This window comes from Haemorhous mexicanus, chromosome 21 (assembly GCF_027477595.1).
Source record: "Haemorhous mexicanus isolate bHaeMex1 chromosome 21, bHaeMex1.pri, whole genome shotgun sequence".
In the NCBI taxonomy this organism is placed as follows: domain Eukaryota; kingdom Metazoa; phylum Chordata; class Aves; order Passeriformes; family Fringillidae; genus Haemorhous; species Haemorhous mexicanus.
The window spans coordinates 2,721,118-2,789,029 of NC_082361.1; the positions used below are offsets into that span (position 1 = coordinate 2,721,118).

The window sequence follows — 67,912 nt, forward strand, 5'->3', positions numbered from 1 at the left end:
CGCGGCCCCAGCCAGGAAAAACAAAGAGCAGGAGACAAACACATCCCTGCACCCACCCACCTGCCTCTCCAAGGGCTGCACACAGCAAAGCACAGCTGGGAAACTGCTCCCAAAGTGAAGAAATCCCAAAGTCTGCAGCCTGCACAGCAGGGAAGAGGCACAAAAAAATTGTGACCGTGCTGAAACGGGGACGGAGGCTGCAGGAACCATCCCATGGGAGTCCACCAAAGGGCAGCAGCCACTTCTCCCTCCCTGCCAGCCCCGAGTGAGCCGGGGCAGAGGGGCAGGAGGCTGCCGCAGGTGCTGAAGGGCTCGGAGGGGCCCAGGTGACTCAGGTGTGACTCAGGGCACAGTCACGCAGCGCCCGCCGGCTCCCGGGGCTGCGCTGCGCCCCAGCCTGCGCTCGCCCGTGGCGCTGGGGGTGATGCGGAGCCGGCACGGAGCCACGGCGGGGCCGAGCCACGATCTGGAGTGTGGGAAAAGCGCAATCGCTGCAAACAATCGCAGGCAGAGCCGGCAGCAGCACGCAGCGAGCCAGCGAGGAATTTGGAGACGCATTCCAGCGGGAATGACAGAGGAGGGGCTGGGAGCTGGGCCGGGAGAGCAAAAAAAAACATGCTCCGATTTGTTTTGGTTTTTTTCTCCCTCTCTGCAGAGCTGTCCCGCCCCGCCTGGCTTTCGAGTAAAGCGCTGGGTGCTGCAGGCACGGAGGGAGCCCGGTGGGGACGGGCAGCGCTGCCCTGCTGGCACCGGGACTCTGTGCACAGGGACCTCACATTCCCCACTGAAAAGCTTCTCCAGACACAGGACACTCGGAAAGTACGATATTGTTAGTGGTTGTTACTTTATTCGAAAAATAATCTGCCTTACTTTGGTCTGACTGTCCCTTCCGTGCATTGGCAGCTGCGCTATTTGATGTCGCCCCTCTCAGCCTCAGCCATCCTCCACGTGTGGCCAGGCTCTTCTGTCCCCTGGCAATAAATGTCCCGTGTGCCAGGAGCCACCCCTGCAGCTCAGCACCCATCCCCTGGCTGGCACTGCTGGCCCTGGGCAAGCTGCTTCCCATTCTGTGACTCAGTTTCCCCTGAAACAATGACAACACATGTCTGCACCTTGGAGACTGGCAAGGCTTTGCCGTGGAGGGGACCAGCTTGGGGACAGGGACATGTCTGTGTGTGCCTCACATCCAGGAGTGGTGGCACTCGGGAGCCATGGTCGTGGCCACCATACGGGTGTCACTGGTCAGCAGAGCGTGTCCCCGAGGGGCTGCAGCACAGCCTGGCAGCTCCATCACTGCCTCCCCTCCCTCCCAGCAGCTCCTCCCGGCTCTTCCTGACTCACTTTCTGTCTTTGCATTGCACAATAAAAGCAAAAGGAGCAGGGGGGTGGATGCTGGCAGGGCCAGGGGCACAGGGTGACAGCAGCACAGCCCCCGTGTGGCACAGGGCAGGGCACGGGGCACACGGGGGTTCTGGAAGCTGCTCAGGCTCTGAGAAAGGACCCGGGCTAGCAGGGATGGTTTTCTCTCACCCACTGCCCTGCAGGGACACATTCAAGGCTGTGGCTGTCCCAGAGAGCCCTGGCGGTCACCAGCGGTTCCGCCGGTGTCCCCTCACCCTGCCGGGAAGGGGAGGTGTGAGGCAGACGCAGAGAGGGGGAGTCCAGAAAATCCAGGAATTTGGATTTCAACAGATTCACGGCCACCTCCACAAGCTCGGTGCTCATCTCCACCCCGGCCCAGCAGCATCACCCAGCAGCATCACCCAGCAGCATCACCCAGCAGCATCACCCAGCAGTATCACCCAGCAGCATCACCCAGCAGCATCACCCAGCAGTATCACCCAGCAGCATCACCCAGCAGCATCACCCTGCAGTATCACCCTCCTCCCCACAGGGGCCCGCGGTGGGCAGAGGCTCCTGCCGGGCACAAGAAGCGATCACTGTCAGGGTGTGAGGCTGCCCCGGGCCCTGCTGCACTCCTTGCTGCAGGCAGAGCAGCTAAAAGCACTCAATTGTTGGCTGATGCTTTTCTTTGAAGCCCTCATTCATCCTCCAAGGTCTGTATTGATTGGGGACTCCAGGAAAGCATCTGCCCTTCTCTGCCTTCATCAATGACTTTCCCACATTAATCCACCTCTTCCCTTGATAACCACACTAATTACTCTCAGCTAAGTTGACTCTGGCAGGGCGCTGGAGGCTGGGAGGAGGAACCTGCTCCAGCCTGGCCGTGCCTTAAAGCTGCAGCTCTGTGCAGAGCCAGCCCCGGGGCTGGAGGGAACTGGTCATACTGGGAGTGTGAGCACCAGGCATGGGGCTGCTGGGACAGGGGTTTGCTTTCCATGTCTGAGGCTTTTGCACCTGCCAGGGAATCCCTGATGATTTTGCAGGGTTGGTGATCCCAGTGGGATGCACACCCACCCTCCCTGCTTGCATCTGCCAGCCCTGGGGCTCCAGGGGCTTTCTCTCTGTGCTCCAGGGGGTTTCAGACCACCACGGGAGGTTCACACCCTCAGCCTGGGGTGGTCTAGGCACCAGATGAGATCTTTTCCATGTCTCCATCTGGGTTTCCTTGAGGAGAAAGAGAAGGACAGAGTTCTTTGACCTCAGCCAGGGTCAGGCTGAGCTGTAGCTCAGGAGCAGCCCTGTGGGAAGGAGCTGGATTGAGGGAATCCCACATCCAGTGAAGAAATTATTCCTAATATCCAACCTGAACCTCCTCTGGTGCAACTTGAGGTCCTCCCAGCAGGAATGGTGCTGTAAACGGAGGAAGAAAACCCTCCTGCAGTAAGCAGAGGGAGAAAACCCTCCTGCATGGCTGTGGTGGCTTCCACTGGTGCCTGTGGGGACACGGGTGGCAGGGGGACATGGGGGGCTCTGCTGGGCCCCCGTGGGGGGACAGGACACCCCGGGCTGGCCCCCAGCGTGCCCCTGCAGCCATTCCTGAGGTGGAGCCGCCATCTAGTGACACAGGGATGGGTCCCCAGGGCAGTGGTGGCCCTGGCCCCCTGTCCCTGTCCCCACCATCCCCAGCTCCTCAGGCATGGGGGGACAAAGCCAGAGCCAGGTGAAGAAGCAGGATTGGGGTCTCTTCTCCTCACTCTTTCGGGGTGAGGCAGTGCATAAGCCTCAAAGTGCAAAACAGTGTTGGGTGATTCATTTATTTAATGATAGAACCATTAAGGTTGGAAAGGCCTCAAGGATCATGGGTAACCTGGCACCAACCTGTTCACCGTGTCCCCAACATCCCACCCACCTTCTGGACCCTTCCCAAGCAGCCTGTTCCCCCCTGGACACCACCCTAGTGCAGCAGGGAGACCCCAACCCTTTGGATGCCCACCATGTGGAGCACCCCCCTGTCCTGTGAGCCGCTGGCAGTGACAACCAAACCTTGCCTGTCCCCTCCCATGGCAGTCTGAAGGCTCCCCACCTCAAGCTGCTCCTTCAGCACATTCAGGCCCATCATCATATCTTTAAACCCCCCACACCGTCCTCTTTCTGCCTCAAAACCCAAACAAAGGCAGTGGCTGTCCCGTCTCTTGTCCCTCTCCCATTTTCCTCCCGCTGGCTGCCGAGAAAAGGGATTCAGCCGTGCCCACTGCTTGTGAAAAGCCCCCGCCTGCCTCGTGTTTTATGAAGGAAAATCTCCTTGGGAGAGCAGCCAAACGTTCCCAGCCTCCTGCTGGGTGTTTCAGACGGGAGTGCTGAGGATGGAGGGCAGCCCCCAGGCGTGGGGGGAGCAGGGGGGGACAGGGATGGGCTCTGCACAGCCACCCCCAGACTGCAGAGAGACACCAGACCAGGAGGTCACTGCGGGGCTTGGGTGGCCAGAGATGGCTTTGTCTCCCCTCAGGGGAGGGAGTTTGGCTGTGGGCTGGGGCTGCTGAGATCCCAGCACATCCCTGGAGACAGGATGTGGGGAGATGGAGCTGTGTGTGCCGTGCCCTGGGCACAGGCTGGGTGCTGGGTGCCATCCCTCTCCTCCCTGCAATTCCTCCATATCCCCATCCTTTTCATCCTTCTCCTTTCTCTTTGCCTGGGTGCTGGGTGCCATCCCTCTCCTCCCTGCAATTCCTCCATATCCCCATCCTTTCATCCTTCTCCTTTCTCATTGCCTGGGTGCTGGGTGCCGTGCCTCTCCTCCCTGCAATTCCTCCATATCCCCATCCTTTTCATCCTTCTCCTTTCTCTTTGCTGGGGTGCTGGGTGCCATCCCTCTCCTCCCTGCAATTCCTCCATATCCCCATCCTTTCATCCTTCTCCTTTCTCTTTGCCTGGGTGCTGGGTGCCATCCCTCTCCTCCCTGCAATTCCTCCATATCCCCATCCTTTTCATCCTTCTCCTTTCTCTTTGCCTGGGTGCTGGGTGCCCTCCCTCTCCTCCCTGCAATTCCTCCATATCCCCATCCTTTCATCCTTCTCCTTTCTCTTTGCCTGGGTGCTGGGTGCCATCCCTCTCCTCCCTGCAATTCCTCCACTATCCCCATCCTTTTCATCCTTCTCCTTTCTCTTTGCTGGGGTACTGGGTGCCATCCCTCTCCTCCCTGCAATTCCTCCATGATCCCCATCCTTTCCATCCTTCTCCTTTCTCTTTCCTCCTGCTCTTCTTCCCACAGTCCCCCTCTCAGCACCTCTCCTGGACCACACATCCCCACGCACTGGAGACCTTTCAGACCCAGCAGCTCTTTCAAAGGCATCCAAGAGGCCCCGGGGGCTCCAGCCCACCAAATCAAACTCAAATTTGCAGCTTATATGCAAACATGATGTGTGTGGAGGCCGAGGCTCTGCCGGCACACACAGAGAGTAAACAGAAACACATGGCTGAGCCTGGAGCAGCAACAGCCTCTGCTGAGAGCTTGGGGGAGGGATTTCAACCAGATTTGGGGAGGGATTTTAACCAGCAGCACCAAAGGGGGTGAGTCACGTCCCTCTGCAGCTCCAGGGGCACTGCCAGGCACAGTTCCCACGCCTGTGTCCGTGGCAAGGCTGCTCCTGAGGGCTCAGAGAGAGAACTGGGGGGGACCAGAGGTTTCTGCTCTGCAGCTGAACTGAAAACCACAAGGGCAAAGTCAGACAGGCTCCGACCCAAAGGGAGAATCTCTGCCATGTTTCCTTTTCTGGTTCATCGTGCAAATGCCGTGTTCCACATGAAATTAAAACCTTCCTTTCTTTCTTGGGGGCCGTTCAATATCCTTTAAAGGCTTTTTCTCTTTCTTTTGAGGCTGGGAGCAATTTCTCAGGGAAAATGCTGCTCACCAGAAGCACGTTTCATATCTGACAATGATGAGACAAAAAACATTTAGCAGCTCAAGAATTAAACTTGTTGCTGGCAAGCCTGGGTGCAAAGTATTTCAATGTTTTTATTGCATCCATCCTTCCTCCTCTTTCCCTGTGAAGCTGCTGCCTCAGTTTGAGCCACGCCAGCAGACAGCTTCACACGTTTTCCAACTTTGAACCTTTTATTTGTGAAACCAAAGAAACCTCAGCTCTTGCAGAGCTCAGCTCCTGCTAGCGTGGCTCTCCCACTCCACCTTCCTGTCGCCTGGAGCTGCTGCTACTCCTTGCTTCATATATTTTCTCATCTAAAGGTTTCCTGAAATGTGTTTTTGAGGCTTAAAAAATGTAAATGTAAATGTAAATGTAAATGTAAATGTAAATGTAAATGTAAATGTAAATAATAATAATAATAATAATAATAATAATAATAATAATAATAATAATAATAATAAGCCTCTGCCCCTCCAGTGCTGTCCCTGCTGCATCCCAGATGCTGTGGTGTGTCCTCCCGAGGTGGGGACATTCCCTGGAGAGCCTGTGCTATCCAGCAGAGGATACACGGATTTTTTTGCACTCCCCCTTTCCAGAGTTTTCACCTCTCTGAAGCAGACAGGGGTGAAGGAGGGACAAGCTGTCCCTTCCCTCCCCGCTGCCTCTCCCTTTAGACAGCAGTGCGAGGTGCAGCCTCCAGCCCCAGCATTCCCTCTCCTCGGGCTTTCCCGGCTGGAAAACCCTGGAGACCCCTCGGGGGAGGGCACCGGGGGCTGGAGATGGGAGATCGCCACCAGAGAGAGCGTGGGTGCCTTTCTGAGCGCAGGAGCAGCCACAGTGGGGTGTGCTTCCCCTTCCTAAGCCAGGACAGGCAGCTCCTGCTCCTCCCAAGGAACCGCTCGGGTGTTTCTCCCCTTCCCGACTCTTGGCTTTGCTTCCTCCTCCTCCTCCTCCTCCTCCTCCTCGCCTCATGGTCTATATTTATCCCAAATCCTTTTGCACAACTCCGGAGCAGTGCCAGCCCTGGCAGGCTCAGGGCTGGGTTGTCTTTGGGGCAGGGAATTAATAACCAATAATGATAATTTTCTCTGCCACCCTGGGGGCTTCCTTACAGCTCTGCCTCCCGACGGGATTTAGCCGGAGCAGCCGATGAGAAAGACGCAAGGAAAAGCTCCCAGGGACGCCAGAGGAGGGCAGAAAGAGGCAGAGGGACAGAGCATGGCTCCTGTGCTCAGCCCGGCTGTCCCAGCCGTGTGTCTGAGCCCCTGCCTGGCCCGCGGGGACAGCCGGGTGGCTCTGGCGGTCACATCCTCACAGCCCAGGCTCTGCCCCGTTCCAAGGATGCCTTTGGGGAAGGGTTTCAGCCCAGAAGGAAAGGGAGATAAGGGATATCTCCCTTTCCCCTGCACATCAAAGCCCCGGGTTTGGGTTTATCAGCAGGTCCTGCCTGGTGTGGGGCTCCTTCCAGCCAGCCCGGGAGGGGACGGGGTCAGCTCTGCCTCTCTCGGGGACTTGGCCAAAATCTGGGCACTGGGCAGCCCTGCCAGGACTTCTCTGCCCCTCAGGTGTCCCTGAGCCCGGCCCGGGAGCTGCTGCCCTGAGGTGAGGCTGAGGGGACAGCAGGGAGCTGTGGCTCCAGGTGAGCCGGAGGCTGGAAGGGAAACTCCTTCCTCCCGTTCTGAGACGGGATCGTGGGAAGACCTGGAGGCGGTGGCAGCAGGGAGATGGATGGGCTCAGGGTGGAGACAGAGCAGGGGGAGCTCAGCCCATTTAGGAGAGGATGAAGCGCAGCAGGAGGTTAAAAGTCAACATCTCTCCCTTTCCCAGCTCCTCCGGGTCAGAGGGAGCTTCCCAAGGTTATCACCGGGGGAGGGCAGTGAGAGCTGGGGGCTGGGGTGCCAGGACAGGGGCTGTGGGGACAGCTACGGTGACAGGCACCCTCATCCCAGCCTGCGAGAGGGCACACACACCCCCAGGGACACAGAAACACCGAGGGGGGACAGAGCTCCCAGCTGGAGGGGGCAGGACAGCAGGGAACCCTCGGGGGCTCAGGCTGGGCTCTGGGGACAGCCCGTGGGACCTGCTGCTGCTGTCCCCACGCTGCACCAGAGCAGGCACAGCCTGTGCCCTGAGCCCCCTGAGCCCCCCTGCAGCTTTGCTGGGTGTGGGATTCACATTCTCTGAACCAGAGAGGAGCAGCGAGAGAAGCAGAGAAAAGAATGATCAAAACAATTCTTCTCTCGTTGGCTGCTCCTGTGTTGGGCCAAAGTAGAACACAATATGGAGATTGTTTACCCAGTGAATTTTTTATTTTACACCACGACAGCTTTGAAGAATTAGCCAGGTTGCTGTGGCATTTCCACAGCTCAGGATCCCCGAGTTTGGGAGGAGAGGCTGTAAATCCTCTGTGCCAGTGTCAGGAGATTTGTGTGCTGTGCAGCAGCACTTTGTCTAAGACATCAATGCACAACATCTCAAAGTGATGGTGTTTTGTTTCCTTGGCCTGTCAGGGCCAGGTGTGTGTGGGGGGACTGACAGTCCCGAGGTTCTGGGCAGATCAGTGCAGTTGGGTGCTTGTGCAGATTCAGTTTAGATGTAATGCAATATAATACAGAATAATACAGCATAATAAAGTAATTAACTAGTCTTCTGATATCCATAGAATCCTCCTTGTCATTTCTCCTGCCATAGGGGTTGCCTGCTTTTCCAACAGGCCCTGAGCAGTACCTGAGGAGCTACATACTAATATAGCATAATATAGATATAGTATACAGTGGTTTATATATATATATATATATATATATATATATATATATATAATACATATAATATCACAAAATTTCTAGGTTGGAAGAGACCTTTAAGATCATCAAGTCCAACCCATGCTCCAACACCTTATATATTATTATGATAGAATATATTTTATATATATTTTATATTTATATATGTATATAATATATATATACATAGTGTATATATATATAGTATAATAAAGTAATTAATTAGCTTTCTGATATCCATGGGGTCCTCCTCATCATTTCTCCCTGCCACGGGAGAAATAATAATAATTTTTAAATTTTTCCAGTAGCTGGGTGTGAGATGGGGCCCAGACTCTGCTGCAGTTGCTGTGGTTTGATGTTGTTAATGTGACAAGTTGGATTAATGAAGTGTGTTTGGAGGCGTTCCTGCCTTTCCCAGGGCTTTCACTTCAAAGGGAGGCAAACCACCAGAGCATCTCCCTGCTGAAACGCCTCTGGGAGCCATGTCAGGGCTTTCTGGGAGCATCCAAACTCTTCCTGCTGCCAAATCTGCACCCACAGCAGCCGAGGGAACAGGGCTGGAGCTTGCCTGCCTCCCCTGTGGGTGCTCCCCGCTGCCCACTGGACTTTCTGTGCCCCCAGCCCTGCCCCAACACCCCAGGGAGCAGCTTCTGGCTGCCACTTTCTCCCCTGGCTGTGACCTGTGAGTCTGGAAACTCCAGGAGAACAAAGTGGCTTTTTTTGAAGTCCCCAAGAGGAGGAGAAGAAGTTTCCCACTCCTGCTGGGTTTGTCCTCACGAGGTTTTGGAGTGTTTGGTAGCAAAGTGAGGCTGTTACAGAGCTCCCCTTGCATCTGTTTCCTCTGCCTGTGTGTCTGGCAGAGTCTTTTGCCCCAGTTTGCTGATTTTGTGACCATGGCCTTCAAACTCCCTCTGGAGAGGACAGCAGCTGTGAGAGGAGCACTCACCTGCACTGGAAGGGAGGAAAAGTGTTTTAAAGCTGGGGGAAATGCTGGTTTTTATGTCAAAATAGCACCTGGGAGCATTGCCCCGTGGCCATGCCCTGCCCCAAGGAGCCTCCAGCTCACCTGGCAACGGCAGAGAGAGGTGACAGTGGGGACAAGGGTCTGTGCTGCCCCTCCAGCACATCAGGGCTGATTTGTTCCCAATTTTTCGCTGTCCCCAGTGCCCCAGGATGGACAAGGAGAGGGGACAGGTGACAGCAGCCAGCTGATCCGTGCTGGCAGCTCACTCCTGACTGCAGCAGGGCAGAGCTGGGTGTCACTGCAGGCTGTGATGCCACATCCCTTCACCAGGGAGGTGGCAGCATCAGGATGCTGGCAGCACCACGGGCAAGATTTGATACTGAAGGTGCAGCAGAGAGCAAAAGTTGGACCAGGGAGTGCAGAGCTCTCCCCTCCCTTCCCCAGGGAGCTCAGTCCTTATCTAGCCCCACTCCCTTTTCCTTCTGGGATAAACCAGGAACGGGTGGATTGGGTTTCCTTTGCTTGGCCATTGATGTGGCCACCCCACAGATGGGGAAGATCCCAACGTGTCCATGCTGGGCTGAGAACCAGCTCCTCTCTGGGGCTGCCAAGCCGGGAATGCTCTGGAAAATTCACTTCCCAGGGCCTCTGCATGGGAAGGAAAGTGGAGGCGCCGTGGCTCCAATTACAATGTATTTAACATTTCTGAGCTCAGGGGGCCTCGCTGCCTCACAAGTGGGTCAGCCTGAGCTGCAGTGCCAAACTGGCTCCAGGATTAAGTGTGGTGTAACTGGAGCCCCGGGCTGGGAGGGGGAGATTTGTCTGGCTGTGACTGCCCTGAGCTCCCTGACCTGTGCACAGGGCTCGGCCGTGGGTGGCACCGTGTCCTCACGCCTCTTTTCTGGGAGCTGAGCCCTTCTGCAGAGCTTTTGATGATGTCCCCGAGGTGCTGCTGGGTGGTCTGGCCCAGCACTGTTAGATGAGAAGATCTCCACTAGAAAATCCTCGAAATAAATGGTGATCACAGCTCCTTTTGGCAAGAAAGATCACCAGTGTTGGATCTTTCCAAAGAAAGTCGGATCTGCCCAATACTGGCTGAACTGGTACCCACTGCCCTTGTCCTTCCCCCCTCCCCAAAGCCCTGCTCATGTTTTTGTCCCCACTGCAATAATGTCTGTGTGTGGGGGGTTTCCTATGGTGCAGCTGCTGGGGGAGTCCTGGGTTTGTTTCTGGAGGGATTTCTGATTTTTGGCACTCCTGCAACAGAAAAACGAAACCAAACTGGAGCTGAAGTCACCCCAAGAAAAGCAGGGTGAAACACCCATCATCCTGGCTTGATCAGCGTTTACTTTACGCTTTGAAATCTTGAAATGTTGGAATCTTGAGCTGCTGGGAAACGAGCAGCATCATTTCCCAGCAGGGATGAGAGGTGGTGGCTCTGAAAGGCAACAATGGCCCAGGCTGGGCCATTTCCTTGAACGTGTGTCCGTGGTGCTCTGCACAGCCTGGGGCAGCAGCTTCTGCTCTCACAGAGACCCCACCTTCCCCTGCTTGACAGCATTTTGGGAAGCCCAGCCTGTGCCATTGTGCCAGGAAGGGATTTTGAGAATATCTTTCCAGCTGTGCAGGGAAAACAAAACCTTTGAGCTTTGATCAGCTGAAATTTGGGGGAAGTGCAAGGGAGAAGACAATTGTAGCCTGTATTTTCTTGCTCAGAGAGGGGAGAAAAGGGTTGAAATCAAAGACTCAGCTTTGCTGGGCTTTGTTTTGTCCTGTGGCTCTGCTTTCCCTCTGAGCTATCAGATCCTGTCCCCCGAGGCTGCTGGCAGCTGTGCCAGCTGGGGAGGCACGGTGTGACCATTGTGTCTGCACAGATGGGCACACTGACACACAGACAGACACACAGACTGACACACAGACTGACACACAGACTGACACACAGACAGACACACAGACAGACACACAGACTGACACACAGACAGACACACAGACGGACACACAGACAGACACACAGACTGACACACAGACTGACACACAGACAGACACACAGACAAACACACAGACAGACACACAGACAGACACACAGACTGACACACAGACAGACACACAGACAGACACACAGACAGACACACAGACTGACACACAGACTGACACACAGACAGACACACAGACTGACACACAGACACACAGACTGACACACAGACTGACACACAGACTGACACACAGACTGACACACAGACAGACACACAGACTGACACACAGACTGACACACAGACAGACACACAGACAAACACACAGACAGACACACAGACAGACACACAGACTGACACACAGACAGACACACAGACTGACACACAGACGGACACACAGACTGACACACAGACTGACACACAGACACACAGACAGACACACAGACTGACACACAGAGAGACACACAGACTGACACACAGACAGACACACAGACTGACACACAGACTGACACACAGACAGACACACAGACTGACACACAGACTGACACACAGACAGACACACAGACTAACACACAGACTAACACACAGACAGACACACAGACACACAGACTGACACACAGAGTGACACACAGACACACAGACTGACACACAGACAGACACACAGACTGACACACAGAGAGACACACAGACTGACACACAGACTGACACACAGACAGACACACAGAGAGACACACAGAGAGACACACAGACTGACACACAGACAGACACACAGACAGACACACAGAGAGACACACAGACAGACACACAGACAGACACACAGACAGACACACAGAGAGACACACAGAGAGACACACAGACTGACACAGACAGACACACAGACTGACACACAGACAGACACACAGACTGACACAGACAGACACACAGACACACAGACAGACACACAGACAGACACACAGACAGACAGACAGACACACAGACAGGCACACAGACTGACACACAGAGCAGCTGCAGGCTCAGGGCTCCAGGGGCAGCCCCAAGCCCAGCCTCGGGCTGCAGGAGAGGGATTTCACATCCTTCCTAGCACAGTCCCAGGGGTCAAGGACTGCAGGGAAGTGTGAGCTGCTGCAGTAGGAAAACAGGAAGCTCTGGTGGCAGGGATTTGTGTCACTGAGCAGCCCCAGGGAGGTCTGGGGCTGGGGGTGGCTGCATCACCACACGCTGGGTGTCCCTGTCCCTCCTGCTTTAGCCAGGGTGTCATTGCAAGGACAGGGTGACACGAGGTGTGCCATCCCCCCTGGCATCCCTGCATCCATCCCAGGGGGTCAGGGCACTGTGGGTGCCACCAGGGAATGGGTTAGGATGCTGCTGTGATCCAGCAGGACAGCCTGTGTTAGCTCTGCTCAAACAGCTGCCAAAACCTGCTCAAAGTCATCTGCCAAAAATGCCAGGTATAAACCACATGTGTCCCCAGAGAAACAATGCTGCTTGCATGGTTTGGGGCTGGAAGAGCATCCTGGAGAGCCTGGGAGCCCTTGGAAAGCTCAGGATTGCTGCAAACACAGACAGGCAGCTGGGTGTCATTGGAACAGGCCCTGGCTGGGTAATAATTAGCATTGACTCCATGACTCACAGAAGGCTGATCAATAATAATCTTTATTAAGAAACCTATTGCTCTTTTATGGACAATACAGCTGGACCTAATTGGTCCTTGAATCCAAACACCATCACCACTGGCTAATTAAGAAACCACCCTTTGGCAAACAAACCCCCACAGCACATTCCACATGTTCACAATACCAGGTGCAACAAGTGAAGACAAAAATTGTTTCTCATTCTTTCTTCTGATCTTCTCAGGACCTTTTCAAGGACGATGGAAAGGGAGAGTTATCTGTTCCCTGGGAGAGTCATCTGCTGCTCTAAAGCTGGGAAGGGGGAATGGACACTTGTAGAAGGAGGAATTTGGTCCATCTCTGTGGTCACCAATTCTTGTGGTGTTGTTGAGGGTCCCCAGGATGAGGTGAGAGATGAGAATTGACTTCAAGTTCTCAGAAGGCTGATTTATTATATTATGATATTATATTATATTAAAAGAAAAGGATATACTAAAACTATACTAAAGAAAGAGAAAGGAGACATTAGAAGGCTAAACCAAGAATGAATAATAAAAACCTGTGACTGACCAGAGAGTTGGACCCAGCTGGACTGGGATTGGTCATTAATTAAAAAGAATTCACATGGAACCAATCAAAGATGCACCTGTTGGTAAGCAACCTCCAGACCACATTCCAAGCAATCAGATCATTATTGTTCACATTTCTTTTCTGAGGCTTCTCAGGAGAAAAAATCCAGAAAATATCCAGGTGACACATCTCCAGCTCGTGCTGGCTCACGAGCACTGCAGCTCCTCTTGCCAGGTGAGCTGGAAAGGGCTGTGCAGGACCCCTGGGGGCTGCTGGCTGCGAGGAGCCCCCTCTGCAGTGCCCACACGGGCACGGGGGGCCCAGCTCCTGTTTCCTGCCCGGGGCAGGGTGGCTGATTGATGATTGATGACTGACCCAGCACGGCGCTGCTGGGCGTGCCAGGCGGAAATGTCTGCTCCGAGAGATTGGATAACCCCTGGCCTGCTTCCCTTCCAGCCTTCAAACGGCCACGGCTCCCAGAAGCACCATATCCTTTTCCTCCCTCCCTCCCTCCCTCCCTCTCTGGGGCTGCAGTTTGGTGGCTGATCTTTTCTTTTTGGTTACACCATGGTTTTTTTGTCGTTTGGTTGCTGCACAATCTGGAATTGGTTTGTTGTAATCGATGGAGGTGATGGATATCCCATTCCAGTTGTTCTAGAAATAAAGCTGTGCTCAATTCAGAGGAACTCCAGGAGTAAACAGCCAGGGAAGAATGGAGGAATGGCTGGTGGATTGAAATCTTTCCTGGGAAAAGCCCAGCCAGGAGCAAATATTTGTGGTTGATCCACAAAGAGCCGTGCAGGAGCCATGGGCCATCCATGGGGCTGGGAACACCAGGACTGTCTGCAAGGTGCTTACAGCTATAGAATCATGGACTGCTTTGGCTTGGCAGGATCTTAAAGATCATCCATTCTATTGCTGCCATGGGCAGGCACACCCTCCACCATCCCAGTTTGCTGGCCTGGGACACTTCCAGGGATCCAGGGGCAGCCACAGCTTCTCTGAGCATCCCCACCCTCCCAGGGAAGAATTTCTCTCTAACACTGAATTGAATCTCTCCTGTTCCAGTTCAACACCACCCCCCTGCCCTGTCCCTGCCTGCCTGTGTCCCCAGGCAGGGAGGGCTGGTGGCAGTGGCATTGCAGAGTGCCCAGGTGTAACCTGGCCCGTGGAGCATGGCAGGAATGCGTGTGCTCCCTCACGCACCCCTGCAGCTCCTGCAGCACAAACTGCTTCCAGGAAAGGGCTGGGGGAGGAAACAAGCACTAATGAAGAATCCCGTGGTGAAAAATGTGTTTCTACAACCGTTAGATTATTTTGTCCTTGAGAGGCAGGGGAGGAGATAAGGAAACAGCCTCGCTGCATTCCAGCCTTGGCTTTCTGCTGCTGGTGCTCTGCTGGCCACGGGCCCTCTCTGGGGGTGCCACATGTCCCCCTTGTCCCTGTCGAGCCCCCCGTTGCCCCACGGTGCTGTGGGAGTGAGAAATCTCCTGTGGGGCTGAGCTCTGCAGCTGTGTGCTGGGCAGAGCCACAGGGAACTCTGCAGGGTGACAGCATCCCAAAAGCCAAACCCAGAGCCCTCTTTGGGAAGGAATCTGGGGGGAAATAGAGCTGAATTTAAGGGCTGGGAGTGCTCCCTGCTTTCAGATCAGAAGGGTTTGTGCCAGCAGTGCCTGGGTGTGACCCCAGGCTGGCTCAGTGGCACCACACAGGGACAGGCAAGGAGCCACACTCATGAAACATCCAGAGGGCATCTAGTGGGGCTGGAGAGGAATTGTGCCACCCCAGGAGCCAGAGGAGCATGTGGCACACTGCTCTGCTGCCTCTCAGGCTGCCCTGAGCTCCTGAGGTCGTTGTTTTCCATGAGCTTCTTCATCTCCTGCACTGGGCAGTGCCTCAGGCCAGGAAACTGGGGCATGTGGCCGTTCAGTTCCACGCCAGGACACCTTCCTTGTCCTGCCGTGGCAGTGCCCAGCTCAGGGCTGCCAGCTGCTCCACACCCCAGGCTGCTGCAGCACCCACATCCCCGCGGGCATCCCGGGGGCGGCCAGCAGCGGGGACATTCCTCTGGAGATGGGACGTTTGTGCTCAGGAAGGCCTGAAAAAAGCCAGGGACAAAGGGGGGAAGTGATGGTGGCTGTGTCTGGAGTTATCTTGCCGCTGCACTTGCGGGGGCCGCGGAGTGACAGCGCTGCTGAGAGCGGCTGCGAGGGGCAGGAAACACTCATCTCCTCTGCTGCCTTCCTGCCCTGCCCTGCCCTGCTCTGCTGCGGGCCAGGGCAGGGGGACAGAGCCCTGAGCCCCCCCCGGGGGTGCCCAGCATCGGGGGGCACTGCTGAGGAACCCTGGGCCAGCACATCCTGAACCTCCTCAGCCCCGGAGCCGCCGGGATTGTGCTGTGTGCTGGCATCGGAGTATCCCTGCCTTGTACCCAAAGCAGTTTGTTCCAGCAGGTGGGAAACTGGGGAAAGAGCTCCAAACAGCCCCAAAACAGCCCCTTGCCACCGTTTCCTCACTCTGTTAGTCCGTTTGAATTCTCTGGTTTGGCTCCTCAGCAAGGGAGGGAAGCTGTGGGGTGGCAGCACGGGTGGGAAAGGCAGGGAATTCCTGGTGGGAATTCTCTGGTTTGGCTCCTCAGCAAGGGAGGGAAGCTGTGGGGTGGCAGCACGGGTGGGAAAGGCAGGGAATTCCTGGTGGGAATTCTCTGATTTGGTTTCTCAGCAAGGGAGGGAAGCTGTGGGGTGGCAGCACGGGTGGGAAAGGCAGGGAATTCCTGGTGGGAATTCTCTGGTTTGGCTCCTCAGCAAGGGAGGGAAGCTGTGGTGTGGCAGCACGGGTGGGAAAGGCAGGGAATTCCCGGTGGGAGCCTGGGCCAGGGCACAGAGCAGCCTGGCCATGCAGGAAGGCAGGAGAAAATGCAGCTGCACTCCTTCATCCCAGGGAGGGGATCCCCCAGCACAGCCCCAGCTCAGGGTGCAGGGCCATTGTGTGCTCTCCCCTCAAGTGGGAAGTGAAAGAGGAGCAGTAAAAGGATGTTTGGCTTAACCCTGTCTGCTTTGGAGTATCCTGTGATGAAATGCTGCTTTACAGCTTCTTCCAGAGCCTGCCCTGCCAGCACTGCACCTGGGACTGCAGCAGGAACAAAGGAATCTCTCTGCCCTCCCTCTAGGAGTGGAAGAATCTCACTAATATTTTGGAATCTCACTAACATTTTGGAATCTCACTAATATTTTGGGTTGGAAGGACTCTTTTTTTCCACCGTGGGGAAAAAAAAAAAAAAAAGTGGTTTTCTTTTTGCTAATAATATTTAGCAGTTCTTGAGCCAAAACCAGCCCCAGAGGAGGTGGCTGGACTGAGCTCTGGCTTCTCCTGCTCAGGGATGCCCAGTCTGGTGTAACAGGGCTCTCAGTGGGGTGGGATTGGGGATTTCTCCTGCTCAGAGCTGTGCACAAACCCCAGGTCCTGCCCTGGAGACCCAAAGGAAGGAGTTCATACAGAGCAAGCACGACAGGAATCTGGTTTATCAGCAGAGCTGGCTGAGCTCTGCCAGGCTGTGCTGGTGTTTGAGGTGCATTCAGCTTCTTTCAAACCTGGGTGTTTTACAGCTGACAGGGATTTCAGGGGCTCCTTTTTGGGGGGCTGCAGCCAGGCCCTGTTCCCAGGCAGTGAAAACACCATTGCTGGAGAATCCACTTTTCTTTTCAGATTCTTCTTTAATTATTTGCAGCCACAGAGGCTTCCACAGTGACTCACAGTTTGGAAAGTGTGGGTGGTGTGTTTTCAGTGACTTTTAGATGTCAGAGAGGTGCCACAATTCCGACCTGAAATGGAGACACATTCCTGGAGCACAAACAGCCCTAAATCCCTCTGTGGCCAGAGAGGGGCTCTGATTTCCCTCACTGCCCCCACATCCTGCATGGAAACGCCTCTCTCCGAGCTGGTGGCAGCTCCCTGTGATGGAAATGTCACAGCAGCTGGCTGCAAACCTGCTCCAGCCTCTGTGCTGAACAGCTCTGCACTAATAACAGGCTTTTCTGGAGCCAAGTTCCTAAAGTCCAGCAAAAACAGGGCTTTGGCATGGAAATGCTGAGATGACATTAATGGCAGTGTCCTGAACGCAGCTCTAATTAAAGAGAGGAAGGAGAACTGAAGCAGGATGTCCTGTTTGGCTGCCCAGGATGGAAAGCTTGTCACAAATAAAGTGCATTCTCGTGCTTTGTCTCTGTCCCTCTGCACGAGGCTTTCCCAGATTCTGCAAATGTTCATTTTCTTATCTCTCCTGGGCTCTTGTTGCTTTGCTTTTGAAAGAGTTCCTGACAAGGGTGTTTTTTTCTCTCTCTGCCCACCGAGCTCTCCAGCTCACCCACCAAATTAATGTCATCTCAAACACCAAGTGAATGTGCTTTTTTATCCCTTGAACAAAATCACTGGGGCACAATTGGCTCTGTGCAAAGAAACTTCCCCATTAACACTGCAGAACAAGCTCTGGCAAGTGAGCAGGGACAGGCAAATCCAAGCTGGGAGTGAGATGGCAAATGTTTCCTTTGGAAAACAGGCTTTAGTGACCTGGGCTGTGTCACAACCAAGCTCTGAGCTGCTTCCTACGGGCGAAAAATAAATCAAAATCAAAACAGAGCAAAGAAGAAAAGGAAAGGAAAGGAATTCAGAAATAACAGCCCAGTGATTTCGCTCACTGTGTGCCACAGAAATCCTGATCCAGCCAATTTTTGTGCTCATGCAGAACCTGCTGAGTGCTGCTGGCTTTGTACCTGGGACTAATCTCAGCAAAGCCCGGGTTTAAGGCTGACACTTGAGCTCAAAGAGCCATCCCAGCAGCGCTGTCCTGCAAATCCAGGATTAAAAACCCGGTGTGTTCATGGAAAATGGGCTGATCCAACCTGGACTGTTTGTGTGTGCAGCAGGAGGAGCAGGGCACGTGAGGGGTCCTGCTCCAATGGCTCCGTTTGTGGCCATCCAGATGTTATCTCTCCTGCTGGGACCCTGGCCTGGCTGATCCAGATGTTATCTCTCCTGCTGGGACCCTGGCCTGGCTGATCCAGATGTTATCTCTCCTGCTGGGACCCTGGCCTGGCTGATCCAGATGTTATCTCTCCTGCTGGGACACTGGCCTGGCTGATCCAGATGTTATCTCTCCTGCTGGGACCCTGGCCTGGCTGATCCAGATGTTATCTCTCCTGCTGGGACACTGGCCCTGGCCTGCCCTGCCCATTTCCTCGGAGCACAGACCCTCCCTGGGCTGCTGCCAGCTCCAGGGCTGCTCTGGATTTCTATGAATAAAACAGCTGAAGGCTCCCCACTGGGCTGGCACAGCCTCCAGCAGCAGCCCTGAGCCCTGGGGGTCCTCCAGCAGCAGAAGGAAAATGTTCTTTTGCTGTTTGGTCATTCCAGTGTTTCTTCTGTACATGTTTATCCTCTTTGTTGGGTGCTCAGGTGACATTTGGGGCAGTAATCCCAATGTCTGCTCAGCCCTTTTTGGGACTGGTTCTGCTGCTTCTGGTGGGTAAATCAAGGGCTGGGGAGGCAATGAGCTTATTCCAGCCCCACAGGGGACTTGGCAGCCCTGCAGGTGCTGTGGGGTCACAGTTCCAGCTCTGCCACTGTCCCTGGCCTTGCACAAGCACTCAGAACCCTGTCACAATCTGCCCTACCTCGGGAAGAACCTGCCTGGAGCCTCTGCAGCCCCCTGGAATCCCAAACCCAGTGCTGTGACCCTGCTGAACCCAACCCTCCTGTGAGGGGAACAAATTCCCTCCTGCTCCCAGCCCCTCACACCCAGCTGGGCTCTCCTGGCCTTGGTGCCTTCCCATTGCTGCTCTGCAGCTCCTGCATTCCTGAGGAGCTGGGCACACATGTCCTGCCTGCTGGCAGGGCCCAGGGGACTGTCCCCAGCCCGGGGGACTGTCCCCAGCCTGGCAGCACCAAGGGAACTGCTGCTGTCACAGGCACTGGGGGAAAGTTGAGGCTCCTCACTGCTGCAGGTTAATGAATTACCTTCATGCACCAAGGCAGGAGGTGCAGCCCATGCATGCCCCATGCTGGGAGCTCAGGAGGAACAGGGATAAGATTAGAAATCCATGGGCTGGAGGATTCCCAGTGTTCAGTGGGATCCTGCCTTTCTCCCACTGTTCTGTTCCCACCCTGGGCTGGATGTGGGGATGGGCTCCCAGCTGGGCTCCCTCCATGGAACACACCCATAAGCAGGACCTGAAACCTCACTCAAGCTTCAGCTGGGGGGGTTTGGTCAGGAAGTTTTGGTAGTAAAGGGTAAAACCGTGTGTGGAGCTGCAAACAGAGTAAGGGAGTGGGGCTGCTGCACGGGGCTGGAGGTGACAGCATTTCCTCTTGGGCTGAGTCATCCCAGCATTCCCAGATGCGCCTTTGCCTGGTGCCAGGCTCTGCAGACATCTGACCTTAGCAGAGGTGGTGCCTGACTGCTTTGGGACCGGCTGGGTTTGTCCCTCTGGGTCTCTGTTGGCTCTGGTTTGTCCCTCCAAGTGCTGCTGGGGGCGTCCCTGCAGCTGCACTCCCTGAGGATGGACAACCCCGAGAAGAAAAGTGGAAACCTGCCAAAATATACTTGGGGACCCACAGCCTTAGCACAGAAAGGTGATTTCAGCCCAGCTCAGCTGGGAGGTGTCTGTGATGTGCTGTCACCAGCTCCCTGAGCCCCTGGGCTGGGATAAAACCAGGAGAGGGGCAAAGAGAGAGCACAAAATGATCCGTGGAACCATTAGGTGTGGGGGTGTTTGAGGGTCCCCAGGACGAGGGAAGAGATGAGAATCTTGACTCCATGTTTCAGAAGGTTGATTTATTATATTATGATATATATTATATGAAAAGAAAGTTATATACTAAAGCTATACTATAAAAAAGGAGACATTAGGAGGTTAGACAAGAATGAATAATAAAATCTTGTGACTGACTCAGAGAGTCCAACCCAGCTGGCTGTGATTGGCCATTAATTAAAAACAATCTCACATGCTGGCTAAACAATTCTCCAAATCCCATTCTAAAGGAGCAAAACATGGAGAAGCTGAAGCTCCTCAGCTCCTCAGGAGAAAAGACCCTGGCAAAGGTATTTCTCAGAAAAGATGTCAGTGACCATTAGGCATCCATCCTTGCTGCAGTGAGCACAGAGCAGCTCCTCCTGGGGGGAATTTGGCCATTCTGCCTGACGAGTTCCTCTGACATTTGCTGCTGACACTGCCCAGCCACAGCTTCACACTCCCAGCAAATATTTTCCTTGGATGGGAGGAAAAGTGCTCCAAGGAGCTTTTGTGAGTGTGTGGGAACCCAGAGTGGAGCTGGATTCCCTGTGCTCCCTTGGGGCCCTGGTGATTACCTGCAGGGGAGCAGGCCTGGGGAAGTGATGCTCTGCAGGATGCAGGGTGGGAGCTGCTGGGCTGGCTCTGCTTTGGGGCAGAAACCCCTCAGGCAGGTCTGAGCCTGGGCTTTGGAGCAGGTCTGGCTGATGTGAGGAGAGGAGGGAAGGGTGATGAGTCCCTCTTTTGCCAGGATTGCTCTGGCAAGAGCTGGGAACCATGGGGCACCCCAGCCTGTGGCACTCACCTTCATCCCAAAGTCCTTAATGCCCTTGGAGATGCTCGAGCCTCCTAACAAGGTTCAACCTCTGTGCTCTCCAGCTCTGGGGCTTCCTCAGAAGCTTGTCTTGGAAATCTGGCTTGCACTGGGGGGAAAAAACACTCTGTGGATATTTAAGGCCCACTAAATGGAGGGTAGTGCTGAGGGCTGAAATGGTTTGGGTGAGACCTTGGAGGTGAGACCACGCAGAAAATGGTTTGACACTCAGTCAAGCCCCTGAGAGCTCAGGGCACATCCCCTGCCCAGAGAAGCTGGGAGAGGCTTTGTGGGGTGCAGTAAAAGGACCAAAATGGAGCCAGTGTGAGGTGCTCCCACATAACAAGCTGAATCAATGCCCTGCCTGCTTGCACACACATCTATAAATAAGATTTTGGACGAGCAAGGCAAGGGGATCCTCTAGATCCCATCCACCAAGTCTCATCCACACGAGCAGCACGGGCAGCACTGAGGAAGGAGAGTGAGGAAAATGCAGATATTCCTCAGAACCACCCAGAGCCTGTCCCTGGTGGGCAGGAGCTGCTGACAGGTCTGGGTGTTGCCCTTCACCTGGGATAAGAAGAGGGGAGCAGCCGCAGCCGTGGCGCAGTCGCTGGAGGACGGCGCGAGCCTTTGCTCAGGAAAAACCCTTCATGACTCAATTTGTGCAGGCAGCTCTGAAGGCTCAGACCTTTATTCTTTCAGGCTTTTAAACTAAAGGTCATTTTTCGCTTCCCTTTCAGAGCTGGGGGTGGGGGGGGGGAAGAAAAAAAAAAAAAGAGAGAGGAAAAAAAAGTGAATTCCTCTTGACGCAGATCCCCTTCCCCTCTGGATGGGAGCTCAATTGTTCTTGCAAGCAAACTCCAAATCTGCCCCTCGCATTCACTTCCTTTTTCCTGCCCGAAAGGAAACAGAGATTTCTGACTGTGTGAACTGGTCCTGTATTTAAGGATACAAGAAAATAGCTAAATGCTAATTCAGTGTGGATCTATGCACTTTAGCATGCGGCCAGGCAGAACAAAAGAAAGAGAAACATGTCCCCGCCCTTCCCAGCTGAATTGTAAACTGCCCACTGGTTTGAGCATAATGGGTATTTATGAAAGTTATCCTAAAACATTTACTGGAGTCCAATGCAAACCCAGACCCCTCAGCCAGGAAGTTTTTAGCTACCAAAAATAATCACCAGGCCCTGGCTAATATTTTTAACGACCGTGCGTTCTTGGGAATTTCCTCTTCCCTCCATGGAGATAAGTGATTAAACAAAATAAAGGCAGTGGCCATTTTGACAGACTGGGACGTGTCAGAGAGGAGAAATATCAACAGCTCTTTTTTTTCTTTTAATCTTTTTCCTAAGTCCTGACTTCTGCATTCACTGTCTGCCTTTTAGGCTGAATTCCACTTCTCTCTCATGCTCTGAAATCCAGCGGAGTCAGCAGAAAAGCCATGGAAGTTTCCTGGGTAGGACTTTCAAGCCAAGGTATTAAATCCACTAATGGAACACACTTATCTCTTACAAGCATTATTAATTTTATAAAAAGCTCTATTCAGCTGGGGGTGATTTGGCTGGATCATTTCTGTGCAACACCATTAATGTAATGTCCTGCCCATTCCTCAGGTCTTCTCCATGGAGAGCTCCTCTGGGCTTTGTCCCTCACAACCAGATCAGAACCAGCCCTTGGGGTGCATTTTTCCCATGCACAGGGTTTTTCTCGAGGTAAAAAACTCTTTAATCAGTTGCAGGTGTTTTGTTCTGCAACTGGGAAGGTTTAAAATGTCAATTTTTGTCGCCTACAGTGACCAGTGAGAGTTGCTGGGAAAGAGATGGTTGGCTGCAGGCAGGGAAGAGGAAGAGGAGGGCTCAGCCTTCAGGACTCTGCTGAGGATGGAATAGCCCAGAAGTCACTTTTCCAAGGACAAGGAGGGATAGGATGAGGAGACATAGCTTTAAACTGAAGGAATGCAGATTTTTATTAGATATTAGGAAGAAATTCTTCCCTGTGGCTGCCCCTGGATCCCTGGAAGTGCCCAAGGCCAGGCTGGACAGGGCTTGGATCAGCCTGGGACAGTGGAAGGTGTTCCTGCCATGGCAGGGGTGGAATGGGATGAGATTTAAGTTCCTTTCCAACCCAGATCAGTCTGGGATTCCATGAAATCAGTGTCAGGTCTGTGGGAGTCCTTACCTGATCCATAATTTGGTGTCACTTTTGGCAGAGAATTCAAAATGGGTGCTTTGGATCTTTGCTGAAAGCAAGGCTCTGCATTTAGGATTTGGACAAATGATAGCAAAAATAAATTAATTGTTGTTAATGCACCCACAGGGCTGTTTCTGGTAATAACTTCTGCCTCGTGAGCAAGCAAGAGAACAGGACAAGGAGGAATGGCTTCAGACTGAAAGACAGTAGGGTTAGATAAGGTTTTAGGAAAGAATTCTTTACCCTGAGGGTGGTAAGGCTCTGGCACAGGTTGCCAGAGAAGTTGTGGATGTCCCATCCCTGGAAGTGTCCAAGGCCAGGCTGGAAGGGGCTCTGAGCAACCTGGGACAGTGGAAGTGCCTCTGCCCAAGGCAGGGGGGTGGAAGTCTTTAAGGTCCCTTCCCATCCAGACCATTCTGTGATTCTGTGAATAAACCTCCCCAAAGCAAAGCAAATGACATGTCTGACATCCTCTGATCACACCTCCAGCCCTGAGCTGGAGTTTCTCCCCCAGCCTTTGCTCAGGACTTGCACAGTATTAAATCTCTGCTCCCTCACTTTCTCCTCTCCTCTCCTCAGGCTTCCCTTGAGCTGTCTGCCAGGAGAGAGGGGTGGCTGAGCCCCCAGAGTGCAGATGGAGCATCCCAAAGGTCCTGTGGGTCACTCTGCCCACCTGGGTCCTGCCAGGGCTGTCCCATGACACTGCTGAAGCCCCCACACCTGCACCCCCCGCTGGAAAATGGGATCAGACCAGCTCCTTGTGCAATGTGATGTCACACATCTAATTAACCATCAGCTAGCAATTAGCTCCAGGTGTTAATGAGCAGCTGCCTGGAGAGGAGGCCTTATGGGTGTCAGAGACTTTGGAAAATGTCTTTATTGCAGAAGTGGAGACTTCCAGGAGGAACGAGAGCCCTGCACAAGGAGAGTGGCTGCTCGGGGGGTCCCACTGCCCCCTGCCCCTGTGGCCTCCACAGGAGGTCACCCTGGGGGGGGCTGGAGGTGCCAGGGCCCTGGAGATGCCAGCAGGAAGCTTTGGGGACAATGGGAGGTGCAGGCAGGTGTGTGGCACCAAGGCTCTCTGGCTCCCTCCCTCCCTCCCACCGTTCCTGAGCCTTGGCTGCCTCCCAGGTTTCCCCAGCCCCGACTTCCCTGGCAGGACAAGGTGAAGTGTCCCAATCTCAGATTTAATCCCCTCCATTCTTGTGGCCCCTGCTGACTGCAGCAGCCTCTGCTGAGGGCTCCAAAGCCTGGCTAAACAGGAAGGGTTTTCCACACATCCCCTTTTCACTCCTGCAGGCTGTGTGGGCTCAGGGGGTGGGTGAGGGTGTCCCCTGTGACCTGCACTCACCCCAGGACAGAGGGCTGCTTGCAGATGATAAAATTGGGGTGTAGTGTCAGGGAGAGCTCTGGAGGTGTTCAGCACTGCAGGGCTGAGCCTGTGTGTGTGTGCTGATGGTGGGGAGATGTCCCAGCCCTGGATCTGAGATCCCTCATCCCACAGGTGGCACAAGCCATCCACGTGACCCCTGAGCCTTTCCATGGGCAGCTGCTGCTTAAAACCCATCACTGGGAGGAAAAGAGGGAGATTGAGCCTCTCTGCAGGTGATGTGAGCACCCAGGCACTCGCTTTTGCCTCGGGGACAGCTGTGCTCCCAAGGATTCCCTCAGCTGGGAATGCTGCACACTGGGAGCACTCACACACGGGGCACACAATCACCTGGTGCTGGGGAGGGTGATGGGCAGCCTTCCTTTCTGCCAAGGGAAACAAGAGGGGGCTTTCTTTAGCCATGCATTTATATAAATAAACACAGGAATATTTTGCAGCTCCCGGGGGATTTGCCCCGAGCTCTGTTCTGCTGAATCAGGGTGGGAGTAACTCTGCACTCCCCTGAGCCTGCGCAGGAGCTGCCAGCACGGGCTGGGGACACAGGGGACCCCAGGTGCCACGTGGCTGGCCCTAAATCCATGCCAGGCAGAACCCACAGGCTGCTGTGGGGGCCTGGAGATTAGAGAAATAATTGCCACTGCCACAGCCCTGCTGCTCCAAAGCGCCTCTGGTTTTAGTCTGGGTGGAAGTTCCAAAATCCTGTTACAAACTGAATTGTTGGTCCTCTGGCTGCCCAGAGCTGAGGTCCTACACACACACACACACACACACACACACACACAGAGATTAAATTTGGAATACAATCAGTTTTGCACACGAATGGGCTTGAAATTTAGGGCATCAGGGCAGCTGTTTCCACACTTCTCTGCAGCCTGGCCCTGAAGAGAACACCCCTGTCAGGTGATGTCCTGCAGGTTTGGTGGCCCAAGCCACGCACCTCTCTCTTTCCCAAGCCAGGCACAGTGTGACAGGGTGACAATAACCCAAGCACAACCTTGTACCCCAGATTTCAGGGGGTCACAAGTACCCCAGAAGGTTCTCCAATGGCAGCCAACATTGACATGGCCCCTCTTGAGGAGGTGGCCACCAACCCTGCCATGCTTGGCACAGGTCCCTGGTGCTGTGGGGGTCCCCTTGGAGGGGGAATGGGAGTGGGAGCTGCCAAAATGTGCCCTGGAGGGGTGGGGTGGGATGGGTCCCACCCATCTCAGGCCTGGTGTGAGGCTCGGGAGGCAGCCTGGGCCAGCAGCCCTGTCCCTCCCCGTGTCCCCAGGGACTCGTGGCTGCCTCCCCTCCGTGGTGGGCTCGGCGTGGGGGTCCCGCCCCGTGCCCCTCTCCCCCTCGGGGCGGCCGTGTTTGTTCTCCTCGCGGCGCCGTTATCAGCTCACAACACACACAGGAAGTCCTGTCTGGGATTGTCCATCCCCGGCCTGATTTATACAGGAAGAAAAGCATAAAAAGCCACCCTTCCACCTCAGCAGCCACCTCCTGCCTGTGCACAGCCAGCAGCTGGCCATGCTGGGGACACCGGGGACATCGGGGACACCGGGGACAGCGGGACGGAGCTGCTGGACCCGGGGTGGCCAGGCAGGGATGGCCACCAGGAGCCACCAGGAGCCACCAGGAGCCACCAGGGGACAGGGGGGCACCCAAGGTACCAGAGAGCCACAGGAGGAATGGAGGGATGGGATGGCATGGGGTGGGGTGGCATGGGGTGGCATGGGGAGCTGGCACTGCGGGCAGCAGGAGCCTGAGCTCCTTGGGAGAGTGTCCTTGTGAGCTCTGAGTGGGTTTTGGCCCTGCTCGTGATGCTGGGAGCCTTGGGGATGGTTGAACACCCAGCACGGAGTGAGCAGGTGTGCAAAGCATCCCTTGGAGCACACAGGTGTGCAAAGCATCCCTTGGAGCACACAGGTGTGTGAGGCAGCCTCCACCTGCTCCTGGCGAGGCTGGATCTGCTGGCAGCCACGTGCTGAGCAGGGCTTTGCCCTGAGCACAGCCTCCAGCACTGCGTTTTTAAGTCACCCCACTGGCATTCAGGCTGTTTTCATGGCGTGGGGAAGCCAGTGGGTAAATTTTACCTGGTGTGCATGTAGAGGTTGCAAATACTTGCACAAATTCCTGTGAGATAGCTGGAAATTCTTAGCTAATCTCTTTTCTTTCTGTGACTCCCTCCCTTTTCCCTCTGCCTGCTCTCTGGATACCTCTGGTACATCCCCAGGCTGTCCATCCTCCCTGCTCTGCCCTCTGCTCTCCTCTGAGTGCTGCTGAATTCCCCCCAGACCCGGGTGGGATGTGGGGCAGGCCAGGGATGTGGGCAGGACTGTCCTGGCTCTCCCACCAAGGCTTGTCCTGAGGAACAGCCAAGCCTGGATCATGCTGGGTGTGCCCACCAGGAGCTCAGCAAAGCCTCCCAGATTTATAACCAGGCAGCTGGGTGCTTTCCATGCTGTCTGCAGCTTCCTGTGGGTCCTGCTGTCCTCACCTGTGCCATTGCACAGTGCAGGCAGGAGGCTTCCAGTGAGGCACCCGGGGTATTTTGGGATAAAGGAGCAGCTGGGATGCCCAGGCACTGTCTGGCTCTGCAGGAATACGGAGCAGAACCACGCCAGCAAAGGGCTCTTGGTAGAAATAACCCAGCATATTTTCCCCCAGGGTCCAACATCCGTGGAACCAACTCCCCGAGCAGAGAACCAAACACAGAAAGAAACAACGGGGCTTTGCCAGTGATTCCATTAATTCCAAGCTGGATTGGGAAGGTCTGGCAGTGCTTGGGAGGCTGTGGAAAGCCGTTGTGGCTGGAGCTGGAGCATCCTCAAAACTCCACCTGACCTCTGGGCAGCAGTGGGAGCACGGATCTGCCCCGGCAGATTCTCCCTGTCCTTCCCTGGATGTGCCGATGGAGCTGCCACCCTCTCTGCTGTTCCAGCTCTCCCAAGTTCCCCTGGAGGTAAGGACGAGAAACTGAATCCGGTCCGGAGGCTCGCTGAGCCTTTTCCCAGGCTCTGCTGCTGCAGATGGGGCTGGCCCCGGGGAGGCAGATTTACAAACTGCGACAAATTGGGGCAAACGAGCCCGCCCCAGTGCCCCAGCAGCAGGAGGGCTGGGAGAAACACCGGGGAAGAGGTCCCAGACCCGGCAGGGAAACAAAAATGTCTCTGCAAACAGAAGGGGGGATCAGATCTGTTCTCTCCTCTCTCCCAAAGTGAGCTCCAGGATCCCTGTCCAGCCTTTCTTCGGGTTCCTGCAGCTGGAAACTTTCTCCTGGAAGAGAAAGATAATCAGGGCAAGAATTTCTTGTGGGAAAGGCTCTCTGCTGAGCTGTTCCCTGGGATGGTGAAGGGGCTGAGCCACCCTGCAGCTCCCAGCTATCCCACCACACATGTGCTGATTCACTGGGAAAGTGGGGCAGGAGATCACTGCCAGGTTTTGCCAGGGAAATTTTACAGAAAGCCGCAAAATTCAGTTTATTCTTGGGTGGGATGAATCATTTCCCAGTTTTTACACTGCAGACATCGCTGCCTCCTCTAAATGTAAATAAAAATTCAAGTGTGCATGTGAGGGAAAATAAAGCTGGCTATGGATGGTGCCCTATTCCTGCATTTGTTTTTGCACAGCTCCAGCTCAGCTGCTGGTTGTCCCCATGGGCACCTTAAGTTATAACACATTGGTCCTGAGACAACTAATGCTTGTGAATCCTTCCTCAGGCCAAAAATAAATCACTTTGTGGGGCTCAGGTCTCAGTTTTAATATGCAGAGTCCTGAGCCACTGGTGACAAGAGTGGGAGTTATGGGTCAAGTCCTCTGCTTGGTTTGACCTGGTTTTATCCCACTGCCATCAGTGGACTCCCAGATTTCCACTGAGAGAGCTGGAGTGCAGCTGACACAGCTGAGAACAAAATGGGCCAGAATAGAATAGTGGGGGGTCATTTTCCTCACAGAGCCCTGCAGAACAGGGGCTGCTCCAAAGCTTAAACCACAGTGTAAAGTTTACAAACAGCCTCATGAAGTTCAGGGCAGAAGAATTTGTCCTAGAACAGCAAAAGCCATTCCTCCTTTTTGTATTTTTGAGAAGGACCAAAAATTCCCTTTTGCTTTAGCAAGTGCCTCCAGTTCTGTGCCAGACCCCCGTGGAGACCAGTGAGAGCTCATTGTGCACTGCAGGTATGGGGCAGCCACGGCTTGTGGGGGCTGAAAGGTTTTGCATCTGTATGTGTGTCACTCTCCTGCCCATGTCCCCATCCATCTGTCACTCCAGCCCTCCAGTCTGGGGAGAGCTCGTGTGCCTGGGCACGTCCCCTTTTCTGTGAGGGGCTGGAAGTGCTCCTCTCCAAAGAGCAGGTTCCTGAGGTGGGACTGTAGTGCTGATCCATTAATTCTCCACTGTTAATCCTTCCTTCTTCATGCCCCAGATACCTCCCACCCTCCAAGCTCTCCTCCAAACAGGGAAATGCTTCCAGCCCTCAGTCCCCCATGGATGCTCTCAGGGGGATGTTGGATGCCCAGGCAGGTGCAGGGAGCTTGGCAGGCTCTAAGAAATTGGGAGGTGGTGAAAATCTCAGCTGCACAGCCAGCCTGGTGCTCAGCCTGAGATCTGCTCAGCACTCGCCGAGCCTCCCAGCTGATGCTGGTGGTAAAACCAGTGGGAGACAAGGAGGTTTTGAATCCAAGAGGGAGGCTGGGCAGAAACATTTCTTGGCTGGCCTGGAGACAAGCATTAATATTAGATGTCGTGGGAGTACACTTCTGGTGTGCAAGGGAGAAAGCTGTGGGGGAAAAATGTAAAACATGGGGCAAGGGAGGACTTTGAATTCGGGCGGCCACGCAGGCAGGAGCCAAAATCTCCTGCTGCCTTTGTCAGGAGCTCATCACACTGACATTAACAGTGCCAACAGATCTGATCTTCCCCCACTCTGCACTGGCACAACTCCTCTGCTTCCAAGGGAGCTTTGCCAGGCTTTGTCCCGGGGGATTTCCCTCCCAGCATAATGAATATTAGCACAGAAGACACAGAACCCTCCCTGAGAGCAGAGGATTAAATGCTCTTTTAATGGGCTGTGTGCAGTTCTTTAGCAGCTGACACGGGTGCTTTGCTTGAGCAAAGATTTGACCCAATAAATGGAAGTGGAAAGGAAACTTTCTGCACTAAAATACTGGCAGAATTTTAAGATGCTCAGTGCACTTAGGGAGGGGCTGCCTGTGGCTGAGAAGGCTCCAGGGGGGTCCCTGGAAGGAGTGTGCTGGGTCCTGGGCTGTGTGGTGGGGTCCTGTGAGGAGCTGAAGGATGAGCCCATCCTCTTCCTCACCACCAAATTTACATTTGGAATCCCAGGGATTCATGCAAAGGTTTTCTGGGCAGTGAGGGATGCTTGTCCTTAAATGGGGGTAAATGGTAAAATAGAGTGTAATGGTAAAACAGAATGTTGGGGAACAGCAGGTGGGATCACAAATCAGGGAGGTGAGCTTGGATACACCTGGGAGTGTGTGCCAGGTGCACTCCTGTTCTCCTGGGCCCTTGGAAAATCCCAGCCTTGAGCACTGGCAGAGCTGCTGCAGGGGATGGATCCTGCTCAGCAAATCCTTTCTGCTCATCAGCCCCTGCTTGTCCCCCGGCCTGCTCAGCCCTCAAAGGTGCAAAGGCACCGTGGCTCTGCCTGGATTCCCACTGGGATCACAGCAAGGTGAGGGAGGATCAGGGCCATGGGATGCTCCTAAACCCCCCCTGTGGGATGGGGATGGATTTCCTCGTGCCCTGCCATGGGTGTGACAGTGTCTGTGCCTCTCTGGCACTCCAGCAGTGTGAGCTCAGTGCCACAGGGGCTCTGTGGCCACCACCCTGCAGGGATTTTGGGAGTGTCCAGGGAACACCAGGTCCGTGGTGGGTGAGGGCTGGGTCACTGCTCTCTGTCTGCCTGACCAGGGGAGTGTAACACTGGGCTTTTTCTGTCCTCACAGAAAGAAACCAAGATGCTCCATAAACAAAGGATCCCTGCCCAGGACTCGTGATGGAGCACCGTGGGTGAGGTGAGTTGTCTCAGCTGCAAAATGAGATCCTGTGTTTTCAGCATGGCCACACAGAGAAGCTCTGGCTTCCACGTGTATTTTGCAATTATTAGACAATAATTCAGGCTCTGTTCATCTCCCCTGTACACCAGAAAAAAACCCCAATAACGCTCTCTGTGTAACAAGATAATTACTGTGCTTAAAGCTCTTGGGAGAAGTTGCCTGTGCTGATGAAATTAAGGGAGCTGAAATCATTCCCCAGAGGTAGGATGTCTCCAGAGGGTGAACAAACCCGTGTGAGATGCTTTATAACACAGAGCTGCACTTCTACCAGCACCAGCAAACCTTTCCCTGCTGCTGGGAGGGATCTCCATCTCCACCAGCACTTCCAGAGAGGATTCCCCTCTGTTCCCTTCCCAGGGAGGATCCCACCAAAGCTCCTTTGACATGGAGAGGCCCAAGCACCCATCAGCTTCCCCAGAGGGTGCAGCACAGCCTGAGGCAGCTCCAGTTCCACCAGCAGCCCTGGCATATCCCTGAGGAAACAGAGGGGATGGGCCAGTGATCTCAGTTGTTCTCTTGGAGCCATTCTTGTTGAACTGGTAAATATTTCCTTTAAATGCTTACATGCTTTCAAAAAATTTACAGGGCTTAATGGGAACAAATATTCCCAGGGGGCTGTATCCTGCCATTCATTTGCACATCAGATCCCTGCTATCTCTAAGAATGGTTCTGTGCATGGGCAGGCGCCTAAGTCATTTGAGAAACAATAACCCTCTGTGCTCTAATTTTCCAGACAAAAATGTAGACAAAACAAGTGGCATTTTGGCACAAACCGAGCCTCTTTGATAAAAAACTGGGCATTTAAGAGGAGAAGCCTGTAGGCAGCTGGGCTCGGGCTGTCCCGGGCAGGTGTTGGGCAGCCGGGGCTGAGCCCTGGGTGTCACCCTGGAGCGTCCCTCTGCAGCTGGGTGCTTCCAGGAATTCCCTAAGCATCCTTTATGGTTTGCTGGAAACCTGGTGGTTCACCACCGGCTCCTCAGGACTTTGGGATGAGCTCAGGGGGATCAGCGGGCACGGCGGGAGGGTCTGGAGCAGGTCTCTAACCCAGGGAGAGGCGATGTCTCCTCTGAAAATCCTCTGTGCTCGTGGTGGGGAGTGCGGAGCAGGACAGTCATTTTTAGTAAAGAGAATTCCATTTGCCCTGGGCACTGCCCTGGTGGTGGACCATCCCCCGGGGAGTCTGCGGGGCCGCGATCTCTCGCTGTTAATCCCCTGCCCACCCAGCCGGGCTGGGCCGCTGGGGGGCTCAGGGACCGCGTGTCCCCGCAGCGTGGGGCTCATGGGGCCGGGCTGTGGGGCCGGGGGCTCCTCCTGCCCTGGGGTCACAGGTAAGGCTCCACATCCACCCGGGGCAGGGGTCCCCGCAATCCTGTCCCCATCAGCGACAGCATTTGGGACGCTACAGCAGCGTGTCCCCTCACCCCGGGCGGGGCGGCTGCGGGGTCCTGCCCTGTCCCCGCATGACTCCCCAGCGGGTCCCGGTGGCTCCGGCGGCGCTGCCGTGTCCCGGAGAACCGGGGGCAGGTGGCGGCCGGCGGGGGCCGGCGGGGCGGGGGCAGGCGGAGATCCCCGAGCCCCGGCGCTTCCCCCCGGCCGGGAGGCTCCGCTTTCCTCCCCGCCGGGAGCTCATTGGGCCGGGGCGGAGGGACCGGCTCGGCCCGGGGGAGGAAATGCGCGGGGGGCCGCGGCGCGGCGGCGACTCCGCGGCTCCGCCACCGGCACCGGTGAGTCCCGGCGGGCGCCGCCCGGGGCTCGGCACGGCCCGGGGGGCTCGGCTCGGCCGCATCCCCGGCGGGGACGGACGGGGGACGGGGGTGCCGGCGGAGCGGGGCTCGGTGCCGCAGCGCGGGGGCGGCCGGGGGGACCGGGGCCGGCGGGAGGGCTCAGGGCTCGGGCTGCTGCGGCCGCGGGAGCATCCCCGGGACAGCCGCCTCCCCCCGGGACACTCGTGTCCCTACAGCCCCCCGGGACACCCGCGTCTTTACAGCCCCCCGGGACACCCGCGTCCTTACAGCCCTCCGGGACACCCGTGTCCTTACAGCCCCCCGGGACACCCGCGTCCTTACAGCCCCCCGGGACACCCGTGTCCCCGCAGCCCCCCGGGACACCCGCGTCCCTACGGCCCCCCGGGACACCCGCGTCCCTACGGCCCCCCGGGACACCCGCGTCCCTACAGCCCCCCGGGACACTCGTGTCCCCGCAGCCCCCCGGGACACCCGTGTACCCGCGGCCCCCGCAGTACCGGCTCCCTGCATGGTGACGCTGTCCCCGCAGCCCCCGTGTCCCCGTGCCCCGCCGGACAGTGTCACAGCCCCCTCGGCGGTGTCACCATGCCCGTGTCCCGCTCCATCCCGCGGTGCCGCATCCCAGCCAGCGCAGGGAGAGGCCGGAGGGGTCTGCGGGGAGAATCCATCCCTGCGGCTGGCGCTGACCCTCCCCGGCAGGGTTCGGCTCTGAGGGCACAGGACAGGGCTGGAGCCGGGGGTTCACCTGCAGAACCAGGCCGGGCTGTCTGGAAAAGTGCAGCTTCGGGTCCCGGGAGAGCCATCGCATCCTCGCCAGGGGCTGGATTTTCTCATCCCTCTGCAGCCAGAGCGCGATTCCTCCTGCTGCCCTCAGCTGGAGTTTTGGTCGTGGTTCCGTGGGCAGAGCTGGAGAAAGTGCTGCTCCCCTGCGCCGTGGGTTGTGTGTCCCCTCGGTTACTGTGGCAGGTGAGGCAAGAAAAGAATTCTGGGAATTAAGGAGAATTTTGGGAATTTAGGAGAATTTTGGGAATTTAGGAGGATTTTGGAAATGGTTCTGGCCGGTGGGACAGGGACCCCCCAGACTCGCAGGAGCACGTGGTCAGCCAAGGAGGGTTTGCTGACCCCTAAGACATAATTTCACTTGTCAGACCACAGGGCTTCACCTCTTCTTTCAAGCCTTTGAGAGGCTTAAAAGCCAGAGACAAAAAAAGTATTTTTTTCTTGAGCATAATTTGTTTCTTCCTCAAGTTCTGTGCTTTGAAAAAGCATGGAATAGATGGTGGCAACAGGTTGGAGGATCCTCAGCAGCTTTAAAGAGGTTGACTTTTGTAAACCCATAAAAAATACAAGTCTAGACTATCATATTTTCTATTTTTACAGCTTTTCCTGGTACGAAGCAACCATAGTTTTACGACCCAGAGGGATCCTCGAGGTAGGGCAGTGCTGCTCCAGTTCAAAGTGAAAAAACAAACTCTGTATTTTAGGCTCGTGCCCTGTGTTTCCTGCCATCCCCACAAGGAAAAATCCCATGGCAGCCACGGGAATCCTGTGGGAGGATGGAGATGGTTGGCAGAGTTTGACTTCCAGACTTCAGGATCTGGGATTGTAGGGAAGTTTTGTGTCCCAGGATAGCCCTGGGAAAGGCTGGCTGATGCAGCAAAGGGGAGTTGGTGTGTGTCTGTGCATCAGTGTCCTTGGAATGTCTCCAGGAGGACTGGGGAGAGGGAAAGCTCTTTCACTATTTTTAACAAAAACTTTCCTGCAGGACAAGTGAGATTTGCTTTCCTGATGATGGAGGTACCATAAATTCTTCATTAGGAAATTAAACTAATTGCTGTGTTTGAAGAAGAATGGAGGACTACAGGCTTTAAAGCACCAAAATCCTCCTTCCATCCTCAGGGCTGGACTTGCATGGAAATCTGCTGGGATATTTGATATTTGACATTTGATATTAAGGGGCAGGAAGGCACCAGGCTGGTTTCTCTCCAGATGTGAATCTCCTTTTCTCCCTGCCTCAGATTCTTCTCCTGCACCAAGGAAAGGATGATCCTGAGTGCTTTGGAGAAGGGCTTGGAGACCTGCAGCTCTGCAGATTTGCCATGGTTATTTGTAACAACCTGTCTCAGAGTTGGGATTTCCCAGTGGAGTTTGGGGGTCAAACTGCAATTTTCCAGTCCAATCCTGCCCCACAGCATGTGGGGATTTTAGAAAGTTGATTTGCAGCTCACCATATCTGCAATCTCAGAAGGAGGTTTCTTGTTGAGTAGTCTCCCCTTTCAGAAAGTTTAATCAAAAGATTCTTTCTTTAATTGGTGCATATTTAAGGTGGGTTTCTTTATTTCTTCCTCCTTCAGCTGCTGCCATCCGGAGGCCAAGTGGTTTGTTTAAATGAGATATTGTTTCAATTGGATATTGTTACTGACCCTCTTCAGCCTTGTTTTGTATTTGTCTTCTGCTAGAAAATCAAAACCTCTGGGTTTGTGCCTCAGAGCCGACTCTGCAGATGGTACATATGGCCCTTACAGCACTTTTCTCTGTCACGAATTTGTGTTTTAAAGCGAAGAAGATCAGATTTCAGTGTTTTATGTGGTGGGAAAACACAGCTTTACAATGCTGTGTGCATTAAGAAATGACAGGCCATTGTTTTGCCCTCGCTGCCTGCAACTGGCAGTGAGTTGGAGGCAAAACACATCCCTTCCCTGCCCCTCAGCACACAGCTGGGCAGCCCCTGGTGCCCTGAGGGCATCTCCAGGCATCCCCTGGGGTAAATCAAGGGTAATTCCTGAATTAATATTGGGCACAGTGATGAGATGAGTGGGGCAGAGTGGGTTTGTGCCTGGAGCAGCTCCCACCCTGCCAGGGTTGGTACCCAGGGCTCTGTTGGGTGTCACCAGCTGGACAGGGACACCTCACAGAATCACAGAATGACCTAGGCTGGAAAAGACCTTTGAGATCCAGTCCTTTGACCTGACACCTCCTTATCAGCTACACCATGGCACTGAGTGCCATGTCCAGTGTTTTTTAAACACATCCAGGGATGGTGACTCCCCTGCCTCCCTGGGCAGCCCATCCCAGTGCCCAGTCTCTCTTTCAGTGAAGAACTTTCTCCTGAAACGCCCTCCCACTCACAGTGGTGCCCTCCTGCCTGCAGGGATCCCCACTGAAGGACGAGCCATGCAGTAGGAGCCAGCACATCCCACGGAAGAGCAGGACCCAGGGCTGCAGGAGGGACGGGACATGTGGAGCCTCAGCTGCCTCCTCCGGGGACTCCTCCTCATCCTCAGCACCACCAGCACAGAGGGCTTTGCCCAGGCAGGGTAAGGCCCTGTTTTGTCTGCACCTTTCAGGTGTGTTCTCCACCCATCAGGGTGAGGCAGGTCCTCTCTGGGGGGAACAGCCCTGTGTGGCTCTCTGGGCTGGTAAGGAGGAGGAAAAAGCTCTCCCAGGGCTCAGCTGGTTGTTTGCTTTCTCACTGGAGCTAAAACATCTCTCAGACGAAATGTCCCAGCTCTGCTTAACTCCAGGCAGGGACACAAAGACACTCTGGGCTTTTTGTCCAGGAGAGTCAAAAGCTCATCAGGCCCTGAGCTGTTCAGGAATTATTACAGTCTCGTTCAAGCACATCCCTTATAAAAATATGTGTGAAATCCTGCCAGCATACAAATTGAGCCTTGTGAACAAGCTGTCACTGAAGGAAACAGCTCCCATCAGAGGAGGATGCAGCTCCCAGCTCTGATGGACACCCAGGGACACAGGGGTGGAAAACCTCAGGCTGGGCTTTGTGCCCCCCAGGATGCTGCTGCCCAGCAGTGGCAGCTCCAGCAATTCCCCTTCCCTTTCTGGGAAATGGCTCTGGGAGAACTCCCTGGCTCCCAGCACAGCCTGGGCAGGCACAGCTCAGCTCCTGCTGGGTCTGAGGAAGCCCAGAGCTCAGTGCCCCAGTTTCTTCCTGAGCTGAGAGGAGCTGGAGCTCAAAACCCTCCCCCAGACACAGCTCACATTTTCTACAAAGTTTGTTTTTACACTGAAATGCTCCTCCAGTGTCAAACCTTTCACATTCTGTCCAGGACTGAAACCACAGCTGAATTCCTCGCTCACACGCACAGGCTGCAGCTAAAACTTTGTTCTGAATTTCACAAAGCAAACAATTGCCATTTAAAAATTGCATCTTCTATAACATTAATCACGAGGCTGAGAGGAGTTTTCTGGAGTTAATGGAAACCATCTGATGTCCATGCTAATTCCCAGGCTTTTTATTTTAGTTTCTAATTGAACTGGGAGGCTGAGACAAGTAGATGGGTTCCTCAGTGGGACTGACCTGCTTGGGCTGGAAATTGTTGAAAAAAAGGATGTTTAACCAAGACCACTTTGGCTGTTAACCTTGGGAAAGTTTTTGCCTGGATAACACTTATCTTAGGAAGGCTGGGGAGTGCCTTTTATCCAACCTCTCATTTTTTTGCGGTGAGCCTGACCCTTCCTGTGAAATCATTAATTTCTTGGTGACCACAGGGGCATCCGTTTCAGGAATGCAAAAGTCTCAGAAAGGAAAAATCCGCCCAGAAAGTGAGTGATTTTAGGGGCAGGGAGACAATGAATGTAGTGAGTAAATCATCCCTAAATCTGGGTCCCAAGTGCTCCCCTGGGAGGGGGTAGAGGAAGCGCCCGCGCCGCTCACAGCGCTCCACAGTTGTGTCACTGACCCCAAACAGCTTGAAGAGGCTTCCCAGGTCACTGAGGCAACCAGCCCACTAGCCCAGTGCAGAGAAGGGAGCTGAGGCCGTGTCCTGGCTGTGGGACTGACCCAGCTGTCTGTGCCCAGGCGCAGGGTGTGCTCAGCCGCGGGGACACCGAGCCGCCTGAGCGCCCACGCCGAGTCCCACGTGCAGCCCGTGTACCAGCCCTACCTCACCACCTGCCAGGGCCAGCGCCTCTGCAGCACCTACAGGTGAGCCCTCCTGCCTGTGCCACGGGCAGCACAGATCCTGCTCCACCCACAGGCATGGGGATCCCAGGTCTGGGAGCACCCTGAGCCGCTGTGGGAGCAGGACGGGGGTTTGGGGCACCCTGCTCAGCCCAGCCTTGCCTTGCAGGACCATCTACAGGGTTGCCTACAGACAGAGGTCCAGGCAGCTGCCCCAGCCCATGGCCTCGTGCTGTCCTGGATGGAGCAGGGCAAACGGCCACACACTGGGCTGTAACAGAGGTAAGGAGCTGCTGGGTCACCCCGGTGCCACTGCCCGTCCCCAGACCCCTCGTGTCCCTGGAGGGGGCCCCGGGACCACATCTCTCATTTACCAACCTTCTGCCTGTCAATAGATTCTCTCTGAATTAAATTTTCAGCGTCACAGCCAAATGTGGTTCAATATCTGATTAATTCCCAGCTTTTCTCTGCTGCCCCTTGGGCCTTTTTCCTTTGGGATCACTTATTACCTTTATAGTTACCAGAGGATAAATAAAACAAGTCCTTCTCATCTAAATCAGCAGAAATGGACGAGAAACGCTTTCAGGAGGCAACAAATACAAACCACAGCAGCAGCCAGTCTATCCCCAGTGGGCTCAGAGAGTGGCACCAGGGGCTGCTGCTGCTTGCTGCCCTCCTCCTTCCCACCTTTGCTGCCTGCAGGGCCTTCAGCTTCTTTCCAGCTCTTCTTCCTCCCACCCACCCTAAGTCCTGTTCCTGGGCAGCTCAACCCCTCTGGGTGCTGCTGGTGTGATTTGGGGTGTGCACAGCTCCGGGGGGGAGGGAGGGAGCTGGGGACCCCTGGAGCAGCTGGGTGATGCTGTGCTGTGTTCCCTCTCACAGCTGTGTGCTGGGAGCCGTGCCAGAACGGAGGGAGCTGTGCCTTCCCCGGGAGATGCTCCTGCCCCCCCGGCTGGACGGGGCGAGCCTGCCAGACAGGTACTGGCCATGTCCCCCTGTCCCTGCCCCTGTGTCACACCTGCCCTGCTGCTGGGAGAGCTTCTCCTGGGAGCATGCCAGCTGCCACGGGGTTCTGGGTGTTCTTTGCCCCACATCAACCCCTCGGGGGACAGGGACCTTGTCACACCTTATCCCTTATCAGACCTCTGATTCTGTCCCTCTGCACACACATGAACACTTGCTCCAGGGAAGGGTGGGAAGTGTGGCTCCCAAGGGAGGTCTGGCCTCCCTTTGGTTGCCTCAGCTCTCCCTCCTGTGCAGCTCTGGCACCCCCATTTTCTCTGCCTGCTGCTCTGTGCAGGCTCAGTGTGAGCAGAGCTGTGAGCCTCTCTGCAGCACAGAGCCCTTGAGGGGCTGGCCTGGGATCATGTGTTCATGATCATCCCTCCCAGGCTTTGTAAACTCTTGCTGTAAACTAAAATGCCCTTTTACTGCAGAGATTAAAAATCCATAAACCAAAAATATCTGGGGGTGGAGGAGAAGCCTGGTGATGTCCAGGCTCCTCTGCAGCACAGGAACATCCCCAGTACTCCTCACAGCATGGAGAAATCGGGCAGTGTGGTGCACATCAGTGCTGCAAACCCCTGCCACAGCATTTCCCAGCTTTGCAGCCTCCTGTAAGGCAGAGGAGGAGCGTGTGGCATTGACCCATGCTGGGCCAGGCAGGGCTGAGCCCATTGCTGACAGCTCCAGCTCCGAGGGAAAGGATTTTCCCACTGCCTAAAACAGATTTGCCCGGGCGTGGGAAGAGCTTCAGCTCTTTCTGCTTTGTGGGAACAGCTTTAATAACTCCCCCGTGTGAGGAGAGGTTACTGGGTTCTGTACACACTTGAAAGGCTGATAGCTCCTCACCACAGCTGGCTGGAGCCAAAACCCCGGCCGTAAATCCGGGATGAGAGCCGAGGGCTGCCTGCGCCCGCCTGGCCAGAGCTGGGACATTTCTGACCACAGCTTCTCCTTCTGGCTGTGTTGTAGGGGGAGCAGGAGGAGGGGAGGAGGCCAGACCCCCTCCAGCTTAGCCCAGGTTTATTCAGGGCTGTCCCAGGCACTGGTGGTGCTGAGCACCCAGAGCTGTGCCCGGCCCAAACACCAGCTCACTTGGGAGGCACTCCCTTGGGCTCCATTGCAGCCCCCCTGTGCCTCAGCCACCTGTGCCCCTCAGCCTGTCCCCTCCTCACTGAGCTGTTCCTGTGTTCCAGATGTGGATGAATGTGCCAGCCAGAGCCACGGGTGCAGCCAGCTCTGCATCAACACAGCCGGGAGCTTCCACTGCGCCTGCCGGGACGGCTTCAGCCTGGCTGCCGATGCCAAGGGCTGCCAGCCCCTGGTGCCAGCCTCTGGGACAGACACCTCCAGCCAAGCAGGTATCCTGTCCCCACATTGAGCCCCAGCTGCTGGGGGCCTGCGGTGAGAGCTGAGGGAACACTCAGCATCACAGGAGATGGGAGAGGGGAAAACAGCAGAGCCCCTCAGCTTTATTCTCGCTGAGCCAGGAGTGCTTCTCCCACCGAACAACTTCCCCTGAGCACAAATCCATCTGTGAGGGCGACAGGGCCTGGCTGTGGCTGGAGGTGTCTGGGATGTATCAGTTCTCTCCCTCATCATCCTCGTTCCTGCAGGGCAGGTCTGGAGCCACGAGGAGCGGCGCTGGTGACGGCCCATTATTACTTTTGGTACGCGCTGTGACACTTCAAACTCGTACCGTGAGTAATAATGCGCTGTGGCCAGCACGGGCATCACGCAGCAAACATCTGGGACAGCCTGCACGTGCCCCACCTGCCTCTGCCCCTGTGCAGGGCCCTCAGCAGGGACAATCCCTTGTGCCCATCAAGCACAGGGCAGAGCTGGGTGTTTTGTGGCAACACGGGCACAAAAGGCCAGGATCCACCAGATCTCTTGTCCTTTAAGCATTGCCCCGCTGCCTGAAACCCTCCCCACTTTGTTGCAGGTGCTGCAGCAGCAGAAGCAGCCTGTGCCTTTAGCAGCTGCACTAGATGCCAGCAGGTCCAGCTGATGCTCTGGGGGATGATCCCAGCGGGGCAGACCCTGGGGTGGGAAGCAGCAGGGCTTGGCCAGAGCCCTGCACCGTGTCTTTCTCCCCAGCAGCTTCCACCTCACCTCAGCAGAGGGCTTTTACTCACTGACATTCCCTCGGTCACTTTTTCAGGTGCCTCCAGTGAAATGAAGGAAGAAATGAAGGACCTGAGGAGCAGAGTGGAAGCACTGGAGCAGGCGAGTTGCAGCCCATCCCTCTGCCCTGTTCCCGCTCGGCCAGCTCCCACCCGGGGCTGTTTGCAGCCAGGGTTTCCCTCCTCCCCGGCTCTATTTTTAACATCCCAGCAGCAATCCCAGCTGTGCTCCCCGCAGCCACTGGCAGCGCCCACGCCACGGCTTTTCCAGCCCTTTGAACACAACCGCAGCCCCCTGAGCCCTCCCTGGTGGGGGCTGCATCCCCCCGGGTGGTCCTGCTGGCCGGGGGGGGTGCACTCACAGCTCCCCTTCTCCCTGCAGAAGCTCCAGCTGGTGCTGGCCCCCTTCCACAACCTGATGCTGCCAGAGGATGTCGGTGCAGACCCCATCAGCCGCCTGTCCCACTCCCTCCAGCAGCTGGACAGGATTGACTCCCTAAGTGAGCAGATTTCTTTCCTGGAGGAGAGGCTGGAGACCTGTAAGTGCCTGGAAAAAGCAGCGGGGGAAGATCTCCCTGCAGCCACGCTGGCCACGGGGAGCAGATGTGGGCCAACGAGATCAGTAACACATATGCCACTGTTAATCTGGATCTGCCTCAAGCTCAGCAGCCTGTAATTAATAAAGGATGAACACAAACAGCCCATTAGCTTCATTTCAAAGCTGTTTCTATGGCTGCACCATCTGACTGCCCTTGTAGCAGCCAGAAGTTGTAGGATTGGCACATGGAAACGTGGCTGAGGGAGGCACTGGGAGCAGTGGGGCACCTGTGGCAGGCAGCACCTCACAACTGTTGTCCCTCCCTGATAACTCAGCCCTTAGGAAAGAACCCCCAACTCTTAGGAAATTAACAGTCCAAAAAGTCAATCAGGGAAGTTTAGGGAGCGTGGAGAAGTTGGCAGATTTATGAGCCTGGGAAGTTTTTAGGCATTTCTTTTGGAAGTTTACAGAGCAGTAAGGGCACCAGAGAGGGTCTCTGAGGTAGCAAACTGAGGAAGGGACCCCAGTGAGAGCTGTCATGTGTGAAATGGCTGGAGATGGAGGGTCCTGCCTGGTGTCCCCACCACGCAGAGGGACAGCATCCCCTCGGGTCCCTGTGGTGCTCACCTGGACTCCAAGCAGAACACAACCATCTGAACTCTTTTATTTTGATAGGCAGCTCATTTTCCCATTAAATAATTCCAGAAACTAGGCATGGCTGGGATGTGCAACAGCAGCTTGCTGAGTCTTGGAAAGACTCAGGAGAAACTGGTTCAGGGCATATTCAGTCCCAGTTCAGTGCTTGCAGTAATGGCTGAGAGAGAAAAAGAATTCAAAGAACTTGTCTGAAGACAAAGTAGCTGCAAATAGACACTTAAAAACCATCTCAGAAAGGGGTAATTACCAGAACCACTGAGTGTTCCAGCAGGCTGAGTTTTCTAGTAGTGCCCTGCACATATTATTAGTGACAGCACAGAGGAATGTGAGCAGTATCACAAGGTAACATGGATTCATTCCAAGGGATGACTCCAAAGTCCTGAAATTAATTTCTGCCAAGTCTGTCTCAGCAAGCAGAACCTGTTTTTGTCTCTTTTCATGGTCCCTGTAGGACACAAAGCTGTCCTGTCATACCCCAGCAAGCTCTGGGGCTCACAGGGCATCCCATGGAGTTGCTCAGCCATCCCAGTTCCGTGCCTGGTGGAGCATTTCCCAACTAAATGCTACCCTACAACTGCACTCCCCAATTTACTGCTCAGTGGGGATGTGTGCAATGACCAAAAAACCCATTTTCTCTTCTTTAAACCACCAGCAGAGGCACCAGGTCAGAGCTCTGAGAGCCGTAAGGATTTTGGCCCCGATCCAGCACAGGCTGTTACTGTCACTGGATTTGGGGACATTGTGCACAGGGCCCAGGCAAGGACTGTGACATGCCAAAGAGGTGAGAGCGACACTGCTGAGTGCGGGGGGATGAAGCCAGCCTGGGGTTGTTTGCCAAAAGGAAAGCAGCAAGTGTGGGTGACATTCCCAGAGGTTCAGGTCAGTCTCAATCTGCCAGGCTAATGACTGAATTTATCTGACTGAATTTGGTTTTTTTTCCAATCTTCCCAGGTTCCTGCAAGAATGAACTCTAGCAGAGTGCCTCGGGACCTGGAGCAAGCTGAGTGCATCCACAGCTCTTATCTCTTATCCCAGGCTGGGGATGAAGCCACACCATCACAGGAAGGCACAGGGTGGCAGGAGAAGGCAGGAGAAGGCTGGGCTCCCATCAGCATCTCCATCATTCTCTCTTCCAGCTCACCCCACCAAAGGCCATGCAGTTCCTTCCAAACTGGACTCTGAGCCCTCTCCCTGCTGGAGAGGCAGCAAATAAATGCCTTACCTCGTGCCATGAGTGCCTGGCTGTGTGTCACCTGGGGGGTGTTTAGCTGCCCCTGGCCTTTGCTCTGCATTATTCTGGGGTAACAGCTCCCAGGGCTGGCTGTGGAGCACAGAGCTGGCCCAGGCAGGGCAGCTGCCTCTCCACACTCCCTGTGCTTGCTGTCACAGGGAGAAGGTGGGGACAAGTCCCTGCAGCCCCAAGCCAGGTGTCACAGCAGGGGACAGGTGCCTCTGGTGCCTGCAAAGCCAGGTACAGGAGTGAGTGCCCATCCCTGCAGCTCCCATTCTGCTCTCCAGGAGCCCTGGAGGTGGGATGGTGCCTCACCAGTGAGGCTGGGTGAAGCACAGCCCTCCTGCCTGGGGGGCACAGGGTGGGAACAAGGACCCCCCCTGCCCCTCCACCACCAAACCCACCCCCTGCAAGAGCTCAGGGCTCAGCACCCAACATCCTCCTCCCTCAGCCCCCACACAAGACAAGGAGGCTCCTTTATTTAAATAACCAAAGGTGTAATTTCTTTTTTTTTTTTTTTGGTTGATTTTTTTTGTAAAGCAGATAACATTCTCAGCCCAATTAAAAGTGAACAGCAGACAACTGCACATAGAGGCACTGCTCCCTCCTCCCAGGAGGAGTCAGACATGGTTCCTCTCCCCAGGAGCCCTCCTGGGTTGTCCCTCCATGACAGCCCTTTATCTGCCACTCTCACAAAGTGCTGGTTTGGTTCCCATCCTCCCACCCCGACCCTTCCCATCCCCTGAGTCTGTACTGTAAGGCCCCTCCAGTGAAGCCCCTGGCAGCACCAGCTTGGCCCAAGGGCTCCTTCCACGGAGCTCCCTGCCTTTCCCAGCTGAGGCCAGATAAACACAACTCCCCCAGCGCAGGCTGCAGGAGCTGGGTGTGCTGGTTACCTGAGTAGCCCCAGCTGGCTTATCCCAAGGTCCCCTGTGTCATGAACAGGAGAGCTAAAGCTAAGGAACCATGGACCTGACCCAGCTCCCAAGGGCATCAACATTCCACAGCTCCCGGTGAGGGATCCAGGAGCTCTGTTGGTCCATCACCCCAAGGCACAGGGGAACCCCTTTTATCTGACTGGAAAAGCGGTTTGTATCCCCTGAAGGGGGAGCTGAAGTTTCCCAAGCCTCCCCAGCCCCATTCCCGCTGCAGCTCACCCACCCTGTGGCTCTGCCGGGGTTTTACAGGCCCTGGAGAGCAGCAGCTCCGCCCCGCAGATCAGCAGAGACGCGGGACAGGCACCATCTTTCGGCCAGTGCTGCCCATGACAAGTGACAAACCGAGCGCGACAGAGCCCTTTGCCTCCATAAGGAGCACTGCAGGGATGTGACCAGGCTGAGCCACCACCAGGGTCGGGAGCTGGCAGCAGTTCCCAACGTGATGCTGTTGTGACACAAGGGTATCTCAAGGGGACAGGCCTGTGTGTCCCACTGGTGGGTGGGAGTGCTCTGGGGCGTCCAGGGAGGACACCACACTCCTAGCACTGCTGAAAAGCCAAAATCTGGATTTTCACCCCAGTTCTCAGCCCTGTTTGAGCATCAAGGTTGTGCTGATACAAACTGCTGCCTGGTGGTTTCCACCTGGGACATCACAGGGCCACCTCATGAGCTGAGCCTGCAGGAACACAGGTGCAGGGACAGTCACACGAGGCAGAGCTCAGGCTCAGGCAGGTTTTTGCTGTCACCCCAAGCTAGCTGCAAGAGCTGGGGGAATTCACCTCTCTAGTCATTGAGCCCTTTGGTAGCACAAGTTTGATGCCTGAGAAATTCAGAAAAAGGAGATATATCAAAGTGAGAAAACGAACCCATAAGAGAAATCCACTCAGAAGGGAACCTTAGCGCTGGCTTGACACCCTGTGTGTGCCAGTCTGTGGTGCTCCCAAGAGTTAGAAATCACTGCAGAGGAGAAGAAGATCCTTCAGTATTTGGCAAGAACAGACAGGTCCCTTCAGCCACCACCACACGGTGACACCACTGGAGAAGGCTCTAGGATGAGTCCTTTGCCTCGCCTGGATGGCCTGACAGCCTGAAGAGAGTCTCCCTCATGGTGTTGAAGCATCTGTCAGAGAGGTCGGTGACATCGTCTGACGTCAGCCCTTTGGTCTCTATTGGAGGCAGAACCTCAACCTTGATTTTCCCTGGGGACAAGAGAAGAGCCTGTGAGAAACCCACACACCACAGGAGCTCTGTTCTCTGCGCTGTTCCCCACCCTGGACAGCCCCAGCACAGCCCTCAATCCCTCACAGGGCTTCAGGCATCCAGCCCTGGAGCACAGGCAGAGTTAGATCCCAGCTCCAACAGCTGTGCCACCCAGAATAATCCCCCTGTGCCCCAAACTGCCATCCCAGCCAGAGCCTGCTCAGAGCAAGAGGTGGCAACCAATTTTTAATGAAAACATCCCTCGGTGTATTTAATTACAGCCCTTCCTGAGTTAACCCAGCCCATGCTCTGGTGCCAAGTGCTTTGAACTGCCTCCAAACATCTCCCAGCAGGGTTCCTACTGTTCACCCCAGCTCTGCTTCCCTCCCACACCCTTGTGAGCCAGATCTCCACACAGGACAACAGCAACCCTGTCTCCAAGTGACTCTTTGTTACCTGATGTAAACAGTTTTGTCTTTGGGTTGTAGAAAGTGGTGAAGGAGGAATACACCACAGGGATCACTGGGACCTTGGAGAAGGGAAGAAAAAGAGGAGTTACTGGCACTTCAGCAGCTCAGGGCAGGCCAGAGACAGGCAGCAAATCCCACGCTGCAGAGCTGACCTGGCCTGGCTCTCAGACATACAGGGCACACACAGCCCCACAAGCAAAACCCACTTCCAAAGGGTAGAACAATCAGCAGTCAAATGGAATCAAAACCACTCCCCAAAGACTCAAGGCACAGGGATACTCAAGGAACCAGGGCCAAGTTCCAGCCCAGCCTCAGCTCAGCACAGGCTTTTAGGGCTCCTGGACCCAAGTGAGGCTCCCAACCCCAGGTCCTGCAATCAAACACTGCAGGCTGCCTGTTGTGACAGGCCTTGCCTGCTGTACAGGCACGTGTCTGGGGCAGGGTGGCTGCTCTGCTTTCAGTTTCTAAGAAAGGAGTCACCAGTTGTTATCAATTGCTCCTGAGGAAGCTTCAGACAGACACAGGGCCAGGAGGGCAGGCAGAGCTGTTGTTCCAGTGCTGGTAACAAAGCCAGGATCTACAGCTGGTGACTCAGGGGGGTGTAGCAGAGGCGGGGACCAGTTCCATGTCATTCTTTCCTCCAGCAGCTGCCAGGCTCTGCCTTGGCTGCATCACCCAGGCAGGAATGGGTATGGTACAACACAGGCTACACCCTGGGCTCGGCCAAATGAACCCAGTCAGAGAACTGGCATCTCTTCCCTTTCCCAAAATCCCTGCTGTAACACCTCTCCCAGGGAAACCAGCTTCCCCTGAGGCCTCGAGTCATCCCAGTTTCTGGCACACTGCCCCAGACTGTGCCCAGGCAAACACCCTGCTCCTGAGACAGCTCTGGCTGGCTGAAGCTGTTTGCCTGCTCCCCCACTAACTGCTCATGGATGCTGTCATTTGGGAGAGAAAAGACGTATCAAGAGCTGCCATATGGCTGCCAGGGAGGCAGCAGCTATTTTCACACAGAGCAAGCCCAGATGTTGCACTAAAGCACAAGAATTAACAATCCTGAATCATCACTACACGATTGTGACCTGGGAGATTGAGAAATGAAGCTTCCCCAGGAAAGAACCCACTGGGCTCCCTGCCAGGAGTGAGCTCTGGGCTGCAGCCATGCCCACAGGAATCCCTGGGCACTGGCATTGCCCTGCCATGCTGCCAGGACAGCCTGGAGATTGGGATCAAGTGTGCCTGTCCCTCACAGTCCTCCCTCCAGAGGGGACACCAGGACTGAGGCAGGCAGGAGTGAGGACAGGGCAATTCTCCACTGTCTACAGCCACTCATGCCCAGGGTCAGCTCCTTCCCAGAGGGGATGGAAAAGGCCCTTGGCTGCTGCAGGGCAGCACTTCTGACACCAGTGGTTTACCTGAGGAGGTGTTACCTGGGAGCACAGCTCATCTGAGAGCAAACGAACCACACACTGCATGACCAGTGTGCAGTGCCACTGCAAAAGCACTCAGGGTTCCCATGCAGGGCCAAAGCACTGTTACCTGTGCCTGGACAGCGAGGTGAAATGCTCCTTTCTTGAATGGCAGCAAATCCCCAGTGCAGTTCCTCGTGCCCTCTGGATATACCCACACCTTCACCTGCACATGGAGAGACAAGGCTCTGCTCCAGAAACCCACTTGCTGTGGTGGGAGACACCAGCCAGCTCTGCCAAGCTGAGCCAGGAGCAGGAATGCCACAATGCCCCCATGCCACCCTACCCAGCTCCACAGTGACACTCACATTCTCAGCCACCATAGTCTTGGCCACCTCTGACATCACCATCTTGGCACTGCTGGTGCTCTTCCTGTTGATGAAGATGACGCCACCGAGGTACATGATGAGCCCCACGCTGCCCATGTACATCAGCTCCTTCTTGCCCACCTGGACACAGTTGTCGGGCAGGACCTCCATCAGCCCTAATGGGATGGCAGAGGGCAAGACCCAGCAGTCACCCCTGGGACAAGGACAGGACAAGGACAGGGGCACCAGGGACAGTCACCAGGGACACCTTGCTTCTCTCCTGGCTTCTGAGAGCAGGAGGCCTGGCACACAGCAGAGTTAGTGGGGCAGGGTGGCTGCAGGTGACAGCAGGACACCCTTGGAGGCAGCTGATTCCCTAGCCCCAGGGAGTCCAGCAGGGCCACTGGCACATGTGCTGGGCCAGCACCTCAAGGACAGCAGAACCTGGGGTGCTGCACAGGTGTGGGATTGCTCAGAGTGACAGGAGACCCTTCCCACAACCAGCACTGATGGGGAAGCTGCACCAAGGCCTGTTTATCCAGGAGGCACAAGCAGGACTTCTCCCAATGGTGAGAAGGAGAAATGTTCTCTTCGCTCCCACCAGCTCCTCACCCATCATGTCGAGGACGCTCTGATGGTTGGACACAACGACAGCAGGGCCCTCCACCTTGAAGTTCTCCAGTCCCTTCACCTCAAACCTCAGATTGAAGAAATACTTGAAGGTCCTGACAACAGCTTTGATGATTCTGCAGAAGGAAAAAAAAAAAAAGCAGTCAGCAGCAGAGCAGAGAGGCCACAGCCACCAGTGGGGGTGGAAGGAGACAAGAAGAGGTCTAGGACAGAGAACCTCCAGTCTTTATTTGTGCTGTGGTCCACCCAGGTGTCTGCCCTGCACGGTCCCACATGCTGCAGGAGTGCTGCTCACTTGCCCTGTTCAGTGCCATGGTTCTGGGCTGCCCTGGTGCTACCAGGTTCTTCTCCTGCAAGCAGCAGGGCCCCACAAAGTTGTTCTAACAACTCTCCCAGGAGCTGCCACTCCCCAGCACACCCGACAACCAAGGAAGGCTCTGCCAGGTCTGCTCCTTGCAGTGCTGGAAGATGGGGCTCAGTGATATAAACAAACCCGGGGTGCCCAAGGAAGGAGGGGAATGAAGGTGAGAAACACTCCCCTGCACAAGGCAAGGGTGCAGGCAGCAAACAAGATGCTCCCCACATGGCTTGGCAGAGGCTGGCTGCCCCCAAGCAAACCCATGCTGAAGCTTTTGCCCTTCCCCAGTGGATCTACAGGTCTGACAGAGCTCCCAGCTTTTCCCAGCTGGGACACTCCAGCTGTGCCAGCACTGGAGCACATTTCCTTGTCAGCCCACAGGAGCAGGGCCCATCTATGCCACCACCTGACCAGGGGACTTGGGGACACTCCAGCTAGGCCAAAGGACACAGGCAGAAGCTGGCAGAACACAGGGGCTATTTTGGGCAAGGGAACAGCCATTTGCCAGGACAGGTGGCAGAGGAGCCTGCACGTGAACAAGGCTCCCAAGAACAGCCACCAGCTTGGATCTGCTCCCCCCTAGAGCTGATTCAAGCTGACCTGACCTCCACCAAGCACCTGGATGTCCTGCCTCAGGGCCACCTTCTCCCTGGCAGACAGGGGATAGACCTTTCTTTCCTGCAGTAGGAGATTGAGGGACAGCCAGCTTTGTCCCCACCACAGAGTCCAGTTTGGGAACGGTGCAGCATCATCCTGCTGAGAAGCATCCTTGTCACTCAGGTGGGAGGTGAGCACCTGGACAACATCTCATCCTGGCTTGGCAGCAGCTCCCAACATCTGCTCTCTGAAAGTCTCCCTAAACTCTTGAGCCACAGCACCTCCCCCAGCTTGCTCCTACCCACAGCAGGGTTCACATCTCCGTGGGGTGTCCCCCCATGCAGACCACCCGAGCTGGCTGTGACACTGGAGTTCAGGCCAGGCCAATGCCCTGAGGTGACACACTGCTATCAGTCCTCATGTCAATTTGCTGCAAAGAGCCACACCCAGGAAAAGGACACAGGGAGGAATGCAGAGCTCCCGAGCTCCTCAGACCGCTCCAAGGTTACGGGTGCAGTCTGCTCCAAGGTTACGGTGCAGTCCAGGTGAAGAGATGGGGTTACAGGTGAGACAAGGCAGGGTGACACGAACCAGAGAGGTCATGGAGGATGCCAGGCCACCAGGGTGACCTAAATCACACTTCTCCTCCCTTCTGACTGCCAACCAAAAAAGAGGTCACCGCTCTGGAAGTCACAGTGCTCAGTGGCTGCTGGGAGAGGCTGGTTACACATTACTCAAGAACAACCATCCAGCTTCCTCCTGCCAGCCCGGGGACAGACTTTCCTTGCACAAGATGTGGCGTGAGCCACTGAAAGAGGCAAAGGGGCAGAGCTCAGAGCAGGCAAAGAGCAGGGATGACCTGCTGGGCTGGCCACGTCACCCACAGGGTTAAAGGATGGATTTGAGTCCCCTACAACCCCACAAGTGACTTCTCTGCCAGGATCATTGACTCAGACATGGTGCAGCCACAGCTGCAGATAGCTGTAAAACCAGTGCACTTATTGCCAGAGATGAGGAACACAAAAATGACAGGGAATGGGACTTTTCAGTGCATCCCTAACAGTCTGAATATGAAAGCCAGCAGCCTCCAGATTCACGTGCTCTGATCCACAGCCAGTCACAGAGGCTTGTTTAGGATACTCTGATTTTCAAGGACTACTGAAATCTGCTTACCAGATTGGAAGCTCGTGCAAGATGTTTTACCACAGATAAACAGTTCTATCTCTATCAGACACCCTGGGTAACCTCTTCCAAGTCACACCAGCTTGACACTGGAGCCAGCAGCACAGCAAGAACGGGGTGTTCTGCGCCAGGCAACAACACCATTATCACTCTCTGTCCACCAGCACATGCTCTGCTCCAGCCCCCTTTCCCAAGCTGGAATAAGCAGCCTGGGATGTTGGAGAAATAAGGAACTCACTGGATCACCTCAGCTATGGACCTCCCAGGGGTTGAGATACATCACTGGGATCTTCAGTCAGTGCCACTACAAGGAAACAACAGGCTTAAGTCACTGGAAAAGGGTGGTTCTGGCCAAAATTCAGCCCTGGGTTTTAACACGAGGAGTTATCCAATGCAAGTTCTCGTTCCCAAATAATTTCTTGAAGTTTACAGAAAGTTTAGAGGGTTTATTTTTGGGGGAAATAAAAGGATAGTGTCTCCACCACTGACATCATAAATTCTCCCAGCTGCAGAGCTAGCTGAGCATTGGAAAGCTGCTCCTGAGTGAGCCAAGGCAACCAAAGCTGGAGAGAGAGCCAGGCTGGAGATCGCAGAGCAGACTGCCTGGGGCCATGGCACCAGCTGGGACCGGCAGGGCACAGCCCTCAAGGCAGCACAGCAGCTCCCTCTGCCCTGAGTCCTACATGTGAAAGCCACACTGCAAAGCAAAGTCCAGCTCCACCTGCTCAGATGCTGCCAACCTTTGATCCTAAAGGATGTTAAGGCTCTCCTTTCCGCTGCATCCACATGACATGCTCGGCAGAGGTAAAAAGCTGCCTAGGGGAGAGCAAAACCAGGAAATAAGCTGTCCTGTGCTGCCAGCAGAAGTGTCAGCTCTGCCTGTAAAATGTACCTTGGCATGGAGAGGAGGTGCTGGATGACAGCAGCCCCTTGGCCCTTGTCACAGGTGTCCTGTCAGGTGACACAGGGCCAGACAACAGCTGCAGGAGAGCTGTGCCCCTGCAGCACATGGCACACAGCCTGCCAGCCTCTGCTCCCGGGGGAGGAAACACCCCAAACTCAACCACCCAACTGTAAGGATCAAAAGGAACGTTCTAGAGATCGGCTCCATCTGCCATGGCAGGGTCACCCAGTGACACAGGTGTGTTTGGAATGTCTCCAGACAAGGTAAATTCCTCACACTCCCTGGACAGCCTGCTCCAGTGCTCTGCCACTCTCAACAAACACTGCTCTCCTGCAGCTTTCCCTAAAAAAGCCACCACCACCTTCCAGGCACTTCATCCCCAGCGTGCCTTGCCGAGGGCTCTGCCACGGGCCAGGACAGCCACCCCAGAGCCTAGAGGAGACCTCCGGGGCTGCGCTGCCACCCACGGGACAGAGGCCGCCACCTCCCCAGGGGCTCCGGGCAGCGGCGGGGCGGTGACACCGCTGTCCCCAGCCCCCATTCCCCCTCTCACCTCATGTTCTTGACGGTGCGGCCGCCGTTGACCAGCAGGCAGGCTACGGCCGCCAGCGCCGAGGCCAGCAGGCATAGCACGCAGTAGAAGCTGATGCGCAGCGCGAAGTTGACGGTGGGGCTGAGCTCCATGAGGACGTGGAGCAGCAGCAGCACGGCCGTGCCCCATAGCAGCCACCCCATCTCCATGACGGCTCCACCCGGACCAGCCGCTACTGCTGCCGCCTCCTTCCCGGGCAGCCCGCGCTGAGCCCGCCTTATGTGGGCGGCCCTGCCCGCCCTGCCGCTCCCTCGGCGGGGCGGGACGGGCCGGGCGAGCGCGGAGCGTTCCCTGTGGAGCGGGCATTCCTCAGGCTGCTGGGCGGGCCATGGCGAGGGAGGCGGGCGGTTGGTCCCCTCACGGAGCTCTGTGGGGGTTTGGTCCCCTCACGGAGCACTGTGGGGGTTTGGTCCCCTCACGGAGCACTGTGGGGGTTTGGTCCCCGCATCGAGGGCTGTGGAAGTTCGGGACCCTCATGGAACCATGAGGAGTTTTGAGACCCCCCCCCGCCATAGATTTCTGGGGGAGTTTTGTCTCCTCATGAAGCCCTGTGGGGGGTTTGGTCTCCTCATGAAGCCCTGTGGGGGTTTGGTCTCCTCATGGAGCCCTGTGGGGGGTTTGGTCTCCTCATGGAGCCCTGTGGGAGTTTTGTCTCATGAAGCCCTGTGGGGGTTTGGTCGCGGGAGTTTGGGACCCTCATGGAATCCTGTGGAGTTTTGGGACCCCCATAGAGCCCTGGGGATGTTTTGTTTCCTCATGAAAGCCTGTGGGGGGGTTTGGTCCTCTCAGGAAACCCTCATGGAGCACTGTAGGCCTTTGGGATTCTCATGGAGCTCTGTGGGGGATTTTCACTGCCTGTGTGGTGCCGTGGAAAGGCTTTGGGGTTCTCCATGGTGTGAGGGAGTTTGTGTCCCTCAGGCCACCGTGTGAGACCCTTGCCCGCCTTCTCTGCTGGTGCTTAATGCTGGTTTTCCAGCGGCACAAATGTGCTGGGCAGAATGGAGCTTTTCCTGCTGGCACTGGGGTTAGGATAGGATCAGGCCCTGAAGCTCTGTGGGTACAAAGCTGAGATGGGAGATGAAAGTGTCTGCTGGAACCGACACAAACCATTCATTGAGCTCGGCTGGTTTTGCAACACTTTTATAGCAAGTCTCCGCGGAGACTCCACTGGGGTTCTGAGCATCCCCTTGGCATTCACAGCTTTGCATCTCCTGGAAAAATCAAGGAAAACTGTTAGCCCTGTTAAAATAGCCATTGTTCCCTCAGCTGTCCTTGGATTCACCAACAGAGGTTGCACGCTGTTCCCAAACGAGCTGTCACCAGAAAAAGGAGAGCTCTCTGCACTTTCCCTACCGCACAGCAGCTTTAGGGCTGGGAGCAGGAGACAGGCTGGAAGCTCCTTCTCTACAGAGAGCTCCTGGCTGGCACTCCCTACAGCTGCCAGGCAATGACATCTCAGAGCTGATCTCATGATTCCAGCTAATGCCACAAAGAACCCTTATTGTATTAGCATCTCCACACAGCATGAGATTAATCCCCTCTGCCTGTGTTGTGTGGGCTGTTCAGGGAGTCTTGCTCCAGTGCTGTGCCAGCCAACATATGTCTGAGAAGTCACCGAGACCTTTGCAGCTGAGCACACGCTGGGCCCAGAGCGATTCTGTGTTATCCTCGTGACTTTTTGCTTTTGATGACACGGAAAGAAAGTCCCTGGTGATCTGTCACTGGGGCGTTACACAGACTGATCCGTGGAGCTCGTGAACGCTGGCTGACGTTGGGAATATGAAATGTAAATTCCAGCAGGGCCGCGGTGCCAGTGGCAAGCGGAGTGAGCAGATCCGGCGTGGCGGGGTTGGTGCAACGCTCCACGTGTGGGCTCCTGGAGGAGCTTGGCTGCCATCCCCTTCTCCCCACGCTCTCCAGCGCGTTATCTGGAGTAATGCAAATGAAACATTTTGTATTAGTCTGCAGCTCAAGGAAGGGGAGCGCTTTCTGATGCCAGATTAGAAGCCAGACACGGGCCTGCCTGCGAGCAAGCAGAGCTGTCACGCTGAGTTATTTCATAAGGCAGGCAGTGGTGCTGCCAGATGACGACAGCCTGTGTGTTAACATTTTCAGAACAAACTGCCTGATGGAGGAGGCCTGAGAGCCTCTGCCCGCTGTGCAACACAAGCATCACCCCATCACCCTGAAACATGGCCATTTTGGGGCAGAGGCAAAGGTGACCCCATCCCTGTCCTCCCAACCTGCAGCAGCCAGGATGAAGCAGTTCCAAATGCTGAAAAAAAACCTGATTTGCTAGATTGTGTAGTGTGTTTTGCATATTAAAACTACTGACAGGATTATTAAAACATGGTAGAAAGGTACCCTGCAGGTAGTGTAGCTGAGCAGGGCCCAGAATCCTTGGCAGGAGCAAGAACACATCAAGTGCCAAGCAGAAGGGTCCATGCAGCATCACTACTGGTGGGATTTCTGTGCCATGAAGCTCAAAGCATTGCCCTTGTCTTACAATAATCTGGCTGTGTTCTTTATCTTTTATTTGCCTAAATTTATTGCTTCCCTGGCAACAGCATGTGACCTCCCTGTGGATGACTAGCTTCTGACTGGAAAAGAAACAGAGCCAGGGAGAACATCTCCCACATATGGAGAAGAGAAGAGAGGGAAAGCACTCAGAGGGGTAGGAAGGAAGGAGGGATGTGTCCATCTGAGCAGGCTGAGCAGGTTGTAGAGCAGCAGGAGGCTTGAGGCTGGGTGGGTGCTCAGCAGGACCCTCTGGAGATGCCGGCTGTGCTGAAGGAAGGCTGGATTTGTGCAGAATCTCACTCGTGCTGCCTTGCCCTGCCTCTGCCCTTGGCTTCCCACGGCGTCTCTGGCAGCTCTACCCATCGGCCTGCTTCCCTTTGCCTCCTGCCAAGGGCCGTGTGTTGAAAGCAGCAGCTGGGTTTGGTGACATTAAAGTGGGGGGAGGAGGCAGCAACCAGCCAAACATCCTTGTTTGTGGCCTTTTCGTGGCATGCATGTGTGAGGCTGGGGGCCCTCACAGGAAGGGCTGACAGCACAAAGCTGTGCAAACTCCTTGGCACCTCGTGCTGCACAGCAGCCTCCATTGTCAGGGGCTTGGGGACAGTGAGGTGATCTACACATCTGCTATAACTCCTTCCAGACCTCTGTCAGTCTGTCTGTCCATGCATCCGTACATCCATCCATCCACTGATCTGTCCTCTTCCCTCTTCACCTGTCTGAATTAGCAGCTGGCTTTGGGAGATGTGTCAGGGCCCGGAGTCACTGTGTGTCACCTCTGTGTAGCTCAGGGTACACAGGACACTCCAGCATCACAGCGCTGATGTGTTTACCCATGTAACACTCTCAGACGGGCAGGGCTGCAGGCTGGGAACCTGGACCTTGTTTGCATCCATGAGCAAGGCTGCCCCAAGGGCTGACATCACTGGCTGGCATCAATTTTCCTGGAAGTGTTGCCCTGGCAAAGACAGAGAAGAGGTTTCCCCTGGTTGGGAACACCACAGTCTGCTTGGCGAGGATGGTGCTAAGAGCAGTTTGTGCAAAGGATGTGGGTGAATCTCATTTCCCTGTCACCTAAAAGGGCACATGGGAGATGAAATTTTCCTGCTGCTCCTGTGTGGGAGCTCACAGTGAGCCCACAGTCGCAGGGACAGAGCTTCAGCCTGACCCTCAGCCTCCACGCTGGCTCCTGCTGCTCCATGGCCACACTCCCTGTGCTTGCTGGGCTCCTCGGTAATCACACGTCAGCGCTCTGGTGACAACAGAGTAAACACTGGGGAGGAACCGGCTGGTGACTCAGCGTGGCTTAACCGTGAGCACTGCAGTTCCCTGCTCACCACAGAGCCTTGCACAAGAACCAGAAGCATGAGATTGCTAAACTGCCCGGCAGGCACAGCCTCCACTGGTCTCTGGAAAGGCAAAGAGCCCAAAGGACTTTGACTCTGGGAACATGCAATTAAGAGAGAAACGTGTTTTAAAAGGCTATTAAATAATCAGAACCTTCCTTCCTTCCTGTAACCTTTACTCACCTACGAGTAACTCTATTGGAAAAGTAAGACATCACCTGCTGGGATGTTCACACCAGCCAGGTGTGGATTTGAATCCATGCGGGACACCAGGCAGGATGCTGATCCACAGAGGAATGCTGTACCAGCACCCCACAAAGTGCCAGGGCTGTCAGTGAGGCTGAAAATTGGAGTTTGCAGAGCCAGTGTGTATCATGCAAGGATTGCAGGTCAGGTTAACACACCACCAAGCCCCTCAGCACTGACTTTTGTTTTTTTGCTCCTGGTAGACTTTGCCAAAAACAGGAGGTAGCAAAAGCATGAGACTACCAGATCTTACTGTTGCATTTACGTTTGAAACCACAGGCTGGAAATCCCCCTGCACCTCATGATCTCTGCACCATGCTCGTAAATGAGGGTGTGCCCAGTACAGGACATCTTGTCTGGCTGCAGCTCTCAAGCTCTTTCAGGCACAAGGATGTAAAATTGAAATAACTTTTTTTTTTTTCAAGTTGCAATATGATTAAACTTTCTCCCAAATGTCATGTGTAAATAAAGGAAATCAAATTGTTTCTGATAGATTTTATGCCGGTGGAAGGGACTGGGTGGTTGACCTGGAGACTGATGGACTGAGCAGGGAAGGCAGAGCTGTGAGCCAAGGGCTTCTCCTGGTGGACAGCCTGGGACTGGAGAGGGGTTTGTTGCATCTCCCACATCAGGTGTTCTCAGCTCAAGGAGCCCCTGCTCATCACCAGCATCATGTGTCCCACCTGAGCTGGATTCCCATAACAAGGCACACCTGGTCTGGATTCCCATAAAAAAAAGGCACACCTAGTCTGGATTCCCATAAAAAAATCACACCTGGTCTGGATTCAGCTGGTGGTGCTGAGCTCTGGGTGTGTCTCCAGAGTTGGACTGCCAGGTGTTTATGGGCTGTGTGTGCCCCACCTGTGCAACCTGAGCCAGCAATCTCATCCCCTCCTCTCCTGCAGCCCTGGATCCCTGTGCTGTGGATGTGTGGCTGTAATTACAGGAACTAGGAAGATCCTGTTTCCCAGGGGATCTGCAGTACTGACCACTGCAAAGTGGGACACTGGGGCTCGGGGAGTCGAGGCAAGGTGTGCCCAGAAAGGGACACTGATCTCTGCTGGAATCTCCATCCCTGCCTCCCAAAGGACATTTCCCTTACTCTGAAGCTTCCCATGGCACCTTCTGGGTGCCGGCCCTTTTGGCTGGGCCATGCTCTGTCCCCAGGCTGAGTGTGGCATTCCTGGGTTGCCAGACCTGCCAGCACTGTGCCACAGGGTGTGCCAGCTCTGTGGCACACGGCAGGACTAAGGGGCCTTTGGGTGAAGCCCAGGTGTGCCATTGGTGTGCGTCATGGGGCTGCTCCTGGAGCTGAGCTCAGCCTGGGCAGCACCAGCACCTCCCCAGCCCAGATCACCCCGAGGCCACTGGTTGCTCTGCTGGTGCCAGAACCACCACCTTTGTAGGTGATCCCATCCTCCTGCTCCTGAGCAGGTCTCCTGCCCCCTTCTCTGCCTCTCCAAGGGAAAATGGGCTCCAGCACCTGCACAGGCACTTGCTGGGGCTGAGCACAGGAGCTGCTGGAGAAGAAAAAGGTGTGTTGCCATCATGGAGCAGTGGAAATGTACTGACACTGCTGGGCAGGGCGGGAGGGAGTGGAGCAGCCCAGGGTGCTTTCAGCACAAAGACCGTTTTTCTTGTGAACAGCTCCAGTCTTGCCACAGGAATGAATTTGGGCTGGGGCTGAGCTAGCACAGGGCTGGATCCTGGAACAGGCTGCTGGGATTGGCTGCACCACGGCCAGGCAGCAGCTTTGTTTAGTAGAAGCACAACATGAAACCAGCACCCAGGTCTTTGGGTGTGTGAAATCAGTGCCCATCTCTTCCTGGGGTGCCTGTGTGGGAACAGAGGGGCTGGGCAATTGCTGGGTAGGAAATTAGGGTACCTGGAACTGGATGCCACAAGATCCCCAGGTGCTGCCCTCTCATTGCACGGCCCTGCTGGAGCTGCCAGTGTGCTGCAACTGGCTCAGGATCTCCTCCAAGTGCCAGAGTCCAGCACAAGGTGAATCCTTTTCCTGGCAGACCTCCCTGGAAATAAACCACGCACACCTCAGCGGGCTAAAATCCACACGGGGAATATGTCTGCATGAAACAAACAGTTGCTCTGTTTCCTCTGTTATTGATTAATGCCTCTTAATGACTCTGACCTCAAAAAATCTTGTAGTTGCCGCCTGTCACAGGAGATCAATGGAGCAGCATTAGCAGGAGATAGAGGCAAACTGTCCCAGGTGAGCTCTCTGCCGAGGCCAATCTGGGAGCAGCACAATCAATAGTTCAGCATGACCTCTCCCTCTTGCTTGCTTTTTTTCTCCTTGAGCTGGTTGGGCAATAAAGTCTGCTCTGAGCTTTCACCAGGACTAGATTATAACTATCCAAATTGATCTGATCTGTAAAGGATAAAAGGGCCTCTTAAGCCAGCTGTCTGCACTGGCAAAACTCAAGTGGCTGAGCAGACAGGGTCAGACCCTCATTAATTCCTGGATGCTTGGGACCCTGCTCATGCCATGCGTGAAGGCTGGACCACAGTGCTGGAGGGAGTCAATTAGTCATGACAAATCCAATCTGACTTCTCCCCCAGAGCTTTCCCAGTCACTTGGCTGTGCTGCTGGTGCCTTTTCATGACTGCATCGTCATTGAAGCCACCATGCCCTGTCCCTCCCGTGCTCTTTTTGTGATACCTCCTTGTTTCTCTTATTATCCTTTCTCCAGGGAGAAATTGTGCTGAGGAGGGAGAGCCCTTTGTTGATTCACACACTGGGAGATGCTGCGGCGAGCAGATGTGTCCCAGGTGAAGCGTGAGGTCCCTGGGCAGAGGAGGGGAGGGGGAGTTCTCCTTTGCTCACACAGCCACTGCCTTCTTGAAAACCTTTTGCACATCAACCCTCCAAACTGCAGCCTCTCTTCTCACTGAAACTGATACATGGGGAGTGCCTGGAAGATGAATGTTGACTTAAAACCGTGTCCAGAGCTGCTCATCCCACCTGTGCATCTCTGTCTCTTCTGAGGCCAGCTGAGCCACGTGCCTTCTCCAAGGAATGTCTCCCTGGCCAAGCCTGACTTTGGGAGCCAAATGCCCAGGGTGAAAGCTGTGCCCTGGCTCTCATGTGGAGAGGCTGGGGGCTGGCAGAGGCTGTCCATGGGCACTGGTAAGGGAGGAATCCCTGGGCTCTGTCTCCCAGTACATGACCTGATGATGAATAACTCCATAATCTAAGCCAGTGCAGGGATCTGCTTGCTCAGCCCCCTTCTCCGAGTTCCTTTGCAAGCTCCCTTTCCTCCTTGGCTGGGAAGCGCCCACGGTTGGCACATGATGGAAATCCCAATGAGAGAAGCTCCCCTTCCAGAGCCAGCACCGCAGGGCTCCCAGCCACAGCCACCACCCTTTGCCTTTAACCCCAGCACTGCCTGCAGAGCCCTTGAGCTTCTTCTCTTCCACCTCATCGTTCAGGGCCAGGGACATCCCTGGGGTGTCCCCAGCCCAAGGGGATGGTGGTGAATGAAGGGTGAGACCCCCAAACAGTTCCCAGCAAGCCAGGAGCTCTGTGGGGGCGGAAATCCTGGCCCAAAGCATCCAGCGAGCCCCAGCACCCCCATTCACCCCCCTTAACTTCGTAGTGCTTAATTACAAGTAGCAGGGATTCGGAGAGGAAGCGGAGGGGGCGAGCACAGGACAGATTGGAGGGAAGCTTGTGCTGGGGGTGGCAGGGCTGTCAAGCCAGAAACACAAGAGCTGATTAGCATTTCTAATTATAACCGCTGCGCTGAGCCCGGCAGGCCCGGCAGGCAGCAGAGGCAGCTGACGGGCTGTGCGGAGCCAGCTGTGGATGCCACGCAGGAAGCGCGGGCGATCAGCTCAAATCCTTCAAAAATGCACAGAAAAGAGCATTAAAGCCTGGATCCATCATCCCCGGAGCTGCGGCGCTGCCTGGGAATGCCGGGTGCCATCGCAGCCCGCCCGAGGCCGAGATCCCTCTGGATGGTGGCCACGGGGCTGATCCTGGTGGCAGAGAGGGGGGAGAGCATGTGCCCCTATTTTGAGTTGGGTCCTGCACCCCCCTGCTGGCAGCAGCACTGCGGGTGATGGCTTTGGGCTGTCCCCAGCTGTCGCCCAACTCTGACATCCCACCCAGAGGAAGCTGGGCAGCTCAGGGTGCTCTGGAGTGGACAAGGAGATGGATGGCTTGGTGTCCCTGCTCACGAGTCAGGGCTGGCCTACACTGCTGTTAGCTCTGGCTGCAGATCATTTACTCATTATCATTTAGTCAGGCAAACATTACGGGGCAGCAAATGACCGCTGCAGGGCTGTGCCAGCCCGCGAGCTGCCATGTCCCGAGGGCACAGTGCTCCTGGGGACGTGCCCGCAGAGCCACCGCCTGGCAGGGAAGTGATCAGAGGCCAGCGTGCGGCACGCTGCGGGCTTAGCTGGGATTAGCAGGGCTTTGACCAGGAGAAACTGAAGCGACTTAATCAAGGCAGCGAGCGGAAGAATTCGCAGGGAGGAGTTGAGCATTGGCTGATCCTGGCATCTTCTGGATGCTGACAGCACCTGCGGGAGCATTTTCCCCACCTTCGAGCGACACAGCTCTGGGTGCCTGCCTGATGCTGGAGCCCATCCTGGCAGTGCCAGGGGAATTTTGGGGAGGAGAGAGATCCCTTGCACAGGGACAGCAGCCCAGGTAGTGCATCCCTGGTGCCAGGTGCCTGGGATAGAACCCAGAGATGGGCACCATGGGGAGAGATCTCACTTCCCTTCTGTGTTGAATATAAGGTATCATCACACCTGCAGAATTTTTATTACTCTTTTGATTGGATTAATTAATCATTCAGTGATAACTGCTCATTAGGCATTCTAACAATCAATACTAATCACTTAATTACTTGGCATATTGCAGCTTGGGATGGTCCGCTCATTCCTAATTAGATTCGCTGGACAATCCACCCCTGAATTTTGCAGAGCCCCATAGCAGAATTCTGTGGATTTCAAGCCACCCTCAGCCCTGGCCCTGGTGTGTCATTTCCCATCTCCATCGAGGATCCTTCTCCCACTCTTGGCCTCTAAAATCAGGGTTCAAGTCAGAAGGAGCTGCAGGAGCAGGGTGAGCAGGGAGCGTGGAATGCATCCAGCAATGCACCTTCCTGTCCCTGCTGTTTCCCAAATTACCAACCCCACCATCAAAAATAAATCTCAGAGGCTCTTCTTTTTTCCTGTCTTAATTAACACTAAAAATAAGAACCTGCTGCAGAACCATGCTGGCTTCAGTGGGATGGTAAAGCCTTCCTTGACAGGGGCTGTGGGTGGCCGAGGTGATGTTCACTGTCCTGTCCCTGTCACTGCTGCGGGCAATGTCACCCAGCCCACACAGAGGTCAGGGCACAGCACTGGAGCAGCGGGGACCTCCTCAGGGTTAAAAGCAGGCAGCAAACACGCTGCAGGATTTGGGAGGTTTCAGGCAGTTTTGTGTGATGCTCCTTATTCATCACCATTATTTGGATTAGTCCAGCAAAGGCTTTTGCTCATTAGGCCCTGATTACTTGATGCTTGGCACTCACACTGAGCAGGGATCTGGGCTCGCAGTGACCAGCTTGTTTTCAAAGGTCATTTTGAGCCAAATTCAAACGGAATGAGCAACCTGAGCCATGAAAAGGGGGCAAACGGATAATCTGAAGATTTGCTGATAGCAGGCAAGGAATTATTTTAGCAATGCCCTCGTGACTGGATCTCCCAGATCATTTCCCATCATATTATTTGCTCTCTGTCGCCTTTGCTGTAACTTGCCTGTGCACACAGGATCCCCCTGGATGGGGCTGTCCCTGGTCTGTCGGACACAAAGTCTTGCTGTGGGTTACCTGCTATGGGTAACAAGGAGGGAATCTGGCCCTCTGCCACCCAAAATGGCTTTGAAAAAACCCGAAGCTGCTGTGAGTGCTGGGGGCCAGGTGGGATCAGCATCTCCTCAGACCCCTCCCTGCTCTGCCAGGATCATCAGCTAGGGCTGGGAGAGCCCCTGTGTAGTGGGGTGAGCCTGGGGATGGGATCCCCGAGTGGGTGGAACCCCGGAATATGAGATGGGCACGGGGATGAGACCCTCAAGTGGGATGCGCGGGTGGATGGGGCATGAAACCCACGGGTGGGATGCCCAGATGCGGAGCGCTGGATTGGGCTTGACCCGGCGGGGCCGTGCCGGGCAGCAACCCCCCGGTTCCCCGGGCTGCGGCGGAGCTGCGAGCGCCGCCCCCACCTCCCGCACCGCCCCGCGCCGGGCGGAGCCGCCGAGCCCCGCGGGCCGGGCCGGGCGCTGCGGCGGAGCGAGCGGGCGGGCGGTGCGGCTGGGCCCCCCTTCCCCGGGACCCCGGCCCCCCCCGGCCCCGGCGGCGGTGCGGGGGCCGCGGCCGCCCCGGCCATGCCCCCCGGAGCCTGAGGCCCGCGGCCGCGGGGCGCCCGCAGCATGCGGAGGATCCGGCGGCTGGTGCATCTGGTGCTGTTCTGCCCCTTCTCCAAGGGCCTGCAGGTACCGGCAGAGGGAGGATGCGCCGGGATGGAGGATGAGGGCTCGGGGATGCGCCGGGCCGGGGGGATGCGCTGGGATGCGGGATGCGGGCTCGGGGATGCCCGTCTCCGCATGCTGGCACCGGCCGTGCACAAAGGGACGCTCCGCCTCGGTTCCCCCGACGCCGGTGCAAGGAGCTGGGGGCCGGCACCGACACCGCGGGGGTCTGGAGCGGCACCGGGGGTCTGGAGCAGCAGCCGGGGCCGCAGCGGTTGCGTAACCCGCGCCGCGCTTCGCCGTGCCGGAGCCGGGGAGCACCGGGGCAGCCCAGGCGGCAGCCCGCAGCGCTGGGTGAAGCCGCCCATGTAGAAGGGCAGGGATGGCTCCTTCCTTCTCTTTCTTTATTTTCCCTCCTCTTCCCATCCCTGAGCTTCCGAGGGGCCGGGCACTTCCCTCAGATCTCGAGGGATGCTGGGGCCACGGATGTCAGGGATGCTGGAATGGGGATTTTCTCTGCAGCCATGGGATGGAAAAGGCCTGACTGGCAAAGATCCTGGACCAGAGGGGTTATCCCGGAGGGGATACAGGAGGGGATACTGGGTGCTGGCAGGAGGTGGGTGCAGAGCTGGGAGCGCTGTGAAACAACCCCCGTGTTCCCAGGGGAGCCACAGGGATGGAGCAGGGTTTTGTTGATGCTGCATCCATTTTGCCTTTGAAGTCAGCCCCAGCCCAAAGTCACTTTCATATCCTCCAGAGGCACTCCAAAACTAAACACAGCAACTCTCACAGGGTAACACCCTTCTGTGCAGGGAAGGCAATGGGGAGAGAAACCCCTGTGCCTTAAGACTGAGGCCCTCAAAATCCAAAATCCAAGCAAATCTCAGGAGAACCTCTCATTGAAATGCATCCCCCACTCCCACATTTCTTTCCACCCTTTAGGGGATGATGAAGCCAGAGCTCCCCATGCTCAGGCAGCAGTCCTGACTCCTGTTCTGCCACAGAAACATGATGGATTCTAAGTCAGAATAAGTAAAAAGTGACATTTTGGCTATTCCAGAATTCTCCAAGACATATCCCTAGTGGGAAGTCCCTGGAAAAGCCCCTTTGCTGAGGGCAGGGAGCCTCAGGCACCCACCCTGGGCAGTTTTGGGGGGATCTCAGGGTCTCAGTGTGCCTGACTTCAAGGCCATGTGCTGGTTCTCAGCTTACAGGAGCAGCCACCTACACTTTGTCTTTGCCAAGTCCTGGCTGTGCTTGGCTTCTCTTTAATTTAATTTCATGTTAATTAGCGGTGCCATTGCTTCACAGGCAAGCTGGGCACCCTGGCCCTCTTTGCACTTTACAGTTTCCAATTAGTGGGAGAAATGTCATGATCTCGAGGCAGACCTGCCTGCTCTCACCCTCACTGCCCATTGCTGTGGCTCCCAGAGCCCTGACAGCTCCTGGAAGGGGGCTGAGAGGAGCATTTTGGAGGTGGGGAGTGGTTTTGGGCTACAAGACCCAAGTGAGGATCCCTGGCAGGTTTTATGGGTGCTGCACCCACTCAGATCCAGCCCTATCCCAGCAGCAGGTTGTGAGGAGGGAGGAGGGTTTGGAGGTGGTCAAAGGCTGAGGGCTCTATAGAATTACCTATAGAAAAGGGATGGAAGGTTTGTTTAGTGCAAAGATTCATTCCCTGCCCTTTGAAGCTGCTGGGATCTGCTCTGTTACACGAGCCAGGTGAGCAGCCTCTTTTGCAGGAGGCCAGATGGCAGCAGCGCTGCTGTACCAGGGTCAGGGGGGAGGAAACAAAGCCAAAAACCCAAAATCCTGCTGAGAGCCTCTGAGTTGTTTACAGAGCATCACCTGTGAGCTCCCAGGTTTGTTGCTCACCCACTCCCACATGGAAACTGCAGTTGGGAGCTTCCCCTGCCCGTGGGGCTTTGTAAAGGGGGGATTCTGCTAAGAGGGGTCCCCCCAAACAGGAGCAGAGCTCCTGCAGCCCCACTGGGATACCCCAGGCTTGCACAGGGCAGGAGAGTCGGAGGATGTGGCCACAGCTCCCAGGGATGCACAGCATCCAGCTCCTCGCAGCCCAGCCTGCTAATCCCCCTGCTTTTATGGAATTTTAAGTGACCTACTTGCAGCAGGAGTTGCATAAGAGACTGATGAATATATATAAAAAAGGCTGAAGGCTTCTCCAGCGCTCAGGTCAGTTTGTGTGGCAGAAGCCATCCTTGGCCAGCTGCCGCTGCCCTGGGCAAAGCCCTGCCCTTCCAAAAGGGTTTCAACAGCATTTCCTTTCCCTTGCAGGGCCGCCTCCCGGGCATCAAGGTGAAGTACCTGCTGGTGGTGTGGCTGGGCATCTTCGTGGGCAGCTGGGTGGCCTACATGCACTACTCGTCCTACTCGGAGCTGTGCCGTGGCCACGTCTGCCGGATGATCATCGTGAGTGGCAGCACAGCCCCGTGGCTCCTCTTCGGGGGGCTGGGCTGGGTGGGGCTGTGGGAGCCCCAAAGATGGGAGGAGGAGCCCTCCTGGCAGCTGCTGCCCTGGTGCTGTCCCCGACGTGGCACGGAGCTCGGAGCAGGAGGGGTGACCTTACCCTGCCAGGGTGATGGTAAAACAATTCCATGAGACGGCAGAGGGAAGCAGCCAGGGCAGACGTGGGCAGATCCATGTCTGTGCAGATGAAGCTGGAATGTCAGGGCAGGGAGCAGGATCTGTGGGCAGGGACAGAATCACCCCAGTCACCTCTGGGCTCTGCAGAGCAGGAGGAAAAAGGGAGCACTCAGTCCATGGTACTTGTCTGTGACTGCTGATGAGCCCTAAGGAAAGCAGCAGAGCTCTGTGTGGCTGCCTGGCTCTGTGTGTTTTGTCCTGCTTGGGGTTTGCAGTGTGGCGCATGTTCCGTGTTCCCCATGGGATGTCCCCAGGAGTGCTGTGTGTGCCCCTGGCATGGGAATGGGTCTCAGCCCAGCCTGGGTGAGGAGGGGGAGCTGGGCTCTGTCAGAACAGGCTTTGTTGATCAATCCCTCAGCAGAGAAGGGAGGCAGGAATTGCCATAACAACAGCGACGATCGTTTAATTTGATTTTCTGCCTGACTCCGACCGCGGGGTCTTGGGCGCTAATTCCTGCTCGGAGCTGGGGCTTCCAGGCACCGTGTCTGGCCGTGTCCCCTGTGAGCAGGTCCAAGGGTTAATTCCCATCCACAGCAGAAAAAAAGGGAAAAGATGCAGTAAATGTCTGCAGCTCCAGCTTCCAGCCCTGAGGCTGCTGTGCCCTTGCTGAGGAGCTGCAGAGCTGCAGCCTCTCCTGCCCAGGGATGTCTCCAGCTCCAGCCCGGCCGTGGATCAGAGCCACTGTCTGTCCCTGTCCCTGCCACCCCCTAGACTGGGGCCAGCCTGGTTTACAGCAGGGACTGCTGCTCTGCTGAGCAGCCTGAGCTTGTGTTTCCTCACCCAACTCCATGCTGCCCTCTCCTCCAGCCCAGGAAGTTCTCCCAAGCCCCTGGATTTGCAGCAGCAGCATCCAGGAACAAATCCCTGAGATCCCTCCAGCAGCACAGGGGTCCCTGCCAGCCCAGCCCCAACATGCCCAAGGCACTGAGCCATAAGGGCCAGTAGAAATCTGTCCCTGCTGAGCTCCTCTCTCTCCTTGCCCTACCCAGTGTGACCAGTACAAGAAAGGGATCATTTCTGGCTCCACGTGCAAGGACCTGTGTGAGGAGCGCGGCCTCCTGTTCCAGCACTGCCTCTCCTCCTCCCCCAGCCAGCAGGTAGGTCTGTGCCCCCACCCATGCCAGGGCTGGGCACCAGCACCAAACCCTGCACGTGGGTTCCTGAACCAGAACCCAGCTCCTTCCACCTGCTGTCCCCCTCCCTGTGATCCAGGTTTACAGAGGGCTCTGGAGGGACAGGGAGGTGATCATCAAATGTGGCATCGGGGAAGCCCTGAGGGCCGACAGCCGCCCGGACTCTGTGCCCAGGAGGGACATGGTGCTCTTCGACAAACCCACCCGGGGAACCTCCATGGACGAGTTCAAGGAAATGCTCCTCAACTTCCTGAAGGTCAGTGCAGGGCCCTGTGGGGTCCCACAGCCCTGGCATGGCTCCTGTGAGTCAGAAACACCAACTGTGTTTTTCCTTCCCTTTGAACGAGAGCTCCTCCTTCCCGTGCCCCCCACCCACTGCTGGGTGCCAGTGCCATGCACTGATTAGTGGAGGAAATGAGTTCTTATCTGTGAGATTTCAGTAGCAGCATCCCTGGAGGTGGCTGTGCCACAGCTGTGGGTGGCATCTGTGCTGGGCAGAGCTGATCTGGTGGCCCTGGTAGTTACCTCTGTTGGGGCTTCTGCAGCATTGGTGGGGTAGCAGCTCTGGCAGGAGGCTCTAGAGCAGCCCTGAGGCTGGGAAAATTCTTCTGGAGCTGGATACCCACACATGCCCACACATGGTGTGGCATTTTTTGGAGTGTCACCATTTCCTCCTCTCCCCAGCTCAGTTCTTTGCTCCCCCGGTTCTGTTTTGTGATGTGACACCCAAACATGGAGAGCTGTGAGGGTCTGATGCCACTTCCTGTGCTGTTTGCAGTCCAAGCTGGGGGATCAGCCATCTCTTCCTGCCTTGGTGAGCCGGATCATCACCATGGCAGACGTGAACCATGACGGGAAGGTGTCCCTGGCAGAGGCCAAATCCATCTGGGCACTGCTTCAGCTCAACGAGTTCCTCCTCATGTTCTCCTTGCACGAGAAGGAGCACACGGCCAAGCTGCTGGGGCACTGCGGGGACCTTTATGTCACCGAGAAGATCCCCCACACCTCCCTCTACGGGGTGGATGTCCCCCCTTTCCTGCAGTCCCTGCTGCCTTCCCTCGCCCACCAACTCATCCACCAGTGGTTTGCGCCGGCCTGGCCCCGGCGCGCCAAGATCGCCATCGGCCTCCTGGAGTTCGTGGAGGAAATCTTCCACGGGACCTACGGGAGCTTCTACATCTGCGAGAGCAGCCTCAGGAACGTGGGCTACAACGACAAGTACGACTTCAAAATGGTCAACCTGCGCAAGGTGGCCACGGAGATGACAATCAGAGGCTTCCTCAAGGGCCGGCACTGTGAGCAGAATGGGGACTGCACCTACGGGCAGGACTGCACGGCCACGTGTGACAAGCTCCTGAAGCAGTGCAAGAGTGACGTGGTGCAGCCCAACCTGGCCAAGGTGTGCGGGCTGCTGCAGGACTATCTGCTCTATGGAGCACCCCTGGAGCTGAAGGAAGAGCTGCAGAAACAGCTCCGAACTTGCATGACCCTCAGCGGCCTGGCCAGCCAGATGGAAGTGCACCATTCCCTCGTGCTCAACAACCTCAAGACCTTGCTCTGGAAGAAGATTTCCAACACCAAATATTCCTAACTGGGGAAGCACGGCCCTGGAGTTTCCAATCTGTGAGCTTGGAGTGAGGTCCAAGGGCTGAAGGCCTGTTTCTCCATCCTCTCCTCCCCAGGAAAAACACACCCTGCACAGGGAGTTCAGCAGAGCTGCAGCCCCTTCTCCTCCATGGAAAACCAAGCATCATGACTTGCACCACCCAGCAGGATCAGGGATGGGTCAGCAGGAGCGAAGCTGACACGGAGCTGGGCTGAGCAGGCTTGGGGGAGGAAGGAGACACGGAAAGGGATAAGGAAGCAGAGCCCAGCTGGATGCATCAAACTGTTCCTTGATGAGCAGGAAAGCAGAGCAAAGCGATGGGAATGAATCATTCATGCTGTGCTTGTCACATCTCCTTTTGAGGAATGGCTCTGATGTAAATAAACAGCTTTTACGTGAATCACACCCGTCCATCAATAGCCAAACAGCAGCCTGTTAAGTACCAGCTTGTTTGTGATCTGAAAAGGAGGAAAAGGTAGATTTCCCCTTTCAAAAGTCTCTCCTTAAGTGTCTGAGTCATCTGCCATCAGCTCCAGCTGTCACACAGGAAGCAGATCAGCGGTCTGTTGCACCGTGGAGAATCGTGGCAGTTCTTTGGTTCCGTTTTTAAGTGCCTGACCCTGACGGTGATGCCGTGGCT

The 67,912-nt window shown here is 55.5% G+C and overlaps 3 protein-coding genes across 8 annotated transcripts in view; 2 read left to right on the forward strand and 1 right to left on the reverse strand.

Annotated features, from left to right (window-relative positions):
• Positions 1 to 25,820: 25,820 nt before the first annotated feature.
• Positions 25,821 to 42,625, forward strand: EGFL7 (EGF like domain multiple 7). Of its 6 annotated transcripts, XM_059865008.1 has the most exons (13): positions 25,821 to 25,993; positions 26,995 to 27,289; positions 30,295 to 30,363; positions 30,763 to 30,944; positions 32,995 to 33,116; positions 35,302 to 35,467; positions 36,970 to 37,095; positions 37,241 to 37,353; positions 37,954 to 38,049; positions 39,270 to 39,434; positions 40,238 to 40,302; positions 40,582 to 40,738; positions 42,047 to 42,333. In XM_059865008.1, the coding sequence occupies exons 6-13, from the start codon at positions 35,388 to 35,390 to the stop codon at positions 42,295 to 42,297; spliced, it is 1,053 nt and encodes a 350-aa protein (XP_059720991.1). In that variant the 5' UTR covers positions 25,821 to 25,993; positions 26,995 to 27,289; positions 30,295 to 30,363; positions 30,763 to 30,944; positions 32,995 to 33,116; positions 35,302 to 35,387; the 3' UTR covers positions 42,298 to 42,333. The 6 variants fall into 6 exon arrangements, with proteins under 6 accessions (XP_059720991.1, XP_059720990.1, XP_059720989.1 ...); XM_059865007.1 differs by lacking the exon at positions 32,995 to 33,116; XM_059865006.1 differs by lacking the exons at positions 30,763 to 30,944; positions 32,995 to 33,116.
• A 476-nt stretch (positions 42,626 to 43,101) lies between these two features.
• On the reverse strand, positions 43,102 to 51,486 carry AGPAT2 (1-acylglycerol-3-phosphate O-acyltransferase 2). The gene is made up of 6 exons (XM_059865011.1): positions 51,235 to 51,486; positions 47,623 to 47,756; positions 47,011 to 47,186; positions 46,773 to 46,868; positions 45,220 to 45,292; positions 43,102 to 44,762 (listed from the first exon to the last, which is right to left on the reverse strand). Exons 1-6 carry the CDS (start codon positions 51,420 to 51,422, stop codon positions 44,611 to 44,613), a joined length of 819 nt encoding a protein of 272 aa, XP_059720994.1. The 5' UTR covers positions 51,423 to 51,486; the 3' UTR covers positions 43,102 to 44,610.
• A 10,267-nt stretch (positions 51,487 to 61,753) lies between these two features.
• Positions 61,754 to 67,912, forward strand: part of DIPK1B (divergent protein kinase domain 1B) — a 6,463-nt gene continuing 304 nt past the window's right edge. Inside the window, exons 1-5 of the mRNA XM_059865223.1 lie at positions 61,754 to 61,893; positions 64,165 to 64,299; positions 65,523 to 65,630; positions 65,746 to 65,922; positions 66,445 to 67,912. The exon at positions 66,445 to 67,912 is cut by the window's right edge and continues 304 nt beyond it. Coding sequence (XP_059721206.1) covers positions 61,831 to 61,893; positions 64,165 to 64,299; positions 65,523 to 65,630; positions 65,746 to 65,922; positions 66,445 to 67,257 — 1,296 coding nt within the window. The 5' untranslated portion in view covers positions 61,754 to 61,830 and the 3' untranslated portion in view covers positions 67,258 to 67,912. The remainder of the gene's footprint in view (positions 61,894 to 64,164; positions 64,300 to 65,522; positions 65,631 to 65,745; positions 65,923 to 66,444) is intronic.

Coding starts and splice junctions, on each gene's coding strand:
- EGFL7 (XM_059865008.1), top strand. CDS start 35,388: ATGTGGAGCCTCAGCTGCCTCCTCCGGGGACTCCTCCTCATCCTCAGC. Junction 38,050..39,269: donor GGGGCGAGCCTGCCAGACAG/GTACTGGCCATG, acceptor CCTGTGTTCCAG/ATGTGGATGAATGTGCCAGC. Junction 40,739..42,046: donor GGAGGAGAGGCTGGAGACCT/GTAAGTGCCTGG, acceptor TTAAACCACCAG/CAGAGGCACCAGGTCAGAGC.
- AGPAT2 (XM_059865011.1), bottom strand. CDS start 51,422: ATGGAGATGGGGTGGCTGCTATGGGGCACGGCCGTGCTGCTGCTGCTC. Junction 46,869..47,010: donor AGACTATGGTGGCTGAGAAT/GTGAGTGTCACT, acceptor CTCCATGTGCAG/GTGAAGGTGTGGGTATATCC. Junction 44,763..45,219: donor GACAAAACTGTTTACATCAG/GTAACAAAGAGT, acceptor TCTTGTCCCCAG/GGAAAATCAAGGTTGAGGTT.